Raw genomic sequence first — 72,089 nt, forward strand, 5'->3', positions numbered from 1 at the left:
ATGCAACAGTGAGACTGCTACACAGGAGGGATATGAAAAATATGATAAGTGTTGCTCTTAATAATCAAGATGTTCATGGCTGATCACCAGTATCTAATATGTCATGGGCTCTCAGAAGGACTTTGAGGTTGAAACAAATATCTGGAACACTTCATTAGAGTGAATGTTCAGTGAAACATCAATTCTACTTAAGGAATGTCTTGAATCAAACTCATCAATGGATCTTTATGGCAACCCACAAAGAAACAAAACTTTGCACTGGTTACCCTGTAATAATGTTTATTTCACATTCAAAATGTGCATTAATGCTCCAGAAAAAAACAAAACAAAACAAAACAAAACAAGAAAGCAACTTTCATGAAAACTCTTTCCTCTTTAGAAGATTCGTAATTTCTGGACCAATTGACAGCAGAAAAAGGGAGGCAGAAAGACTTGAGGTATTTATTAGCCCTTAAACATTAACTGGAGTTACAGAATCTGTGGCTTAAGATCATACAAGGTAAAATTTTCTTTGCAGGGCACTTGAAAAAGTTGGTTAACCATGTTTTCCTCTAAAAGAAAAGCCGCTTCAAAAAGCAGCTCTTCAGAATTGTGTTGTTGAGCATTTGCTGTTTATCTGGTTTTGGAAAAGCTTTCTTCTGGCATAGGAAATTTTAAGTATTCAGAGCCATAAAGCTTCTCCATGAGGAGCTGCAGAGATGTACTCTCCCTCAAAAAGAGACACTGAGTAAGAGATATCTAGTCCCAGCAAAACTCTGCCTAGTACTGACCCACAAAAATATACATCCTCTGCAAGGCTATTTGCAGTAAGGAAGCTAATTTTAGGAATTAAAAATAAAGTAAAATACATAATTTCTGCCTCAGTTCATTGAGGACTTGGGAAATGAGTTTTCACTGCAGTCCAGGAGACACCTCATCACAAAGTCAACTGGGCACTTTCTGGAGTTATTAATGTTTCTAGATAGAAGGACAGAAGACACTGTTATTTTGTTTATTTGCAGAACAAACCTTAATGCTTTCCTGTATTTTTTGCCTAGTACAGACTTCCTTTACTGGGAAGCTTCCAGTATTTTTTTTATTCTTACTGAGTTGTAAATACAACAAAAAATACACTCTACTGTAGTATCCCCTATTCAGAGGGAGGATAGGGAATTAAATGTTTCCTTTACAAGTCAGTCTTCGCTTTTTTCTTAAGGGTTTTCTGAGTCTCAGAAAACATACCTACCTACATGTATAAGGCATTGTTATATAAAAAAGATCATCTTACTCCCCATGCTCTATGGTGCTGTGTGAAAAATTATTAATTTTTTCCTGTGTTAGATGCTATCTCTAAGTAAATATTCTTTAATGGTCACACAGCACTTGTAAATAATGGATGTAAATTCTCTGTATTCAAAAAATATGTTTGTATTCCAAAGTCTATTTGCTTTTCCCCACTTAAATCAATTGGTCTCACTGCCTACTTTTCTAAGCAGATTTTGCTTGTGAAGACATGTGTAACAATTGGCAAACCTTTGCAGTTCTTCAAGGAAGATCTGGGTAGGCACTTCTAAAGACTGCTTCATTTATTTTTTCTTGGAAAACTTCAAGAAAATATTTATTCTAGTCATGGTCAGCTGGAATTGTAATAGCTTCAGTTCCATAATAGAAGCTCAATACAGCCATATATTCTGAGTGTTTTCTTTCTTTTCCTGCTGAAGTCAGAAAGAGCATTACTAGGCAAATTTGAAAATAGTTTGAGTCCCTTTCAAGGGGTTTACTGCAGGAAAATGGAGAATAGGTGTTTCTAAACTGAAGCCTTAATTTTACTTAAAACTCTAATTCCTTCAGTATATTTAGGCAGAAATGAGATTTTCAAATTTGCTGTATATATTTGCTGATTACTTAAGTTATGTGCAAATGATTCTATTCTATTGAATTAATACCTTAAATTAAGGACCCAAGTGCAAAGACTTTAATCCAAACTTTTGTCCCACTGGTTCAATTAATTTCATTCTTAACTATTTACTTTACTGATAATGGCAGATATTAAAAATATGCTAAATCTTTCTCTGCACTGAGGGAGGCATATGTCTTCTTTCTCTAGGAGACAAAAATTCAGAAATAACAATATACTGGCAGGAATCTGCATCTCATGTAAGAAAACACAACTTTTTCTCCTCTTTTCCAAAATGATTGTGTACCCCACATCCACAGTATAGCGGGGGAAAAGAATAGAAACCTTTGCCTTTGCAAAATGTCTGGTCATTACTCTTCCTGACTATTACAGCCAATACAGGAGTTATTGATTGTTACAGGTTGCATTTTTGTTTGCATGTGTTTCTTTAAAAGACAAGAAGCTGGGAAGGACCTTAGGCAGAACGCTGTAGGGAAAGCAAAGCACAGGAGCTTTGAAGTGAAAATGGCATTGGTTTTATTTGACAATAAAAATGCTGTTTCTACGTTAGAAGAAACTACTCTGACAGGGATTTTTTCTTTTTTTGGCTTGACAGTCTTGACTTATGTTGTGTTGGTTATATAAAATACTGTTAAGGAAAGAAAAAGGCATATGACATCAGTCTTGAAATTCTTGGACATTCTTACTCATCTGTGGATAAAGCATGGTAGTCAAGTGAAAGTAGGGTCTGTTAGCCAGGCACACACCCAAATAATCAGCATGTGGATTAGATTCCACAGACAAAGCTTAAATATCTTATTCTGAAGCTACCTTTAAACTCCAAGGCTTTGCTGTCACTGACAGGGAAGAGTATTTTAAACAGACTTTTTATTCAGCAAGAATCCAGTTTAAATTGTACCTTCACAACCCTTGTGTTTGATGATATTACAGGACAGAAATATAGAACCTCTCTAGGAGATCTTAGCAGATTTGAAACATAATTTCAGAGATACAGTGTTTTCAGAAAGGGTCCAGGGCTAAAACATCAGAGTCAGATAGGGACAGGCATCCTGTGTCATAAATTCCAGGCAATGATCAGGAAGTCTAAAGGCAGGATTGCACTGTCCAGTAGCAACTACAGGAGCATGCCAGTGCTGTGTTTGCTGCTGATTCTGCTTTTCTTTTGAAGCAGGCAATGGAGCACCTTTGATGGGAGAGGAGGTGATGACCTTACTCTGCTCATTCAAACCCAGCATCTGCATGAGAGAAGCTGCATACCAAGGGATGTATTTTGTCAGATCTGTGGGAACTTGGTGGCTTTTCATGGAACGGTCATCGACTCTCGTATTTTAATAGTAGTTCAAGAATTTTCATCATGAATATGTTAAGCCAAAAATCTTAAAAATTCATAAAAATTTCAGCTGAATGTGCAGAACAACATTCAGTTGCTGATACGTAGGGAAATTAGTCCCTGAGAACTGGGAGATAGCTCAGTGGGAGCAAAGCCAGTGAGAAAAGTATGCTGTGACTGCTTTATTGTAACCTGCAGAAGTCTGCATTTTGCTCAGCATGATAAAATGTTCTCCAGTTAATTCTCCCCACCACCCAATTTTTTTTTTTTTTGCCCAGTAGAAATGTATTTATGGATCACTTGGTTTATTGGTGCTATTGTCTGCTGGGTTTTTTTCATTGCTCCCAGTGAATAAAGGTTTAATATTTTTCCTAAATCGTGTATTTTTACCTGCTTTCAGTTCAGTGTCAGTCCAGCCAGTGGCTGGGGAATGACTTCAGGCAAGGCTCCTCAGATCCCCAGGGTGGCTGCAGGGCTGGCTGCAGGCTGAGGTGCGGGAGGTTGGCAGGGGTGAGGCAGCCCTTCATCCCTCCCTCCATGGGGCTTTCCCTCCTTGCCTGTATCTGTCTCTGTATATATTGGCAATCTCCTGGAATAGTGACTCACTCTCCTGACTGGTATGTAATACCTTAAAGAAAGTCATTGTTTTTGTTGTAATTCTGAATCTCAGCTGGGGGTGCTGGAAATTAAACTTGCAATTTCTGAAACTGTAGTAAGATCTAGAAGACTAGCAACTGACTTTTCAAATAGATTTACCAGGTTTGTATGGTATTTAATAGCACATGTCTTGAAAACCATTAAATTCACATTAACTTTATCACATTACAAATAGTCATGGCTCAAACTTACTGTTTTGCAAGAACTTACTAGCTTTGATTTGGATACAATTTGTCATCTGCTTTTACATTTCATTAAAAATATTTTTTGATATACTGCTGCTGTATAAAAATGTAACTCAAAATTTTCTTCAGGAAGATCTATCTAAACAGCTGAGGAGTGTTTTATTTGTAATAAGTTTGTTCAGTGTACCCCATCACATTTTCTGCAGCCCTTGGAATCTTACTGAAGCAGCAATATGAGATTAAACCCTTAAACAATGTCACCAAGAACATTGCATTTCTGGCAGTGCAATCCTATGTGCAAAAGCTTGAGTACAAAAATGATTCATGCCATCTATTAAAGGCTAATTTAAATACTGGAATACATTTTTACCATTCAGATGCTATGAATTATTGCATCTACTGTAGTTTGAGACTAAGTTGAGCCAGCTTGTCTAACACGACAGGAAACTCCAACCTCAAAGGATTTTTTAAAAAATTGTAATTGTCACAATAGATGGATCTTTTTTTTTTAATTTTACCTATATGGATAATAATCTTTCATACATCTTAATACAATCCTAATGAAATCTAAAAAATAAATTTCATAGTTCATCTGCTGGTTTACCACAGAGACTGCAGAATAGTATATTAAAAATGTATTTCTTTCTCACTGTTACTCTCTTTATATTATCCATCAAGTAAATCAAACATAGAGTTCTAACTTATTAGCATAAAATCTCACCCAGACACAATCTGTTTGATGAACAGACTTCCAACTTTTTTGTTATGGAGACATAAATTATACTAATATTACCAGGGAAAAAGGATTCTAGTACTTGACTCCATGTTTTTCACAAAACTCTGTATTAGGTTATGACTTTTAAAGAAACATAATGGGTTTTTTCCAATTCACAGATCTAAACTCACTAGTTTATTAGTTGTAATAACTGTCTTATGTTTCCTGCTTAAATATGCACTAATATAAACCAATTCTAATATTCTCCCATGCATGCAAGCACACACAGGCATGCACACAAGGGCACATGTACCTTTCATGCTACAAAATTGGCAAGTTATGCATTTTCACAGGAGACTCTCTGGACTATTTAGTTCAGCCACACAGGATATTCTGCTTGGTATGATTTAGAAAACCCTTTTTTGAATCCAATCCTGTATTTTGTGAACACCCACGGATTTCTGCAACTAACATGAATTAAAGGAGGGTCAACTTCTTGTCCAGATATGCCCCAGAATCTTTATTTATCTTATGTAGGTAGGGATCCTGTCAGATTCTGAAAAATACAGCAAGGTTTGGAGGTGAGCTTCATTTGAGCTGTGATTACAGAGGCATTAAGCACCTGCGGAGCACGGGCCTTAGCAAATCTCCATCGATTACCTGCCAGGCTCATCACTGACCATCTTTACACAGTGGGGCTGCCACATCGGTCTTTGCATGGAATTTTTAACGTCTCATTTAAATGTCTCATCAACCTGTAAAATAAGTAGATATCTCTGCCTCTCATACAGAGACTGTTCCAGTTACTGGGAATGTTCTCTTTGTTTTTGCTTGTTCCACTCAGCCCCTTCCCCCCCCCACCCCCCACTTTTCTTGAATTAATTTATAAATAATTATAGAAAAATTAATTCTACTTGCACAGATACCTTTCTCTTCTCCACTGTAAGCCATTCCTCTTTCTACTCTTGGAATTATTTAATCTTCCAGAAAAATATTTTTCAATCTATTCTTGCATGGGGTAAACATTTTAACATTTTACATTTGGAAGGATCCAGCACCCAGACCTGAGCACCCTGCAGGGTAGGGGTGGCACCCCTGATGCCTGCTGGCCAGTACGAGCCTCTCACTGCTGGTCCAGCTCACAAACCCAGCCCCCTCAAGCAGGTGCTGAGCACTGCTGCATCAGGCCTCTGACATGCCCAAACCCAGACCATCCCCTCTGTATCCCATCATTACAGATGGAGTGGCATGTGGGAATGCCACCACCAGCCTCCACAGAGATAGTGTGAGCCTTGAGCTGTTTGATCCCTTATCTTTGAGGAGCATGCCTCTGCCTTTCCTGTGAAAAGCTGCTCTGCTCTGAGGAGGATCACAGGCTCAGGCTTTGCACATTAACCTTTACCAGGTGTGTGAGAGATGCCTGTGGAACCTTCCCTTGCTGTCCATGCAGCACTCCCTGAGCAGGGGCCGTGCCCTGAAATGGGAACCAAAGCAGGAAAGGTGCTGCTGGCTGCCAAAGCTTCATGGGGAAGTTTCTGTTCCTCCCAGTGCATGGGGGACTGACTCACAGCCTATCTCAGAGGGCTGTCAGATTGTCAGTGACCATGAGAAAACTTTCACTTGTCCCAGCCGGGGAGCCTTAGAAGAGATTGCAATGGGAAGCAGCTGCTCACATGTCTGTGATGAGCAGGCTCACAGGAAGATTTTTACTCAATTTCTGCATCTTGCTTTATTTAACTTACCACCTGATGTTCCTGTCATACAGTAAATCCAGAAAATTACTAGTTGCTGAGATTTTCACTGTGTCTGTTTGTGCAGAAACATAAGTTTCTGGGGAATTTAAGATTAAATGAAGGAATTTTAGCATGACATTTGAGCTGGTTTATATTCTGTGCGTGGTGCTCTGGCAGTGCCTAGAGCTTTCCACTCAGTTACTGCAGCCTGCAAGGATCTACTCTGCATAGCCCCAGCCCCTGCACAGACACGTCCTGCAGGCTGATAATAATCAGGTACACATACAGAACAATAATCATGATAAAAATCAGTGTAACAAAAACAATTTGCCTGATGATCATAAATGTTATTTATTGATTAGCACAGCAGCTTTACAATGTGATTTAAGACAAAGACAGGTTTTTATTTTAAAATACAGCTAGGAAAGAAAAGAGAAATGCTAAACTGTGATTCCAATATAACTTTGTTCTAAATGTACTAAATAACGTATTTCTATGCATACATGTTCTGTGGAACATTGTAGCCTCTCATATAACACGAGGAAAAAATATTTTAAAGTCAAAATTTATATGTTAAACATTCCATATTTTCCAAAGAATTTTATAATCCATTAATGCAAGTATATAGTAGAGTTTAAAAAAATCTCCTTAATTTTGTTTTGATCCAGGCTCTAACATTGGCTATGTTGTGTCACTGAGTCAGAAAGTGACACTTTTATGCAGAATGAATGGTATCTTTTTCTACATTTACAGCTACTACTTTTGCTGTTATTCAGATGTGGTACCTGGAGAACATATATTTCTCCTTAGTGGGAATCGCGTCATGAGAAACATCTCACAGTCTACAAAACAGGCAGATCAACATCTTACTTCAGAGCATGTTCTGAAAATCAGTCATTTTTACCATTTCCCACCCACAAGGCTGTCTTTATCCATTAGCACATGGAATTATATGTGTTGCAGTTGGTTTTTTGGTTTTTTTTTTGTTTTGTGTTTTTAAAATAGTGTTTTGAAAAGCAAATAATTGTTCTGAATAAAGGGTGGAGGTGGTGGTGAAGAAGTTACTGCCTCTGTTTTAAACTGGCAGTATTTCTTAGGATTATATTTCAGCATAAGGTTTTTGAAGACACATTTTCAAAGGTTCTCAATTCTGATATCTTGTTTTATTTACTACCAATAAAAAAACAAAATCTGACCAGTAGATAAATGAAGCCTTTTAACAATTAGATTATATATGTATCCTGCAGGGAATTGCTATCATTGTGGAAGCCAGCTGCAGGATCTGGGTCTGGAAGGGATCAATCTTCAGAAGCTTTGCAAGTGTTATCTGTCCTCTTAAAGGGAAGGACTGGTAATTCAACTTTTCACTCTCCTGTGAGTCATGGAGCAAATAGTCCAGCAGATGGATCTGAGGTTCCTTCAGTCCTGTGAGTTCCTGACGATTCTCAATGTACTCATCAACCTTGTGCTTTTGAAGAGAAACCCAGTCTGATGCCTGAAGGCTTTCTATATTGACATTTCTGTTGCCAGTAGAGCTGAAGGAAAACACCATTTGTTTTTCATGGGAAAGTTGAGAAAGGAAAAAAAAAGTTTGTTTTAAATTTCTTTTTTATGCTGACATTTCCCATAGATGAAAACAGGAAAATAGTCAGTTTTCAAATATTGATTATATTTTTCAAACTGGGCGTTTCAGTATTAAAAACAAATATTTTCCAGGACTCAATTTTTAACAAAGAGAATCCAACTTCTTTGAAAAATTATTGTGGGAGGACAGATAATTATTTTCATTGACAATGAGAGGCATTCTGTGAGTGAATATATGAGTTCAAATAACGTTAATATAGTTATTTTAAAAAATGTTTGAACTTGCATGATTTTAAAATCTTTTCTTTTCTTTTCTTTTCTTTTCTTTTCTTTTCTTTTCTTTTCTTTTCTTTTCTTTTCTTTTCTTTTCTTTTCTTTTCTTTTCTTTTCTTTTCTTTTCCACTTGAAAGTTGATGCTGAATTTGCCCCTTCTTTGCACAAAACTGCTGCAGAGACTACCTTGCACAGTGGGTGCTCCTAGTTTCTTTCCATGGAAGTTCATGAGGGTACCTAAAGACTAAGTGCAGATGCCTGTATCAGGTATTTGGCACCACAATGCTTACTGCAAATAGATATAATAGTGAATCTAATATTACTGAGCTGTTAACCTCAGAATATGAAACACCTCTGAAACATCTCTATGTGAAGAACACATGGTCTCCCTCAAAACTGTGCAACCAGAAAAATGAGGAAGTTCTGTATATGGACCTATACATTATTTAAATATAAATGATGGTATCAAAGGAGAAAAACAGGAGGGAAAAAAAGAGGAAAAAAATGTATGAACTGTAGGAGTGCCTGCTTGGTACTTGGGTATTCAAAAGCAGTGAATCATATCCTGAAAGGGCCAGTTCTCCTGCACCAGCCGTGGCTGAAGTGTGGATACCAAATGCAGATGTTCTCCATGGCTGACATTAGACCCTACAGGATCTGCCCAGAGAGGATGCCCTTGCTCCAGGTCTGTGCCCAGGCTTGCTGAACTGGTACCCGTGGCAGCTGAGGGTTTGCTGAGGCTTGTCATGTCCCCTCATCCTTTCTCTCTGGGCTTGTTGCAACCCCTGTTTTCTGCCTGGCTTAGCATCTTTAGTCTCTTCTTCCATAAAAAGTGCCGAAACTAAGACGAGCATCTATGGCCCCTGGAGGAGCGGCAGCCATGAACTTGGGCAATTTTTAATTCAGGTTTTCAAGGCCATAGCTGTTTACATTTTCTAGCCATGTTAAAAACTAAAATGCAGTGGTTAGTAAAGACTAGTACTGCAATAATGGACAAAGTTGCCAAGTCGTGCAGAATAACACTGGGTCAAAAAGCTAAAAATAAGAGCTATTTATTCTTTCCAAGCCAACAAAAGAAAAAATGAGAAACATCTTCATATACCCTTCAAAAAACATCTTCATATACATCTTCAAAATACTGACTTGTACAATATTATTTGTTGATGGTACTGTACAAAGTTCAATGCCCAACCAGCAGAATTAAAAGTTATTTTAAAATGTCATTTTCTTTGTTTCACTTTTTGTGTAGAGGTATGTGTCACATTTTTCTTCTCACAAGTGTAACAGAACCATCTCTAGCAAACTGATTACATCTAGCAGCATTCAATGAAACTGATCTTCACTGCACATTAATCATGCAGCTTCTATATCTGCAGCCAGGAGACTCAAGGACCGGTAGTGTAAGAGAATAATGGGAAAAATGAAGGAGGAATCAGGTGAGAGCAACTCCAAGTATCTTTCTAGATTAACCTTGCCATTCTGATTTCTGAATTGCATGCAAGTTGTTCAGGCTTTAGTCTATTTTTTTACAAAAACATAAGTAAACATCAGTGAAATACAGCTCTGCTATGCAGCTGCCTTTTCTATTCATCACCTTCACCTTGTCAGCAGTCATCTCACATAGTGGTAGTAAACACAAGCAATAAAGTATAGCTGTAGCCTCTCAGTCTTTGCTAAGCTAATGGTGGTAAGCCCACATTCTAACCCTGGCAGGCATACATTTTCTTAATTTGTTCTTTCTCTTTTTTATACTGGTGTACTTCTTACTTTCCCTTTCATGCACAGAAATTTCATGTTACAGTCAGCTCTGTTCGTGTATTACCTGATAATGGGAAATGAATCAAGCTGCATACTGCTCTCTGCACCTTGCAGAGCAACATTATCACATGATAATAGCAGAAATAGATCAGTATAGCAGAACATATGTTTGATTAGTATTTCCCAACAAGGGCCCAAATTTTATTGGTATTTAATATCAGTAGGCATCAGAAGAGAAATCATCATCTTAATGAGAATCTATGCTAGGCTTAATATGATTATCTCCACTCATAGCCTTGGGTATTCAGTAATATTATGGCAGTAGTAATGTCGAGTTGTAATGCCATGCAAGTAGCTTGATATCTATATTTGCTATATTTTATTCTGCTTTATGTATTTTAAATATGTGTCATATGGAAAACAGAAGATACCTAAGTGCCCAGCAGGGTGATGAAAAAATATGCTCTAAAGATGACATTCACTGCACATTTTCAAACAGCTGCAGTTTTACATCACAATTCTTGATGGCTCTGCGAGTTTTAGTTCAACAATTTGATAATACATAGCAGAAATACTATCATTTAAGTAAGTTACAGAATTCAGCCCAGTTGAAGAGTTATTGCAGACAACTCTCACAGGAATGGCAAAAGTAATAACAAAACATAAATTTAAATGAATGTGTATTTTCATTACATTTGATAAAACAGAAATTGAACAAAAAAATTTCCTTAATTTTTTTTTTCACTACAGCATCTCACTATTTCATCAAAAAATTAATAGCACTTATCCTTTGACCACAATCTCACTCCCCATGTGTGGTATCCTTGAAGAAATTTGGCTATAATTATTATTAGTAGTACTATTATTCTTACTGTTAGTAGTACTTCCAGAGAGTCTATGTCTAACCATTCTACCCCTGGGCAAATCTCCCTTTGCACCCTGTGCTGTATAAACTCAGAACTAAAAGGTATCCCAGCCAAAAACTTAGAAATCAAAGAACAAGACTACTTTGGTAGACAAGCCAGGAAAAAGAATGAGCAACATTCTGGCTCACCATCACATTTTATGAAGAAACCACTGAGAAATTATTATATTTGGTTTAAAATGTTTAAAGTACCACACAGGCATAAAATACCATTACAAGTTAAGAGGAGGGAAATGACAACTAAATTATGTGAGAGAAGGGGGGTTATTTTCTGAGTGATGGTGGATTCGAACGTATTTTCCAGGGCTGCAGAAATAGTGCTCACGAGAGTGCAGAGCAGAGACATGATTCTGGATGCTCATGGAGAGCTTTCCCTGAGCTGGGAGCGGGGCTGCAGGAGAACCCTGTCCTGAGCACAGCGTGGAGCTGCTGGGAGCGGGGGGCTGAGGCAGCTGGGGGCATCTGTGTAGCAAAAATAGGAAATGTGCTTCTGTCAGGGGGAAACTGATGTGTGTGTCATTGCTAGTCCTCATTAAACTGTTTGTAAACAAGTACTCTGTTTAATCTGGCTTGGAGAATATGTGTTACAGGATCAAATGTTGCTGGTGAAGTAGCCACCACAATTATTAAAGGCCATGAGATGATGCTTTGCAGCATAGAGCCGATCATGGGCAATTTACTACAAGGTGAAATAATAATATTTATTTCTTGCCTAAGTCATCAGGAAGATCTGCTTCAGGGAACTGGAGCATTTTCAGCAGAGACCTTGACCAGTCAGAGTAATTAAAAGCAGTTCAAAGATATCCTGAGAGAGAAAAACACAGTCTTGGGAAATAATAATGTGGGAGGTTCGTCAGGTTTTGGGCAAACTAGCAAAGGAAAATTACTGGGTAATTTAGCTTGATAGCTTCTCAGAGCGACTTAGAGCCTAGTGAGAAATCTTTATTTGAAAAACAACATGGAGGTTTTCTGTGAGTCTAAAAAGACACAGTCAGTTTTAAGGATTTTGTTAGCTGGGAAATGTTATACTTTTGGGAACTTCTCTTCTTTCTTGGGTAAACTGCTTTCAAAGTGACCAGGAAAGTTGGATTGTCAAGAACTTTTATTTATTTTAGAAGGGGCAATAAGGTTCCTGTGAACCCCAAAGTGAGTGCCATGGGTGCTCAAAATGCACACAGGCATCTAATTTAATACTGGATTCACCCAAGAATGAACATAAAAGCAATAAGATAAAAAGGACCTTTAATCTCAGCAAAGGATAAAAGGAAAGAGTTAGTGAGAATGTCAGGTAGATTAATTAAAGGAGTCACAGTGAACAATATTAGGCAGTAAATAACATTAGGGCATAACATAATTACCATTTCTAAGGGTTATTTATCACCAAGTAACCCTTTTTGGTCTAGGCCAGTCTTAATCCCCGTGGGCTGATGTACTTTCCTGGAGCAGCCACACCTTTAATTATGTAAACCTTTAGCTTTCTTAATTTTTAGTGCTGATCTGTGCTTGGACAAGTTATTGTTACATTTTGGTTGGATCCTTCCAGCCCTCTGGCCCCAGTCCCTCAGTTCTTGCTGGATTTCTGAACTGGAGTCTGAGGCAGTGCTTGCACTGCAGCATCATCCCTTTGTAACTCACTGAGGTGTGAGATGCCACCAGCTGTGTGCTGCTGGGGGTGGCACTCCTCTACAGTTTGGTTTGAAAAGGTTTTCTCTCCTGCTTTTCTGCTCCCTTTTTTCTCCAAGTAGCAGCACATGACAGTGGCCTGTAAAGACAGAGATAAGCTTCCCTTAATACCTGCTCTTTGAAAGGAGTGGGACATCTTTCACTTCTGATGTAATAGTCCTTGCATTGTTTTGTAGTAACAGCCAAGTAAGTGCCACAGGAAAACTTGCACTTTTTCCCTCTGCTCCCAGTGTCCAATTGACTTGTGTGTCTTTCAAGTTATAATGAAAACCATTCCCTGAAGGAAAATGGCTATTTGGTTCAAGGCAAAATGCTTACAAATGTCGACTTCTTACAACATTTTGTTTAAAAAAAGAAAAATGGAATAAGCAATTGGAGGGGATAAGGAATGACCAGAAATGTTTCATGATTGAAGCATACAAAAAAAACCCCAAAACCCCAAAAAACTAAAACAAACAAAACAAACAAAACAAAACTAAAACAAAAAACCAAAAACAAACAAAAAAAAACCCCAAAAAACCAACCCCCCCCACCTTTTTATTTATCTTTAAATGTATATAAAAAGTCAGCTAAATATTTAAAAGTCAAAATCAAAAAAGAAAGATGTGATATTACTGAGACAATATTCTTGGGTTAATACCAAAATAAGTATTTTTAAAATATGAAAAATTAATTCCACAAGGCATGTCTGAACCATTATATTATTTACATGTTCAGTGAGTGAAAGGAAGATGCTAGATCTCCTCTTACTGGTAAACACTGCTTGCACTTCCCAGAGAACACCTCTATAAGCTGTTTATATCAGTGGACCTTCACCTCTGCTCCTCAGGTTCTGGGTCAATAATTCATCTGACTTAATTTTGATTTTTTAAAAGTTTAGTCAAAGTCTGTTGCTCAGACTTCCTCTGCAGACACTGAAGGAAGCTGAGGAGCTCCAAAGAGCCTGTACAATTGGGAAGAAGTATTCATGAAGGAAGTATCTTGTCTTTGAAGAAGTCCAGATTGCCAGGTGAAGTCTATGGTTAAAGGAGATGAACCTTAGTAGAAAACTGTTTTGTTACACTATTAACCATAAGTGCAAAAGAAGTAATACCAGCCTTGCCTTTTCCCACTCTGAAAAAAGCGGAGCGGTGAGAAGAGCTAGTGGAACTCAGAGCTTTCCATGGTGCTTGCCTCAGAAGAGGAAATTCCTGAACTGAAGGGTGTTATTTTTCTTCTCTCTTCACCTTTTTCTTGCAGTTAATTATGGCTATAAGCATAGTTAATTATAGCTATAAACATATATGTCTGTATACATATATTCCATCTTCACAAATGACATAACCTTCCTCAGTGAAACTGGCTAGTTTTCTAAAACTGAAAGATCAGTCCATAAGTATAGGTGCCTAATTTATTAAGAATTTCTTAAACACCTGAGTGATGAGCAAAAGTTGCCTTTAGATGCTAAACTGACACCACATACAAAAATTTTGGTATTTTGTTTGTATTCAGTGATACAGCTGTACTACTTAAGCAACCTTGTTATACTGTTCTGAGTCCTTGCCTCCAGTAAGGACTCAGTAGGAATAAAAATGACATTTTTGTCCTACATTGGCCAAGATTGTAGCCAATAACATGTACTGAAGATTGAAGGTGCAACTTAACTAAATTCTGATAAATTAAATCCCTAAACTCCTACTCAGCGTTCTTTTCAGTTTGTTCAAACATGTGAAAACTGTATCTTCACTAGGATTCTCTATGGTTTTTACCTGGTATGTGGTCAGAGCACACCTTTCCCCCTAGCTTGGGCATACTATTATATGTGATATATCTAAGTGAGGAGTGGAGTTTGCCTTTTGTGCTAACCAGACTAATAAGTAAACACTGAGAGAAACTCATCTTGGTAAATTTAAGACACATTAGGAATATTCTGATCTACCTACACTATGCTTCTTACATGTCTTAATTGGAGCCTATTAGCAGTATATTTAGAATATATTTAAATATTCAACTCCATGCAAGGGCTCCTACTACTGAAACATTACAGCTGGCATACTTATTAATATTGTATATCCTCTTTTCCATACAAAAGAGTTCTGAAATGGTTTTAAGTGACAGAGCAATGTGAAGATGGAAGTGTGAGAACTTGGAAAATTTACCTCCTTTATCAAAGTAACAGTGGAAATACAATTTTAAAGATGGAGCAATTGAAATTAATACCATAAAAGCACTGGTTAATATACTGTTGTATTTGTAATAACACCCCTCATCTTTATTACAACACAGAAATGCTGTTACATCAGCTGTTCTAATTTCAAATCTTCTGCAAAATGACCAAGCCTTTTTATTACTTAAGTGAGAAAATACATAATGCCTAGTCAATAAGTCTGTTTACCTTAGACAAAAACTGTGCAGAAAGCCTGTGCTGGTGAAGGTGCTGAGCATCAGACAGGAGGAGAAGGGTCTTCAGCCTGAGTGAATCAGGGGTCCCGAGCATCTGGCAGGATTGACCCCTGCACAGAAAGAAAGCACTCAAGCCAACATGTGGAGCTCTGTCACACTTCCTTTGGTGTTTTGAATCCACAAATATAGGGGTGGATGTGTTGCTTTCTTCTGGGAGGGTTTTTTCCTTCTGTAAATTGCCTAAAAGTCTGCAAATATGTATTTAAGATGGGTTTCATGAAACAAGAAAACCAAATATCTTTAAAGACAAATTTTTTATGATTTCAAAATAGTCACCTTTCAGACTTGTTTCAGAGTCCCCTGTGCAAAGCTCAGAACCTGGAGGATCAGACATGTCCTCCCACACATCCTCATCATGAATTCTCATCACATCGTGGCAAGGAAAGGCACAAATTCTGACTGACTTCAATAGAAAGACTTGTCTCCTGTATCAAGTTAACAGTGAACCATTGCTAGAGCAAGAGAATTTGAGGACAACATTTTGGCCCGTAGGCCAAGTTCTTCAAGACAGAAACACTGGAGGAAAGGCAAAATGCCACTCACATTTGTAGTGAGGTATAAATAAATAATATTGGCCAAAAGTGAAACTACACTGAAAGTCATCCTTGCTTTTAGTACAAACAAGGAGCTCCCTGTGCAGTGAGCAGAATAAATGAACCCTGGTTTCCTATGGATTTGTGCCTCACAGTTGGATTCTCCGGTGTCTAGTAAAGTGTAAGCCCCATTTAAAAGTTTTTCTTGCATTGCAGGTATTTAGGCCATCCATCTCCCATGGCGTGAGCTCAGCTGAAGCTTGTTCCTAAATGGAGCATGCTGAGAAGTGCTTTTTCTTCTGGGCAGCAATGTCTTTTTGGTAAACTTGTGAAATTTTATCTCTGACACCCCTTTCTCATTGACTGAGTTTGGCCAACAAGTTGAAAAATTATGGATACAGTCCGATAGACAGCAAGCCTCACAAGCACAGGCACTAAAAGGTACATATACATGTGGATAGTGTGATGCTATCTGAGATAAGTCAGGTTAATCTTGATTGTCTGCCTCTTTGGTGCCTGACCAGAACTGGCCCATGTAGAAGAAATTCCCAGAAAACCAGATGGGCTTCAGTGAGCTCCCAAAACAGGTGGGTGAGTTCTACACTTCTGGCAAAGCTGCCCTCCTGATACACATCGAAATACAAGTATGACTTTTGCACATCCATTCTGTAACATTTCCCTGTGGAGGGAGACTCTGAAAATCTCCTCTCTACCGTGCTAGGTACTGGATGGAAAGCCTGAAATATGTTAATTCCCACTAAAATCACAGAAGATTAACTTTAAAGTGAGTTATTTAACTCTCTTATGACTAAGATAATTTTTTTCAAGCCATTACTGCCTAGGAGTTTCTTTTGTGACATTTCTAGATGTATTTTTCACTTTTAAAATTGCAGCCTTACTTATGGCTTCTAATGACCTATTCTAGAAATTTTAGCCTCCTTCAAACTGTAGGGAAAAAATTGATTTCAGTGAAGAAGAAAGTTTTTGGCTGACAGAGATCGAGGCTCTAGTCTGCAAATTCCTCAGAGGCTGTGGAGGCCTGTACCACCTTCTGCCAGCAAGATTATGCTGTGTAAGTGGATTGTGACTCAAAAAACCAAAAAATAACCCCAATTGACTTTGGGAAGACATGTAGATGTTGCCAGTTTGTCAGTCCCTGAGAAACAAAGCATCATCTGGTCACTGCCGGTGATTAGGCAATTTAACACAACATCAAAAGAATCAAAGCAGTTACCTGATTTCTTCTATATCTGCTGAGTTAATCCAATATCATTTCTGGCCAGCCTTAAAACAGAATGAGAATAAATATTGTAGGAATAAATTAAAAGGGATCAGTGAGAAAAGATATTAAATTCTCCTCATTAATCTGCCATGGAAGCAAGATTAAAATAATTACAGTTTAAAAATTTACACAGGTTTCATTAAATTCTGAACAGACTTTTCAATAAAGGATTATGGCTCAATGACAATTGTTAGAGATGCCATCTAAGAGAGCAGATGTATTATCTGTATCTTATAGTCATGTAAAAAAGTAATAACTTTTTGTCACAATTAACTAATATCATTTGAAGCTGGAATATTGATTGGCAATCACACATAACAGCCTCAAGCAATTAACAGGAGATTCTTCTAATGGTTGCTGGACATGAATGCTCCAGGTACTCAGTCATCAGCCCCCCTGCTGGCTTTTGCCTAGGAAGAAAGGAGACTTTGCAGGCTGTTTTCCTCTTCTGCCCAGGCTGACAGACACAGAGAGAAACTGAGTGTTAGGTATGTGCTCAATACAAGTATAGTGATGTGGAGGAAGAGGAGTTTGTGGGGGTACATGATTTTACTGTGTTTCTTCCAGAATCAGAAGGGTTGGAACAGTACTGACAACTTTCTGTTCATGACTGTTGTGTGCAGATGGCACAGTTGGCAATGTATGCCTAAAGTATTGATCATGCTGCATTCTGCATCTGTTTAGTTCCTTTCTGATCAACAAAGGAAGCCTGAAATAAAAATTTCATAACTCTGAGAATGAAGTACCACAGATGTAATACTGGCATTTGCAGTCCTTGCATACTGTGTGTGCTCTTACTTGATGACATACAGCTCATGGTAGGAAAATGTTGTTTCTAGACCTAGAAGAGTATCCCGTGTTCTGGGATAAAAGGACCTTGAGTTCTGTGTACAGTTCTGGTCAGGGCAATATAAGAAAGACATTAAGCTATGAGAGTGTACAAAGGAGGACAGAAAAGCTGTTAAAAGGCCTTGAGGGGAAGCTGTATGAGGAGCAGCTGAGATCATCACTTGGTCTATTCGGCCTGGAAAAGAGGAGACTGACAAGAGACCTCATTCCAGTTACAACTTCCCCGTGAGGGGAAGAGGAGGGGCAGGCACTGATCTCGGCGGTCAGCAGTGACAGGACCTGAGGGCATGGCCTGAAGCTGTGTCAGGGGCAGTTTAGGCTGGACATTGGAGAAAGATTCTTCACTCAGAGGATGGCTGGGCACTGGGACAGGCTCCCCAGGGCAGTGGTCACAGCACCAAGCCTGACAGAGCTCAAGAAGCATTTGGACAATGCTCTCGGGTGCATGGTGTGACTCTTGAGGATGGAGCTGTGCAGAGTCAGGAATTGGACTTGATTATCCTTATAGGTTCCTTCCAACTCAGCTTTTTCTGTGATTCTGTGACATATTCTTCCACATCCATCATGTGAAGCCCATTTGCTTAGTCATTGACTCTAAAGATTCTGGTTAGTTTCGGTTTTCTTGTATCATGTCAGGTTAAGGAAAGTTCTAGCAAAAAAAAAAAAAAAAAAAAAGAAACAGAGAGGAAAAACACATTTGAAGAAAAGAAAAATCACATTTCTATTTTTATGAAAATTCTTGGAAATACAACCTTTTTAAAAGTTCAAAGTTAGGGGAAAGCAAAGTTGCAAGCCTTTATCCTCTTTATGAGTTGACACAAAGGCAGGATAAGAACTTAGATTTAATTTTTTTCTTCTATATTCAATGGTCAACCACAATTTTTCCTCAAAGAAAACGATTCAGGTTGACAACATTAACAAGTTGCATTTCTATTCTTCAGGTAATTTGTTTTTCATTTGAGTTTTGTCTTGTCCTGTTTCATTCATGTGGACTTTGCTCTTACAGAGAATATTTCCTTCCTATAAAATTTGGCATTTAAAAGTCATTTGAAATACAGAGTTCCTGAAAATCAGAATTAAAATATTTTATAACATTGAAACTAATAATTACAGTATTAAATAAGGAGGTTCAGCCATAAGTGAATCTAGTTCTACCATAGTGTTTTAATTTAGAACCAATAATTCTTACAAAGATAAACCTTGCTGTCTGGCTCAAAAAGTAGATGAAATGATACATGCACAGCTGTTGGCACACTGTAATCTTTTTCCATTATATCATATTGGAGATTATCTTGTGCCTTTCTCCATTTTCATTATGATACTTTTATATCTCTATTGATACATTTAATTGTTACAACAAAATAAAGTGAAAATTTAAGAAGATAAATAAGAATTAGAAAATCCATGATAAATGAGAAAACTTAGGGCTAATAAGAATATTTTCTTTTCCTCCTAGCTACCTGAGACAGCTTTTTCACCAAAGAAACAGACAAGATTTTGAAGTTTAGTCCTTCAATTCCTCAAAAACTACAAAAAAATGTCATTATTATCTCTTTTCCTTTTATTTCCTTTTTTTGTTGTTGTTGTTAGGCACAAAATCAAATTTCATACAAGACCGAGAAAACATTTTTTCCTCATTTGATCAAACTTCAGTGAAGTAATATAAAATTTTTTGTGCTGTTTTAAATGTACATGACAAAAATAGTTTTATAGGTACAATTTTTAATGAAATTGCTTAGCAATTAATTATTCTATAATTTATTTTTAGGTCCTTACAAGACTGCAGACCTGACATTGAAGAATAACTGAATTTGGCATGCTTCTGATTTTTAGTGAATAACTGTCAAGTTATAGAATCTTACTAAATTTAGTGTTGTGTATTTAAATCCACAATATTAAGTGTATTTATTTGTTTAAAAGCAAATACAAAACGTAAATGTGAGAGATGTCTTAAGGCAGTACAAAATGAGACCTTTTCATACTTGTGCCTAAATTTAGTCACAGTAGCAAAATGCCGTATAGCAGTCAATTAATTAGGGTTTCCTTTTGTGAGTGCAGAAAGTAAAATATTTGACAACATGGAGTAATGAGGTGGGAAAGGGAAGATCCCCTTCTTTCACAGAGGCTGCTGAGGCACAGCTTGGCCTGTGCTGGAGCGCTGAAATCAAGTGCAGGTTCTATCCCTTGTAAGGCCACACAGCTGAACCTAATTTTACCATATTGCAAAGACCGGAATCTTCAGTTAACATCTACCACATCCTGGTCCCTTAATCTCTGTATTATATGGTGGCACCTCCCACAGAAAGAGTTCTAATATTCTCACAGAACCTCAGACTAATTGTTATTGCATGTCAAACATATGGAACCACAACTCATATTTACTAGTATTAGTTGATTGCACTGAATATATTTAATCTTGTTTTCACCACTTGATTTTGGTTTTTAGTGAAACTTTCCCTGAAGCAAATGTTCTTTAAAACTTATTTTAGGAGTAGTGTACCTTGTATCAAGGTATGCTTTCAAAATCATATTTGTGAAAAATAAGAATCTCTTTCAAAGTATCATGCGCTGTAAGTAAGAATGATGCAGAAATAAAATAAGTTACTGACATTCTGAGTTCTTTTCCTTACTTGGAAGATGCCTTTGCTCATAGCATCACAGACCTAATGTAGTTGGCTTCTCCCTACTGCTTTCCTCAGACCTTCAGGCTGAACTGTTCATACAATCACTCCCAAACGCACATTACTCACAGTGAGTCAGACCAGTTTCAGAGTTTAAATAGGACATTTTTGCTGGCTTAATTCATTTAGATGGAAATAGGTGAGGAAAACCTTGCCCAAAGAGCTGAGCAGGCAGATTTTAGCAAGTTGGTCAGTGCACTGTGAGAATGCCAAGCAGGACAGAGTGGGCTGGAAGGTGAGGCTGAAGGCAGTGCAAGAGGATCAGCAGACACGGCTGCAGCTTGTTCACTGCTTGTTCTGTGCCCTGGGAATGACTCGTGTGTCTCAGCAAGGGTCAGACAATATTCTCCTATGAACAACCCCTTTTTTTGTGTTCAAGGTACAGAACAAATTCAAGTAGTTCCTAATTTGGTGGTTCTAGAGTGGGATGAAAACACAGAGTGAGGGTTATTCCTCACTAGCAGGAAACCATCAAGTTTTGGATTTGGATTCTAAATGGTTAGATTATTTTTGGTTATGCTTATTGATACTGCTGCTATACCCTTGGAGTCTGGGAACATTCAAGCTTGGAGTCTGGATTTGAGGACATCTTTGATTTGATTCACACTTGCTACTTGTGTACTTGCTGCCAACATTGTTTAGATAATGCAGCACATCTGACAGGCTCTGTAGGAAAAGCATGTCAAACAATGATGCTTTTTGTTGTGGCCTGGCTGGAATGTTAAACCAGACTTTAAACTATAGTGGAGTCAAGAAAAGATTAAAACATTTTTTAACAAAGGCTTCAAATACAGAAATTAAGCAACTTATTCCTTCCACATCACAACCCTTGGATCGCAGCCAGGGTAACATTTACAATGTATTAAAGGAGCTCATTCATCCTTCAGATAAAGAGGGTTTTTTTGGTTTGGTTTTGTTTTAAAAAAGGGAACATATTTCCAGCACAAAATCTTGATCTGCCCAAGTGTGCCAGAATCACACTAGATGATATTTCTCAAAATAATTTCATTGTTTATGGGAATATAAAAGGGAAGTATTACAATTATTTTATTGTATACTTCTTGTCTGTATCGTTCAATTCTTACGTCTGAACACCAGTTACATCACTGATTCTTTGACTTCTGGTGTAAACCAGACCAAAAAAAATCAGACAATATTTTTCATCATGTTTCGGGTAAAGAGCATTTTTTTAAAGGCATTTGATACTATTTTTAAATCTTCAAGTCATGTCCCACAAGGACATACAAGCACTTTTTTTTGAGGGAGAGGAACAAGAAAAAATCAAAACAAATTTTAAAAACCCAACAAACATCCAAAAACTGTCCAGGACTTGTTTCAAGGAAATATTTTAAAAACAATTCGGCAAAACAAGAATCGTTCATGCCAGACTCCAGAGGTTACTGCACACAGGAGGTGTGAATATCTGGGTCTCTTCCCTCCAGAGTGAAGCAAGTTTCAATCCTTTGCTTTCTGCTTCTGAGGAGACTGTCTTAAGCATTAAAACCCAGTATCATTGATGAAGGGAGCTTCATTCTGCTGAGGCTGATTGCTTCCACCAAGAGAAGAGTGAGCAAGATAGCAGATTATTGTAGCAGAAGTAAAGCTTTGGAGGAATGAGGCCTGGGAAGCATTTTCTCCCAAAGGAAAAAACCCTCAACTGTGAATTTATGACTGAATTATACCCCAGCATGAGAGAGAATTTGTGGCATGTGTAAATAAAGTGGTATTCAGATATTGGTACTTTGATGTATTTTTTAAACTGAGTGTTACAAATACACATCTGAACAAATATCTCACAGCTTTCCAGCTATAGGCATGTGCCAGTAGTTGATCCAACTAGAAGACAAAATTCCCCAATCCAAGGTGCAAACATACTGCCTCTTGACAGTCTCACAAGTATCCCCCTGGCTTTTCAAACGCATCCCTCTGATGGGCAGGCCCTGTACCCAGCACTGCAGCTGCTCTCTCTCTGCTCCAGTAGCCACCTACCTGCTCATCTTCAACTTACATTCAATGCGTTTTCCCACTACAAAGATGAGCTGCCAAGAATTTTATGACTTTTTCATTCATTCCCTTCTATAGATCACTGTTAGCACTATGAACTATATTCATAAAATAAACCTCACAGACCAAGAACTTCTCTTTAATCTTTTATGACCATTCAGCTGGACATTTCTGTCCACAGCTGAGTCTTTATGGCAAACAATAGAGTTATTGTGGGTCATAAAGCTGTGTGGAGAGGCCTCTGACATAGTAATGATGTAATATTTGTACTTAAAATTTGTCTCTTTTTGCAGCATCTTTCTTCATACTTTTTCCCATTTTATAAGTGTAAAAGAATATTTACACTTGCACTGAAATCAGTATCAAGTATCTTGCCATTTGATTACTATTATTTATTGCACTTTATCCCCCATATTTGAGTGTCTAATAAAAGCTATTAGGAAAGGAAGTTGTTCCCATAAAGAATAGTAGCAATTCATGTTTGATAATTTCACCTGTAAATGGAATGAACAAAGTGATTAAGAACATATAAATTAACTTTGGCAGTTATGCTGTGGTAGTTTCAAAGTGCCTTATGTACATAGGTGAGCAAATAGTGGGTTATTTCAGTCTGGTGGCTCACATATCTGCCAAAATGTAAGGGAATCGGTGATAATGAAAGCAGTTCTTTTTGGGGAAAGAATAGAGACTCCTTCCCAATTGGGATTTTAGGAATTCAAAACATGTGTTTTATTCAGCCCATAATCTTTGTTCTGTTACATATTTCAAAAATATTTATATTCTGTATTTTTCATTCAGTGATTTAAATTTTTTGTATTGCCTTTAATTAAAATGTTGTCTGACACAAAACACAAATGTTTTAATAAAAAATGTCAAAGCAAAATTCTTGGCACTTCAAAATATCCCTAGTTATATATGTTTATTTTAATTTCAGTCAATTTTTTTTACATGGTTTTGGTTTCCAAGAATTTTTTTTGGCAAATTTAGTATTCATTAAAAATTTTGCCCCACCTCAATTACAAACATAAGTACACCCATATAACACCCTTTGAGGTAGCAAAGTGTCATTGGCCTATTCCAACAAAACAAGATGCCAAATTATTTCTGAGGAAAGAAAGGAGAAGTGAGTTTTATCTATTGAAATTAGTCAACGAGCTCAGCTTCCCACCAAAAGCCCTTGGCATACTGCAGACTTCAAGTTCTTACATGTCTACAAGCTTCTTGCTCCGAGGTTTGGTGCTCCCAGCAGTTCACCAGCAGGAGTCTCGTCCCACTGCAGACCACAGCTCCCTTGAGACTCCACTCCTGAACTTCCTTCCCACGTCAGCAGCACAGGGAGCATGGGATGTACCCCAGTCTTGTCATGCTGTGGGGTTGGACAGCAGCCTGGCACAGAATCTGAAATAGTTTGCAGGTTAAACACTGGGGACGTATGATTGTGTCTGTCTGTCCAACATGAGCCTCTCCAATAACTTCCTTCAGCCCCTCCTTTGACCCTTCACCGGGGGGAAGGGATGGCTGGATGGGGTCAGGGACCACAGCCTTTACAAGCCATCTGTGCCCAAATCTTCTCTTTCATGTATGCTGTCACAGACAGTTATGGAAGGACAGAGGAAGGTCAAAATACATCTTTGCCCAGACAAGAGAGTGGATTAAGTATGAGAGATGTGTGCCTGGGGCAGAGGAATTTACTCCACCTCTGTACACAACAGTGAGCTGTGAGCACAAATAGCTGTTGGGTGGGATGGGGATTCCCTATCTCACCTCAGATAAACAGAGCACATTGTTCTTGAAGTCAAAAGTAGAGCAAGGAATTGAAACCTAATTGCTTTTCAAGCAAGGAACTCAATTCTGTAGCAAGTGTAGGTTTCTGTAGTGGCAAGTGCCACGTGTTATTTCATGGTCTTCTGAGGTACTGTACCAAAGGTAAGAGGTAGAAAAGAGCTATCTACCCAGGCAATGGATATAAAATTCATGGACTATACTAATGAACAGGAAAAAAGCAATGCTTTCTAGGAAAAATTGTCTAACTCAAGCACTGTTTGAAAAAATCAATAATAGCCAGGAATGATAGTCAACTTTTATTAGTGTTTGGCCTGATCTACCTGGCTTTAGAAAAGGATCTCGATTAACTTTAATTGAATGAGCTAGACTTGTCAATTAGACTCACAAATGATATTCCTGTAAATATTTAAACATCATGAAATGATTAGAAATTTATTAGCAATATCAGGGAAATCCAATATTTTTACCAAGTTCAAGATGATTCACCTTTCAGTGCATGAAATCCATGCAGATTTTGTGTTGTTTAGCAAATATTCTAAATGTTTCCTGCAAGTGCAAGTATGTAATTTACAAGGAAGCACGCTGCTGGATTAAATACAACACAAAACTTAAGCCAGGTGTCCCTCAGGACCACCCCAAACACTCTTGTTTACAACAAACACCTGCTAATATGCTAAAGTCAGCTTGGTGCTTATGATATATTTTCTGGGGTTTTGACAAGTAAATCTGTGGTTTTAAATTCGTCATCCTGTGTGCTTCCTCAAACATGACTCCAGAGATTGATGGTAGTATATGGAGCCTTTCAGCTGTAAGGTCTTTGGTCTGTACCTGCAGTAAGGAGAAGTGCAAAATCTTCCATAACTCTTTTTATTTTCCCACTTTATTTCCCACTCTTCTTACCAAGAAGACAGAAGGAGGTATTTGTAGTATGCAACAGAATGTTTAATAACTTGCAACCCTGTGTCCCATTTAAGGGCTTAGTTGCTCAGCTGAAGCTCACACAGGCAATGAAACCCATCAACACTGGCATTAAATGGAACTCCTGTGAACAGTTTCAGCATTTGTCTTTCTATCTACCACTACAAAGTGGAGTCTTGCTCTGCCAAAAAGATCCCTGTTCCCAAGAGCCAATGATACAGAACATTAGTGCACTGTGGAGAAATTCCTGTTTGCTTCATCATATACAGACTTCAGTCTGGGTTCCAGTGCTGTCTGTTTGGGTCTCTCAAAATCAGTTCTTGTAAATCCTGAGTGGTTTCTGTTACCAAAGAAGACCATGCATAAAACTGCTTCTTACATTAAGTCATGTGCCCTACTTTATTAAAAGAGAGTACAGAAATAGGAGAAGACTCCACCTTAAAAGCCTCTTTCAGAAATCTATGAATTCTAAGAGCTCTGAACAAACCAAAAACTATAACAGGCCTTTTACTATCAAACAAGGAAGGAAAAGCTTAGATGAGATGAATTCCTTTCCTCTCTATGATTTAACAGTTGCACTAGTGGAAAGAAAAGGACTAAACAAGTTAAATAGCTTTGAAATATTGATTTGCTTTTCATAATAACTGCATGTATCCCAGCTGGAAACAATTATTGATGCTGGTGCAGATCACAAAGTGATATGAAAGAAAGAGTGGTTAGTTTAATAGAAAATTATAATAACAATGGACAATGTAAGCATCTTTATCAATTTCTATTGATATAACAGTAAAAGAAGCTATTATTTCAGATGATATACAGATCTGGCTTCTTGCTACAGATTTTGCTAGGTGTTCTTGTAGGGTAGCAAGTAGTTAAAATTATTCTCTAGAGTTTCTGACATGGTCTAATAAAACCAGCTTTGCACTAAATTTAACAGCATTTCTTCAATGATAAAAGGCAACTAGATAATACCTCTGCTTGCTATTTCTCTAATATGCAGCTCCTTTGTTGGGACTCAGACATTATCATTTCTTCCATTAAGCTTTGATTCAGGGTCTTTGCTTAGTGAGGAAGACTTGGTTTTCTTCCTGCAGTCACTGCTCTTTCCTAACCTCAGCCTTGAATAGGAGATGAGAAATGTTACCTGTAGGAAAGGATTGATGCTGTCAACACACTGGCTTTTCAGAGATGATGCCAAGTGTAGGGGGATAGAATATAAGAAAATAAAGGCAGTATAGAAATAATCTTACCCCTAAAATGTTGCAACTGAGCTAATTCTTAAAGATTAGGAGCGGGCCTGACCTTAACAGGCCACAGCTGTAGCCAATAAGAAGAGTGTTATAAAAGAGTGGATTGGTTGGTTGAGGAGGAACTGGAGTCAGCTGGGTACTGTGGGAAGAAGGAAGAGGCAATGCTTAGAGGAACTGCCTATGAGAAACATCAAGGAGGTGTGAAACTCTTATAATAAGGAGATAACAATATGGAACCTTTGCAATATAGTGACAACGCCAAGTATTTGATTGTAAAGTCAGACAGGGATGTTCAGACCCCAACAAAAAGTCATGTAAATAGTTAAAGATGAATACCAACAGAAACAACAGATTTTCCTAATATGAAATGGTGTGCTTTAAAAAAATCCACTTTAACATCAAAGTATCAATAAATAAAAATAACACTGTAGATAGCATTTATTTACAGGGACTTAAAAGCACTTGTTGACTCAGATTGTCCAGTAAGAAATTACCACTTCACTTATACAATACTTGAACCTTGCCCTGGGTCAGAACTACCTCAGCCACCTAATCACCCCTTTGTAATAAATGGGTGCCTATATCCTAAAGAGGGTTTCGCTGTTTATGATGAGTCAGGCACACTGTCAGTGACTACAGCACCTGAGAAGAACAGTTTTTCTGTAAATATTTATTTTATCATTCTCAAAAAGTTAGTCCGTGTAAGATTTTCCACAGTTGACTGGGAAATAAAATTTTCTTGTTACTAATAATGTATCTGGTACCTTAGAACACACCATGCGTATCTGAAGCTTTTCTTGAATGTACAGTTGGTTCTAAATGTCAGGGGTCCCAGCTGGCCTCATCTCAGTAATCTTCATCCATTTCACTGAACTAAGAGTTCCAACCTAAGAGCACAGCTAAAGTATAAAAGCCCAGACTATCACACTACAGAGCTAAACCTTCAGATTTTGCCCATCAAAATCTCCCTTACATTTCTAATATCATCAATCCCTTGTAGAACTGAGTACCCGTTTTCTGACTGATTCTTTCAAAGAAAGAAAGGCCATCAGAACCAACTAAAATACAAACTGCATCTGTAGTGACAACTTGACACTTTGGTTCTTTTACATAGTTTTAAATTTAGTTTTTCTGAACAGGATTAGGTTGCATACAATCAAGCGTTGGAGATCGTCTGACAACCAGGCCAGGGAAAGGATAGGCAGTGTTCTTGTTTTCCTTTTAATTCCTGTAAAGAAGATACTAATCTTTCTTGTTTTTAATGAACAAGTGCCTTTTATGTGTGACAATAGATTTCCCTTTCAAGAAGTCTTGCCTCAGTGAACCAGATGCTTCCCTGAGCAATAACAGAGGCAGTCAAACAGTCCTGCAGACTGTTTGTGACTGGGAGTGGAATGGGCAAGGGTGGACACTGGTGTTACAGAGAGTACTGAAATGACTGATTCTTGCCCCTACAGGATGAGCAAAGAACATAATTCAAGGTAAATAAATATTCAGATTGTCTTCAGTGAATTTAAGTTTGTTGGACTTGCTGGCTGCATCAAAATTGGTACAAATGCTGTTGTCCAAGCATCATCCCTTTACAAGATACATACTGCAACAAAACACATACTTGTTATTGGCCTTGCTGCAGAATCCTCATGTGCTTTTATTCAGACTGGCCCAGATTTTATGAGGAGTTAAGTCATCACCAAACTCTCTTTAAGTTCAGTGGAAACTGACGTCCTGAAATTATTTTAAATGTTGTGCTTTATATGTAACTTTTTTTAGCCTTTCATTTCCAGGTCATCTTTGAAGCTTTGGTACTTCTATGGCTATAACAAACGGTTTGCTCCATTTTAACCTTTCACATTTTGTTAACAAAATCAAAACCAGGACAATTAGAAACCTTCTGACTTTCATTTATTTTAATATTAAGGGAATGTTTGAAATGGCACAAGTATTGGGGAAAGTACTTCAAGCCGTCGCTGTAGCAGCACTGGGGTTCTGGTCACAGACATCAAAGATAACTTGAAAAGAAAAAAATTTGAAACCAATAATGCTTTGCATTTCAGGTTATATTTAAATAATTTTGTTACATATATATGAAAAAAAAAGTTAAGAAAAGAGACTTGAGTACTGTTGAAAGCCAATATTTTGAAAGTACAACTGACCTATTCTCCAATTTTGTCTTCTTTGGGGAAAACATGAGAAATGAAACTATATAGCAACAGTGGAAGATTGAGTAAGCAGATATTTAGAGAATATCTGCTTCTCTGCCACTGGCTTCCTGTATAGCCATTAAAAAATTACTTATTGCTTTGTTCTTATTCCAAAACTTAGATTTTTCTACCTCAAATATCTATGCACTAACAATAGATAGATGTGGATATTCCATGTCTTAAATGCTTAGGCCAGAGTGCTTGCTGTCTATTACCCCAAAACTGGCATAAAAAAGTAAAACATGACAATAAATATAGAAATATATAATATCTGACATCTCTCTACTGTTCCCCTTATGTTGAACCTGAATTACGTAGCCTGATACAGGTTAATAAAAAAGTAAAGGTGTTATAGTATTGACAATTGTCACTTCACTCCTTTTGTTTGCAGTGCCTCTTCTATATTTCACTTTCAAAATAGTTGGGATTGATACTATGGCTGAATTTATGACTTTCTTAAGGAAATGTTGCATTTGCATTGGTAAGTGCTCCATACTTTTCATAGCAAGACCTAAAGAATATTAAGGAAAATTCTGTTTTTCAAAATTCCCTGACAGTGCTGGGATTTTGGAGGAGGAAGTTTTGAGGAGTTTTTGGGCATGAAAATTAATTGATAACTAAAAATAACATTTGTCCTAAAAAAATGTTAGGGCTGCATTCAACCAAAGTTTTGCTGACAGCAAATATACGAGCTATTAGTAACAAACAGAGTATTTGAGAAGGTGAAAAATGAGCAAGAAGACTGGACAGATACTAGCAGATTTAGTCAGCAAAGACTAGTCCTTCATTTATTTTATTGTCTCTTTAAAAGATTAAAACCAATAATAATTTAGACTTTTGAGAAGTGATTTTAATTATAATTTTTGTACCTGCTTACATAAATACTTTAAGATTAGCTACAAGGTCTCATATTACATAACTAAGAAAAGAATGAAAGTGTTTAAAACAAAATGTATTAAAATACTACCTTCTCTGCTTTAGGGGGGATTTAATGTAATTTTAAGAGTAATAGAAATTAATTACTATGCTTATCAAAAACTCTAGATACTTCCCAGTCAATCACAATAAAGGCATGATTGACATTTGAACAGCCTCGCTTTCTACTTCTTTATTGATCCTATTGAAGGTGTCAATGACAGACATTACACCTGATCTTTACATTTTAAATGGAGGCTTCTAAAGACTGCTGAATACCAATATGTTTAGTAGCTGTGTTATGACAATTTTCATTTAAGTCAGAATAATCTTGGTCTTTGAGGCTTGAGCTAGTGATATCTCATTGTCAATTCCATTACCAAGAATTAATAGTGAAATGATTGTAGCCATCAAATGTAGAGTTCATGGGCACAGGACAGAGCATGCACATCACAGGAACATCAACAGCAGGCCATGATCCTGAGCACTGAGTTGCTGTTTTTTCAAAGCTCTCTCTGTAACAACTTCAAAATCTGCCTGACCACTATTTAATGAATGTAAAAGTAGGATTGTTTCTCAATGTGTGTAGCATTCTGCTTTTACCTACACTGGATTTCATCTGCCACTTAGCAATTTAATCTCCCACTCTTTTTTTTTTTTTTTTGTGACCAGCCCTCATCTTTATTCCCCCAAGTAATTATCGTGCTTATTTAGGAAATTCTCATGGGAGCTTAGGTTCCCTGCTTCTGCCTGAGTGCAGTCTGTAGAACAGCAGAGGTCATTCTGCCCCAGAAATAAAACAATTCAACAGTAATAAATGAGAAAGAAATACCACTGTCTTTCTCACAGTCTTTACCTTCCCATGGCTTTCACTCCCAGGGTGGTCATTATCAAACAATTCCTTCTGCCCCCTCAGCTGTTCCACTCAAGTTCATGATTCAGCCTGAAGTGGTTTCCCACTAAGTTTGTTTTCTCTTGAGTTTCTGCTCCAGATGCTTGTCTGCATATCTCAGTGCCATGGATGCCAACCTCCATCAAACCAGGAGGAGGTCTGTGTGCTGAGAGGGGCTGCCTGGCCACAAGAAAGAAAGACAGGAGAGAAATGAGGGAGTGAGCTCACGCTGTTCAGATGGATAATCACCGGTCTTGTGACCCCTGTCACCAGCAGCCCCTGGCATCTCCTAAGGACACAGCAGCTTCCAGGTGCATGGGTCCAGCCATGCCCTCTTCCCCCAGAAGATGATCTCTTAAAATTGTTTGTGTGCTCTTTAGCAACCAGAATGGTTGATTCAGAAGCAGTGGGGGTTTTTGGGTGGAGGGTGGGGTGGATGTTCTGGATTGCAGCTCTCCCTTTGCACATGTTCTGTTAATAAACCAAGGAGAAACTGTCTCACTCTAAGCTTGTGTCTGGGGCTGTGTAGTCCAAGGATTGTGTCAGCAAAGGATGAAGCTGTGAGGGTGCAGCTTCAAGACGAGCTTGATCCTACAAATGGGCTCTACCTCTGTTTTCCCGTTTGCAACCAGGCTTGACATCCTGCACAAAACCTGTGCTTCATCTACTCATATGAAGAGATTAATAAAGGAGCTCACCAGCACTTTCCTCCTGTTCCTTGGATGCTCTTGCAAGAGATTCCACAGAAGAATCCTGGACTAGTTCAGGAAACAACTTCTAGGGAAGGTATGTGGAGTAACAGAGATGATAGGATCTGAATAGGAACTTGCAATTCAGGACAGCTGCCAAATTTGGCAGCTGGGATAGGACAAATACTGGAGCTGTTTATTCACAAGGAGGAACACCATTTCTACTTGGTCATGACCTCATTCTGGTATAGCTTTTAGGCTAGTTAAGGTCATTCTTAAGGTGCTCTGCTGCTAGTGGAAGAGGTCAGACCTTAATGTGAACAAGACAAATATTTCATATTTTCTCAAGGGTATGTTATCTGTCACCCAGTCCCTTTCAGAAGATGAGTCCTTCTGCCATGACAGTAGTTTTCCAATAGCAACAAGATTTTTGGAGATTTCACTTTGGAGGCATATTTGGAAACACTCTCCTTCCCATTACTCCAGGGCTCCCATCTTTGGACTGTTACAGTCTTCAGGAAAGAGGTCCCAATGCAGAGATGGATGATGAGGAAACTTGGCCTCAGGTATTCTAAATGAAATCCTTAGTCACTTTAGGGACATCTGAAAAGGACATTTGATGAGTTACATTTTGTTCTGACTCAGCAGACCATGATTTTAGATGTCTGGTGGGTTCTCTAAATGTCAGAACTTTCCCAACAAAAGCCCTGGCATTGACATAAGTCCAGAAAGAAAAGTGCTTTTGGGTTTTGACAGTCCTAGATATCATAAAGTTTTCTCAGAAATAGTTCTGTCAGCCAGTTCTCTCACTCTGCTGGGCTTTTCTGCTGACAGAGGCACAGGGCACTGTAAGAGTAGGGAAAGAAACTTATTAGGGTAGGAAAGAAACTGATGTTTTTGTGATTCTAACTACAACTTGTGCCTCACTTCTCCATTTCTGTCATGAATACAGAAGTGCTCTAACACTACCTGTGTTGAGAGCAACATCTGGTAACAATAGTCATTGCTGTGCTTGGTGGTAGGGGTCATATACATAGACAGGTAATTGATGTCAAATAAGAAAGAGCACATTCCTAAAAGAAAGTAATTTCTGTTTCAGCTGCTTTTAATGGAAGACAATCATAGAGGAGGATTTCCTAACCATGAGAAGTTCATTTTCATTTTCTGTGCTTATCAGACACGATATATTAGCTGTGAAGTTTTGTGTAACTGCTTCAGCGCTGCACAGCTGCACATGAAGTTATTTGCTGATTTTCCACAGTTTTCATTTGTTCAACAAACACACAGATTAGGTGATCATGAATATCTTTATATATTGAATCAACTAACCAGCCTTCAATTCTCTTTCTCTGAACTAGAAGCAAGTACTTGAATCCCACTTATTCTATAGTAAAATAAGTTTTAAAAAGTAATAAGAAGCTATTTTTTAAAGGTAAGTATGATTTTAGAAAATCTTGTTAGCATCTGAAGTTCTTTGTGTCATGCTGCACTTAAGTGTGATGCTTGATGTTCTGTGGCAAAATAGGAACTTTGGTTGAGTTCTTCTCTTTTGTGATTGCACTTGGTGTAGTTAGGGTGGAATTTTCTTCATAGCAGCCTGTATAGTGGTGTGTTTTAGATTTGTGATCAAAACTGTATTGATGATAACACAGAAATGTTTTATCTACTGCTGAACAGTGCTTGCACAGAATCAAGGTTTTCATGAGCCAAAGGGCTGGGGGTGAACAAGAGATTGGGATGGGGCACAGCTGCAACTGCTGATCCAGGTAGACCTTAGAGACCTTCCCTATTATACAAGGTCATGTTCAGCAATAAAACTGAGGGAGTTTTTCCAAAGAAGCTGTTGCTCTGAGACTCTCATGGGCCTTGTTCGAATGATGGGAGGTAGATAGTAATTGTCTTTGCATCACTTTTTGGGTTTTTTCATTTTTTCTTCACTTCTTAAAGTGTCTTTATCTCAAACTGCAAGTTTTTCTCACTTCTGCCCTAATTCTCTCCCCCATCCTGCCAGGGAAGAAATCAATTGGCTGGGGGCTTAGCTGCTGGGGGCTTGGCTGCAGTAAACTCACTACCATGATCCAAAATAAATGTCAAAAATATTCAGTACCATATCTCTTACATTACACCTGTGATGTGAATATTGTTTTGATAGTCCCAACAACGCAAAAATATGTCATCTGAATTACCAAGTGTTTGGTGTAATGTTTCCTGTCTGGTCTACAAGTCTTTACTGTTTTTCATGGCAGGAGCCCCACAGGGCAAATGCATGGAACCCCCTGACACAGTGACCTCCTCTTTGATTCTGTTTTCCATGACTGTTATGGCATTGGTGATATCCTCTTGCAGAGGGGTTTCAAGGTGATTATTCAGTTTTGTCCTGCTGAAGGAATATTTGCCAATTTCCATATCAATAGATAGCCACTTAAAGGAGTAAAAGAGCACAGAAAAACCCCATCTTTTCCATCTTTCCCTCTGTTCTTTCACTATGTTTGGGGACTTTTGCCTACATGATCAAAGCTGCATTGCCAGTGAAAAGAGTCTGTGCATGTGTAAATCTGTGTGGGAAGGGAACTGAGCAGGAGTAAATGGCCCCAGTTATTACAGTCCTAATTTATTTCATTCTATATAGAACACATGGAATCCAGTGATCAAGTCTCTGTGGATGCAATATCTACTGTCGATAACTTCTATATACTTAACCTTCTTGAACACAAATAAACATGAAACACCATTGATTTTACTTCACACAGTGAAGAAAAACAGTCACTTAGATTAATTTCATAACTAGATGTATTTCTATGGCCATTCTTCTGCAAGAAGTAACAACCCAGCAATCTCTTCCAGTCCTAATCTCCAGGAACACAATTTGATGCAAGTACTCTTCTTTGTATCCATGCCAATGACAATTTTTCTTTCTTACACTTTGCTCTTCTTTTAGCCAGAATTCCACTCTTGCTGACTAGTTGAGAATTATTTGGCTTTCTCAAATAGTTTTTCCCCAAAGGACTCCATCCCTTCTACCAATGGTTCATTGTTCTACCTCCTGAATGATAGAGGCAACATGTGGATTAAAGAAATAATATATCAAATTATGTGGCAGAGAAAGGGATATCCTGGCTTAAAACTGAATTTTGTCTCCCTTGCTTTGGTCTGTGTTCCACCTCCAACCATAACTCATTGCCTCTAGCCTCTGCTGCACGCAGGGTGTTCCAGACAGCAATGGGGTAATGAGATACTCACAGTTCTCAAAGTGCAACTCTAGGAAGCAAAATGGTCCCAGTGCTCTAATGAAGGTAGGGCACGAAGCCAGTCTGGTAGAGAATTCATTTTGTTTTCCAAATTATGCCTCACCGCTAGTACTTCTGAAAATATCAGAAAGTGGACTGAAATCTCCAAAAAGATTAATTGTTTCACTAAAACTTCATATGAAGCCAACAATCCATTGGCACTTGTAAAAAAACAACAGTCAGAAAAGCACTGAATTCACCAGACATACACTTTCTACTGAGGTGTGAATGAATGACTATGACAGGGTTTCCTGAAGTTTCTAACTGAAAAGTAAGCTGCTTTCCGTTTAATTCCCAAATCATGTATGAGTGCTTAGACAAAGTTGGTTGGTGCATCACTGACCATGTCTGCCAACATACTTTAGTTGTGACCTGTAAAATACAGTGCATTTAATATTTATTTAGTCACTGGCTTTGGTCTCCTCTGAATTATAAAACTACGTCTTGGATAAAATGCTGTGAGATTGTGCTGTGAATTTAGTCCATAAATTCACACCAATATTTGTTTTTTATCAGTATTAGATCAGTCCTGGCAGTTTTCCATACAAATGTAATTCCTGTGACAGAGTAGCTGTTTTTATTTCCACTGAAAACAACACAGAAAATTTTCAGTAATAGATGGGCAAGGACCAAAATCCAGGTTCCAACCAGTTCTGTACACCTTTTTGCTGTATGGCAAATATGAAAGAGTATTTTCTTTATTTTAGTTTAACAGTCAAATTTAAAGTTACCCACAAAAGTGATAAATTGTTTCTGCAGTGCTCCTTTTGAGGTTTATTTAAGAAGATTTAAAAATTATTTCTTCTAGAGTATTTTTAGCAGATCTTGTTCACTCTACTTTTTCTAAAACTTTATGGATAAGTGAAAGTATTATTCCATGCTGTGAATCTACATGTGAGGAAAAAGTATATATTTAATTGTGGCTTAAATAACAGACTTTTCCATTTGTTTCACATAGAAAAAAAAGCTTACTTTGGGAATGATTTGACATTGTGTTTCTTCAATTAAAAGGAGAAATAGTCTATAATTACACCTTAGATCCTTAATATTCTTCTAGAAAATCATTACAAAGCAAACAAACAAACTTTTGAGATCTGCATGCTCACACTTCCACTGCCTATGGAGGCTTTTGAGTCAGGCAAAAAAAAAAAAATTACACGTTTCTCACATAGAATCATAAAATGGCTTGGGTTGGAAGGGACCTCAAAGATCATGAGTATGGACTCCTTTCACTAGACCAGGTTGCTCAGAGCTCCATCCAGCCTGGCCTTGAACACTTCCTGGGATGGGGCATCCACAGCTTCTCTGGGCAACCTGTTCCTCACCATCCTCACAGTAAAGAATCTTTGCCTAATATCTAATCTGAGCCTCCTCTCCTTCAGTTTAAAATTACTCCCTTTTGTCCTGTCAGTATTAAAAGCAAAAAGTTTCACAGGTCCAAGCAAAGTGTTCAGCCCTTTGGGTCTGTGTAGGGACCAGATAATTTGTTGTGCAGATTAGGAACAGGAGATGTTGGTCCTCAGAGCCCAGGGAGGCCCTGCTCAATAGGTGTCATAGCTCTAAGACCTAAATCTCATAGATCACAGATCTATGTGCCAGACATAACAGTGGCATTTAGGAGTGCTGAGTGGGCAGTTTTCATTGCTGTCCAAGTACAAGGGTAAACCCTACATTTCCCAAGGGTAAAGCTACATTTCTTTAGCAATCTGAGACTTCTCTTTGCCTGTGCCATGGCAAGTTCTTGTCTTCAGAAGAGAAGCTGTACCATCAGCTTGGCCACAGAGCTAGCATATCCTCCAAGTGATGAAGGTTTTGTCCCCAGTTTTGCAACAGAAGCGTCTCATTAGTTAGCTTTTTCTTGGTGGCAGCAGAGGTGCATAGCAAACTGCTCGTGCAGCCTACTGGCCTTCTTCTACTGTGCCAGGGGATGGCTTCAGTGGCACCTTCTTCTGCCACTGGCAGCTGCTCACACATTCCCTGTGGTCATTGCTATGAGTAGCAGGGAAGGCCTGCTAGATGCAGACATGGTGCTAGACAGTTGCATTACAACCCAAAATTCTCTAGAGAATTGAATGTTAAGCCTAGATTGGCCTAGACATATCCAGTGAGAATCAAAATGCGAGATGATACTCTAGTCACAAAGTGGATAGGAATATTATATGTATAAAAGAGTGGAAGCTTATACATTTCCCTTCTTCCCAGAACATAAATGCCAAAATGGAATCAAAGGTTTTCACCACTAATTGAGTTTCTGTTCTTTGTCTGTTGAGGTCAGAATTGTAAAACATCTTAAAAATGCTGTCTGGAGTTTTGGTTTTTCTTTCTCAGAGGAAAGTATGTTTTGTTTTATAAAAGTCTTTTAATTAGAGATCAGATCTTCTCAGGGTGAATTCTGTGACCTTATGAAAGACTATTTTAACAATGGAAAATGTGTTAAGATTCAGATTAAATTCTCATATAATAGATATGTCTTTGATTTTGTCTGATGCTGAAAATAAAAGATTTGTGTTATTTCCATGGCTGAGTGTGTTGTAATAGCTGTTTTGCACAAAATATCAGCAGCAATTAATAGATCAATGATGAATAACACTGAGCTGGACCTCAAAGGGCTCCTTCACATTTTCCTGAAGACTACAGGTAAACCATTTTAATATCCTTTTGTCTCAATTTTCCTGTTTGTCGTATTCCATTCCTTGGTAAAGCCATTTGATATCTACCAGTCAAAAAAGTATGTATTACTAAGAGAATGGAAAACATTAATTTTTCAAGGTAATTTTTTTGGCATTTGTTTTGGTATTATTTTAGTTCTATAAGACATGTATGGAAAAAAACCCCAAAGCACTGAACAATTAAAATTTTCCTTTTTCAAAGGCCCATCTTACCCTCAAATAGAATATTATCAATTAATTAAGAGGAATCTGAAATTCATGCTTTATGGTCCTTTTTATGAATATAAAAAATACACAATGAAAACTATGTCCAGAGAGTCTCATAGTTTTATAATTTTCAGAGTAAATAACTATTTATTAGCTGTTTTGAATAATTAATTTATTATCATTATTTCCACAGTAGAGAAAATGTGGAAAAATCATTTTGCAGTGCCTTGTCTAGATTGGCTAGTGTTCAAATGAAAGCAATTTGCTGTCTGAATGTTTCTGACACTAGACCTAAATAAATTTGTAGCTTTTCTGTAAGAAATGAGAGGTCAGGCACCCACTTTGATTGTAACATTTAGTGGAATGACATTTTCATGGTAAATTTGGGTACTCAGGAAAAAAAAATTCTCATAAAAAAGATTACTCACTTGCTATTTAAGCTGTTAAGAAGGTTTCTTTTCACTTATGAGTATGAGCTGCCCACAAATTTTTTTCTCTGAGCTTAGCAAAAGCAGGTTCATTTATCACTTTGACTCTTTTGGCTTTTGAGTCAGCAGAGTTTGAACACCTCTTATATCTTTTTCTCCTTCCTAATTTTGAAAGACAGCCACAAATGCTATACTGAACACAAATAAAGACAGTCTTTCTCCTGAAGAGCATCACAAGTAAACACTTGGAAGACTAGACATTCTAGGAAATCCAGATGTTTGGAAGGACTTGAGTGTAGAAAGGGTGCTGTGTTGGCTGAAGCTAAGCATGAATGTTTTTACCAAAATATGCTACTAAATTTAGCCTGGGAGGCTCAAGAATTTTCCCTTTTTTACTCACACATTTCTACTGTTACGTTTTAGGGACCCATTTGGACCATAACCCAGGGCACATGAACAGCTCTGGGTAATTACAACTTCACTTCTCCTCTGAATGTGCTTCAAAGACCTGGAATATCTGTGTTTCTTACTTCTAATTAGGTCTGGAACACTCCTTGTGATGTCAGAATATGGTTTACATCCATTTATTTTTTAGTGGCTTCCCAAACAAAATCAGGTTAGTGGCAATTGAGCTGAGAATCTCTTTGGGTTAGTCTGCAGTCAAGTCACCTTTAGACAATCCTGAAAGCAGTTGGATGTGTGTAGCCACTACAATCCAGGAAATTCCTGTATTCCTAAGTCCATTAGTTTGTGCCACTACTTGGTTGCTCTTAAAATGAAATAGCTCTCAATGGTTCCTATGTTTTCAGGGTCCCCTTCACTTCTTTTACTGATCAAGAGCAGATTTACAATGCAGGATTTGGGCTCTGCTCTGGGTTTAGACCAACCTCATGTCTTGATGCAAATCTCCTGAAGTTCATTTGCAATTCTGCTGCATTTGTGCCATGGCAGGGAGGTGCTGGAGTGCAATTCACTCCTCCTCACTTGAACCTCATATTGGTGCACTCCCAGTTTAACTCTGCTCAGATGTGGTCTGGGAAGTGAGGTGCCCCCTACAATGTATATTCTTGGGAGAGGTATCGTCACGATAAGGGAGTAATATTCATTTACACTCCAGCAAATGCAGCAAAAAAAGGAATATGCCCCTCTGACTTTTTGGAGTATCTCTGCATTACTATTGACAGGTGAGATTAAAACTTGAATCCCTGATTTTCTAAAATTTAATTTTAAAAAATTAAGATCAATTAACACAGACTAAGAGAAGAAGTACTTTTTAATTATGAAAAATATGCCCAAAATAAAGGATGAACTAATGGTTTATAACTTCTAAAGCACATTTTAAGGTTGGGTTATGAAATGAAAACCTTTACATACAGAGGTCTCAGAGGAGCTGCCATTTATTAATGTTTTAAACAGATGCTTCACTAAGCAACATATTTAATTAAATCCACAACTGTTGTGCTTGAACAAGACAGATTTTTACTAGAGCAAGCATAAAGATTAATTCACAGCAACAATTAACTAGACTTGTTTGTACAGTGTGTTTTATCAAACAGGTAGAGTAGCTTTACAAAGACATTATTTGAAGTGTTGATCATCATTAAAATATCTGAAAACTGAAGATCAGAGTGTACATGCAGTCACTGAAAAGAAAATGTAGGTAGCTATTCTTTCCACAAGGTCTGACGCTATTTCCAGTGGACTTAATAGGAGCTAGACTGAGCTTTTGTATGTGTTGGTGATATATGTATATGCATTTTTTATATGTATACACATACATATATATATACACACATATATATAAAATACTGTGCATGAATAAATAATTTGAATATGTATGTATAAACAATGTTTAGTGAAGACCATAAATAAATGTATGGTACACCTGCTTGTATTATAAGCAAATAAACAGGAACCACTTGTTCATGGCTTCAATATTCAACCAAAAGCCACAAACTCTGATTTCACCAAATATCATTCAGGTGTAGGAAGGACTAGAGGACACAATGACACCTTCACTTTCCTCAGTTCTCTGCCAAGGAACTTCACCAGGTTCAGAGAATTGCTCTATTATTAATACAGGAATTTTATTGCTGTTGTATCTGGGCTAGGCTTATGACCTCAGTGGAGTGCCTCTAGTGTAAAGAGTAGCTGAATAATGTTAAGATCTCTGTGTGTAAAGATTCCTCTGACAATATCATGTAAGACTGCACACTTTCTTATATTCCTTTCTCTTTTCAGTAGAGTGCCTTTGAAGAACTAACTTCTTTCTTCTGAAAAGCAGCGCAGTCTTTAACTTGTGCCATAATGATGGAAATTTAAGGACTCTCTCTGAGTGGATTCTATGCTGAGCTTCATCTGCTGCAATGCTGAGACGTGCAGAACTCCACAAAACACGTGAGCTGTCAGAGGCATCTCAGAGTTTCTTTATTGCGGGAAAGGTTAGAAACAGCTGAAGAAATTATTCTTCTATGTACCCTCATTCCTTAGTGTTTATGCATTTGTGGAGTAAAGCATGCTGTAATGCACATTTGTGTTTTTGAGGAAAGATAACTGTCAATTATTTATTGTCAACATTTATATAAACTAGAACTGTCTAGTCTATAAGGGCACTTAAATAAAGGCTGTGGAGATTCCTTCCCTGCTCTGGCATAGACTCTTTATTTCAGTAGAGAAAAAAAATATCTTAAGCTTTCCTGATTTTCCCATGGCCTCCTAACTCCTCTTTGCCTCTAAATAATTCAACCTGTAAAAATTTGGTAAAAGAATTTTTTTATATGCCATGCAAATAAGTTTGGTTTTTTCCTAAATGACAAGTAAATAGCACTGTGAAGTGATCAATTTATATCTAAAATTACCACGGTGCTATTTTATTAGTAACACCATTTGCATTACTTAATTTATTCAATATTCAGAGACCAGCCAAAGAGACTGGCCACATTTTTCCTGCCATAGTAGGACTTAATGATGATCTACTACTGTATTTCTGATAAAAGCAATTTGTTTCAAAGCACTTTTTGCTACACAGCCTCATAACTCTGCACATAGAACAAAAAAACCCTATTGTTAGTTAATTTACATATTTATTTTTTTAAGCACCAAGAAAACCAGCTTTTCTCCATTCCAGAGCAATGCCCTATCAGATTTTGCCACAGAATTATTGCATTGTCTGGTAAAATGACTGAGTTGTTGCCCATGACAAAAATCTTTGTTCTTTTGGGAACTTGTGGAGAAATTTTGCCCTGGGTGAAATTCTCAGTTTTGCTTAATCATTTGTTGCTGTTGATATTATCTGGTTTTATAAGAAAAATTCAGAATGTGACTGGTAGCAGTTTCACACTCTCCGCAGCTCAATAAACTTTTGAAACATGGAATATTTTGATGGCTTGTGATCCAAACAATAAAAAAACTAAGATGCATAATTTGGTATTTTCTCAAACTGTTTACAAAGGTCTAGAGAAAGAACAGGACATTCTTCTATTTTGTGGTTTTGACACTTTCCCTTTCGATTGTTAGGCTAAAAGAATGAAATATCATGTGTTCCAGAAGAGAGTTAACATGAGGTACCTTTGAACACACAGAAACAGGGGATCCAGTTCTACTTTCATCCTTCTCTCCTCTGTTTGTCTTTTCTGTGAAATAATATTACAGTTAAAAAGGAAAATTATGAAAAGGTGCGAAGACTGCCAAAAGAGCTGCAATGGTTTTAAAAGCAGTTGTAGTCACCAAAGCCAGAAACCAAATCTACACAGGAACAACATTATGAAGTCTAAGGAATCATCAATAACAATATATGGGATGTATATCAGTACTCTGACTCATTGAAAATACAGGGTGCAGTCATAGTCTCCTTTGATCTGATGGCAAATATCCCATTTACTTTCATAGCAGAGGATTGGAACTTCTATTTGAAACATGATTGTCATAATTATTTTAGTTGGCTGAAGTTCTTTTTTTTTCTTATTTCCCATAATTTGGATGTAAAATGACTTTTCAACAATAGATATAGTATTCCATATCAGCAGTGTTCTTGTTAATGGTGGCAGATGTCAAAGAATTCACAGTCTACAGTAATTACTGTTTTCTACCTGCAAATATTACATGTAATTTTGTGAAACAACAGTCTTTTCAAGCTATGAGGTATTTCACAGAAGCTCACTGGATGTCTATGCAGAGAACTGAAAGGTCATAGGCATTTTAGTGCAGTCTCTATGTTATTTGTAACTTCAAGAGACCTGCTACTCCTATATTAAAGACATTCCAAATGTTATCCAATAAATTGTATTTCACTGTGCTAGCTTAGAGACAAAGTGTTCAGGACAGCAAGAAAAAGAAAAGGTGTATGAAAGAGCAGCTCAGAAACAGAAAAATATCACAGGCAGAAAAGGTCAAAATTGCAACAGGGCTTTCAAATGGGGTTTACTAAAATTGGATAAAGGATTAACAATATAGAATTCTGAAAATATTATTCATAAAATGTAATAATTTACTGAGACACTCAAGAAGCTGTTGCTTTTTTGAACCTGTTGACTCTAGAACTAGTTGCCATAGAGGTTATTATTATTCCTATTAAAATTTTTGTCAGTGCTATTGATTACACTGCTCTTCTACATTGTCTGTAAACAAAATCTGTATTTCCAATTTTTTTTTATCAATTATCATGCTGTCTACTTCCGGGAATTGGTTTCTTTTAAAGAAATTTACATTTCATAGAACAATATCAATACTGGCTACAAGTATGATCAGTCACAGGCTGCTTCCTACATTAAATCCAAATGGAAAGATTTGATAGGCATAGCTATTTGGGATAAAACTGTGTTCCAATGCCAAGTACTTGCGGACCTGATAATTAAAGGGTCAATTGAACTTATTGTATTTAATTTTTTACCAAGAAAGCAACTTTGATAATTTTTAGGTTTAGTTTTAAAAATTGTGAATAACTGCTCCATTTATATTTATACATTGAAGGATCATATTTTTAGAAGTACAGAGATAATTCAAAACACGTGGGCTCTGAAGAGTGTCTTTGTACACAACCAGGTTCCATCAGTGCCACGGCGCTCCTGCTGCCCTTTGCTGCCCAGCAGATAGGGCTGAGGTGAGTAGCTGAGGTGCTGGCACGGCGGGGCTGCGCGGGCGGTGCCAGCTGGGCTGACCAGGGATCCTCACGGACAGAAAGGATCTGCTAACTCGGGCCAAGCAAGCTGGGATTTCAAGTGCCTGCAAGACCTGCAGGACCTGGATGCCCTGAGTCACTGGGGTGACTCAAAGGCTGACTTACCTTGGGTAATCCACACTCCTCTGGCTGTTAGAGCAGAAACAGAGAGAACATGAACACAGAAGTTCCTCTTTTCCACCCCTGGATATCAGCTGCAGAGGTTACTGATGTTCTGATACTTGCCAAACTTTAGAGGTCTAAAACTCTGTTCTTGAGCTGCCTAAGGCTGTTTGGGATGCTCTCCCAGCAAACATCTCCCTAAAGATTATTGAAATTTTAAAAAGAGATAGGCTGTGAACTTCTCTGACAAAGGGCCACTGCTCTGACGCCCACCCCAGGGAGACACCACCACTGACCTAGAGCCTTTCTAGGGAGAGAGGGAGTCTGTAACCCAGGGACAGCAGGGGCTGCTGACAGTAGGCACGGTGCAAATGAGACCTTAGAGACAGCATAAATCCAAACTGCTGACATGGCTATTGCAGAAGCATTTTTGGTGGTAGTAGTGCAGAAAGAGAGAGATGTGATGATTGGACACAACTAAAAATGCAACGCACTGTTTTGCTGTTTATTTCTAGCTGTTTTGATTCTGTGTTTTCTATGACCAAAATGTAACACGGCCTAGGAAAGTGGTCCAAATGGTCTTCTGAATGAAACATAATTACTTCTATTTCCTCAAGCCAAAAGTATATTTAGCCCTGGAACAATAAATCTATCATTGTACTGATTGAAGCACTAAATAGATATTGTAATCAAAGTGCACATTTATGAAGTGATAAAGTAACTGTCTCCAGAGGATGGTGCCTCCAGCTTAGTACAACCCTACTTTGGAGTTATGGTGGCTCTGGAGAATGGACAGCTCCTTGGTTAGTTTCCCTTTCTTTTTGTCAGCCAGTACAACAGAATGGGCTGTGGGCATGAAAAGTAATGTAGTGGTGAAAAACAGAGCAGTCTGCCCTCTAGTTTACCCTTTTATATTGCACCAAGCATTGCACTTCATGCCTAGCACTCTGGGAATTTAACACTCCCTGGAAATATGTTTTTATAATTATTTGTTGCATCACTACTTCTTTTAATCTTCATTGCATTAAGATGATAAAAATAGTATTGTGCTGTATATATAACCACCTATTTAATATAAAAACAGCTGTTATCCATTAATATATTAAATATTTTAAATTAATTTTTTTCTCAGTGTGATGCAGGCATTTTAGAAAAAGCTCATTGAATCTTACAAGTATTAAATCATGAAGAGAAAGTTTCGTCTATTACACTGTGGGATGTGTAGTAACACAGCAGTCAATTTTAAGTGCTGCTGATCATCTCTGGGGAAATGTTAAATAGCCACCACTTTCACTGAAACCATTGATTTGTTTTGGGTTGCTTAAGGCTTCTTACATCTGTTCAGGTTGTACATAGTAGTTAAGGGAAGTGAGAATAATAGTGCAAGATGCAAAGATTAGCTTTCCACCTGACACTGTGAAGAATGGAGAGCTCTGTTCATGGATGCAAAACCCTTAATGAAATAAAATAGTTCTTTATCTTATTACCCAGCTACAACTGAAACCCAGTTTGTGCTTCTCCTCCTTTGAGTTTGATAAGAGCCTTGTATGAAAATAAAACAAATGTTCTCTCAGAATAGCCTGTTGGTATAATTGTAAGATGGACTCTTATAACCATGAATGCACCGAACTTTTAATGAAATATCTTCTTTCACAGCTTATATTAGCTCTGTACTGAAAATTGTAATGAAATTAAAGATATGCATGTAGGGCTGAACAGCCTGGAGTGAATTTGGTTGTGCAAGAAAGGTTTATGATGAGGGAGGATGAGAATGAATTAACACTGAAATTGTATTATATCATTCTCTGTAGGAGTATACTTTAATTGACCTGTGTATGAAAAAAAAGAAATGTTAATAGCCTTATTTACTGAAAGATATAAGCTGTATAATAACTTTGTCTGCCTCCAACATGAACATATACATTATATTCAAACACTTATGGTTGCAATCTCTTTTATTCCTTCCCTCTTAACATAACAGAATCAACCAGGTCTTAAACCACACTGGGTGATACTGTGATAAGCATCAGGGTGTACCCACACTCTTCATCAAATATTAAAGAGGTTGAAGGCAGGAGTCTGGGATGACTTTTACACCCTGTGCAATCTACTGATTCCTCCAGGGTGTGAGCGTGTCAGGAATATGGGAACTGAGATTGAAGTATTTTCAAAAGCAGATGCAGAGGGGGGTGTGTGTGTGTCTGAGTGCTATAATGACAACAGGACTTTCAGCAATACAGAGTTGAGGCAGGATATTGATAGTATGCAGTATTTTACTTATATCCTTGTCAGTGTATTCTGCTCCATTTCTGGTTTCCTTGCAATGCTGGCATCACCCATCTCAGAGTAACTTTTCCAGACATTGGTATATGGCTCGTAACATGTACAATTGTTTGAACTCTAGCCTCTCTTGCTTTTCCATTTCCCATTCATACAGCTTTGTCACTCTACTGGGATGTCCCTGCCTTCTTCAGTTTCACCTGGGGCTCTGAGCTCATGCTCTTCTCCCTCCTCTGCCTCCTCTTGTGCCACCCCTGGGCATTGCAGATCTCTGTGGTCAGTGGCTCCGGAGAAGCGCCAGCTCCCCCATTGTGGTGGCTACAACAACATAAGGAGACACTGGAGATAGCTTTTACCAGGGATTTAAACTGAATTACAAACAAATATTTTGACCATTATCTATAATGCTGGCAGGAGCTTCAGTGGCCAAGACAAAGCCACAGTGAAATACAATGTGAAGGCAGATATTTTTTTTTAAAAACAATAAAATCTTTATTTTGTTTCTTAATGGTGATGGTGTGGGTAAGTAAGTTTGGATAGAACCTGCCTGAAGTTTTGGTCGTTTTTTTTGTTTTTTTGGGGTTTTTTTGTCAGATCAGGTCCTCTGATAAAAAACCCCAGCACAGTCCATAATGTAGCTCTAAGAGAAATGCATTTGCTGCACAAATTCTTAGAGCAAGGACTTGTATTATTGAGAATGCAGCATGAATTTTCACAGTGGTCAGTTTAACTTCAGCTGTGAATCTTTCTATGGGAAGAACCTATTGATGAGAGTTTAAAAACTCTATTTTTGTTGCAGCCCATTCTTTTGCCCCACATTTTTCTGCAGGCTATGGACAGTGTTACTAGGAAAAAACCCAAAACTCATGTGTGAGAAATATTTTTCAGCAGACATAGCTATTCCTAACAATGCAGCACGAACAGAAAAAGCAAAGAAATCATAATTTCTGCTGATTTTTCATAACCTTGTCTATACAGTCACAATCATGACATTACAGATAACCCAGAGATGACGTATATACACTTCAGGATATAATACTCCATGGCCTACATTTGCACACCAAAGGAAAAGAAAATCCATTCAAAACACCCTACCCAATAGTTTTTACAAGGATGAACTTAATTTTCCATAGAAAAAAAAAAAAACAAACAGGAAAACAAAACCAATGACACAAAAACAAAAGTCCCACAAAATTTTTGGGCTATTTATTCAATTAAAAGCTTTAATGCATCTCAAAATGTTAGATTTCCACCCTAACAGACCTGCATATATCCAGTATCTTGTAATTAATTAAAGTATATGTTCCATAAAGGCATCAACTAACATGGATCAAAGGCTCTGACTGCAAGAATTCAGGCATGCAGATGTCTTCCCTCATTAGCTCATTTCAGTGACTAATCAATTAAAAATATGTGTTTCATTTGTAGTAAAAGTATCTTCTACCTGCTGGCTCTACAGTTCAGCCATAGTTTCTCAATAAGTTTATTCCTGTTCTGATATCTACAAATATATTAATCTCTAATCTAAAACCTTATCTATATCATGACAGTGTGCACCATGATGTGGTTTATGGCCAGCTCAGAAAGCATCTGAAATGTGCATTTTACTTTTGAATCTTGTGATAGCTGACCATAGAAAATTTTTATTCTTCTATAAAACGGTCCAAGAAATAATAAGATTTGGGTTCCACTCACATTTCTAACTTCTGGGATCAGAACTTCATGCAGAAAATGTATTTAATTCTCTTGGAGATTGACTTGGGCAGTAAGAGTTATGGATCTTTTCAAGGATGTCAACTTTTGGTATTTCCATTTCCTTGTTCCCCTGTACCAAGTGGAGATGAAACGACAGTTTTCTTCTTAGGCAATTGCAAGACTGAGTGAGACTTAACATTCCTAATGATCCCGGAGAAGAATGGAAGAAAACAGCTTGGTGGCTGCCAGCTCTGCAGCAGCTGAGGGAGCAGTGTCCCCAGAAAGGGCTTGCAGTGTCACATTTCTCATCTGTGACTGCCACTGCAATACAGATCTTCTCTGGAGCGATAGTGCTTTAGTTACACCATACAGCTTTTAATCTATTATCGGGACTAAATAGCCATCTAATGAATTTTTTTTGCAATAATTTACCATAAAATAGATTGCTCCACTTAAAAGGAATATGGTATCATGTTCATTATATTCTCTGGAATATTGTAAGTTTAATAAATCTTAAATAAATGTAAGGATATATGTAGATGTTTTTCTGAACTCTTGAGATGTTTTTTAGAAATGTTTATTATACAGTTTGTCAAGATTCTTATTTATTTACTGATATTTTGCTCCTTCCTCATCCCATGCTTTATTTGTGCTGTAATATTTGTATTAATAAATTCCATCATGGAGTAATTCACTGAATACACAAGACAAAAATTAGTAATGTAAAGCAAATGCATGAATATTGCATAAATTCCATATATTTATTTCATGCCCTGAGGACACCTTTATTTGTACTAGATAGTGTTTCATGAACAGTTTGAGTTCCTAAAGTATGTTTGTTGTTTGGTTGAGCAGCTGTATCCCAGGATATTCACAGATGAAACCAAGTAAAATACATAAAAACAGCTCCTCAGGGCACCATAAACTTTTAAGGCCCAAATCCTGGTGTCAGCTATTCATGTACAACTCCCTATGATGTCAATGGAAGTTTCATGAACATATCTGAAAACAGATGATGTCCTTTATCACAGCAAGGGAAAACATGAACCAACAAAGTCCCGATGAAACCAGAAACTGGAGCTCATAGGAGTGACCTGAGTACTGTCAGTCTCACTTCAGCCACCCCTAAGTTGCCAGCATTATCCTTTTACTTACAAGTCAGAACAGATTTATAAAAAAATCCCTGTTTTTCTATACTTTCAGCACACAGCTTGGAGGGGATAAGAATCACATGTAAAATATTCTGGTTATACTAACTTCCAGATGAGCCACTTTTGCTCTTTGGTAAAATAGAGACACAGATGGGGCTTTTGGCAGCCCATAAACTTTCATGAACTGATGCCCACCAGTTCTACCTGTGGCACCAGAGGAAACGGCCTCTGTTGTTGTTTCAGGGGAGGTTTTGATTGGGTATTAGGGAAGGTTTCTTTACTGAAGGTGGAGGGTGTCAGGCCTTGGAACAGGCTGTACAGGCAAGTGGTAGAATCACCATCCCTGGAAGTGTTCAAAAAGCATGAGGATATGGCTCTTGGGACTGTGGCTTAGTGATAAACCCACTGGTGCTGGGTTAAGGGCTGGACTCAATGATCTTAGGGCTCTTTTCCAGGCTCAGAGATTCTATGATTCATGAGCCATACCTCTTTTCCTTCCTGTATTTCAGTGGATTACCTGTGGGTACAGACAGCACCCGCTGCACAATCAGGTTGTCTGAATCCACCCTACAAACTTTTGGCATCCAGCTGGGATTTGGTGATCAATGTTCACAGGCAGTTACTTCTAGAGGAAATTTACCTTATACTTGAGCTGAATTTCCCTCTCAAGGCACCTGGCCACCTTCATCTGCTCTGGGGAGAGAGAAAGGAACTAAATTATTAACAAAGTCATCACACTTTGGACCCTAAAACTTGGCAGTGTGAATCTAGAACACAACGTTTACCACATTAGTTTTCTACCCCAGTATGAGGTACAAAGGAGTGATAAAACTGCAGATATACTGCATGTATGAGTATCCAAGCTGAAAATAAATGAACTATACATTAACTACCTAAACCAGCTGTAAAGCTTATCTGAGCACTTGAAAGAGTGACAATCTTTCTGTTAGTCTGGGCTTTAACTTGTCTTGATGATGCCCTCCTGAATGCACCATTTGGTTCCCTCTTTGACAGAATGGAAATTCTAGTCCTACATGTTAACAGAGCAATTGGAGAAACTGCACTAGGATCTGTGCTGAGGAAACTCAGCTTTAGTTGACAACAATTGCCTACTCAGCAGTGCATCCAGTCAATGCATTTTAAATAATTGTCTATTTATTACTGCACTCTTTGGCTGGTGAGATTTTGTCATGAGACAGGCCAGATGGCACAGACATCAACTCCTGTGATTAAAAGAGAAATAAATGCTGCAGCATCATGGCTTACCCTGCACTGGGCTTTTTAAAAATACCCTGTTGTCTGTGCTTATGGGCTCAGTATTTTGAATGCTGAATTTCTTAAAAGAACCCGTAACTTTTATAACATGACTCCTAGGAATCAATTTTAATTTCCTAATTTAGCTGATGACAGACTTTGGGAAGGCCTCTTCTAGGACTCCCTTCTTATTGCACATAAAGGAGAGAATGGATTAAATATAGCCAGCCACAGAGCAAGGTTTAAACATCAGACTTTAAAGGCAGTCAGTGATGGAATTTTGTCAACAAAGCCTCAGCTGATATGCAACACCATAGAATCAATTACCAGATTCAATTTTCTACCAAATTTCTTCTTCCTTTTTAGGCAAATTGCAAATATCTCTTAAGTTTTTTTTTTTTTTTTTTTTGATTTTGTTTAATTTTCCTAGAAAGCAGGCAGTGACATTGCCTCTGTCATAAGCCTTAAATAGTCATGCTTCAGATCATGAATGGGGAGGCAGGGGGGAGGGCAGAAATTTGGAGGGGAAACCCACACTACCACTATTTACCTCTTTATGTAAAACAAGGTTACCAATAAAAGCAAAACTTTATGGAATTGACTGATGGCACTGAGAAAAGAATTTGCAAGATCAAGGGAGTAAACAGTTGCAGTCCCTGAGTATATTTATTTCTAATTGAAAAACCTGAATATGCATGTTCCTTTTGAGTTCTAAAATCTGTATCTAAGAACCTGCTATAGCACCAGCACATTAAAACACCAAAGTCATTTACCTTAGTATGCAAACTGTTTATTCAACTGAATGTACTACATATAGGATGTTTATATACCTTTCTCTGTTTATATAGGTTGTGGTTTGGTTTAAGCAGAGAAGAACCAGCTAAAACTTACATGAGACAGTGTGTTGATAGTCTGGATTTTCTTTTCCCTTTAAATCTTCCTTAAATAGGTGTTCTTCTAGCCTCTGTAGATGACTTATTGCAGCAAATGCACAAATGAAATAATGTTTTGTTTTTCCTGTCAGCCTATACCTACAGGACCTCTGTGTCCTAGAAGTAGGATGTTTTACTTACTTACTTTCTGTAAGTAGCTCTGGTAATGCTGTGTCAGTCCAACATATGCCTTTGGCTGCTGACAACTTTCATTTCTCTATCACTTAGAGTGCTCATCCATGGCATAAAAATTCCCATCATACTGAACTCCATTATCTAAATGAGATGGAGCACAGAGAGAAACTTTAGTTTCTCCTTTTGTGTGTGCAGCTTTTAGACAGTAATGTGGGCACAATGAACTTATTGGAGCTGGGAGTAATGGTGTGAGATTGCTCACACCATTACTTTAGATGGAAATTGAGTCTGTGCTGTCTGCACTGAAGTCTTCTTGAGGCTCTACTTTCTGCTTTATTTTAATTCTCTTTGCCTCAAGGATAATGAATATGGAATTTTTCAAAGGCCTTTCCAGCCAGCAGTCATTCCTTAGTCTCAGTTATGTAACACTAGGATTTTTGCCTTTGAAAAAGTTGTTTATTTATTTGCATTATTTTTCTAATATACTAATTATAAGCTACCCTGCGTGCCCTAACCCTCTGGAGCAATTATTTTAAAGCTGAAACCTAGTAGCAAGATCTTTCATTTAATCAAATTTTCATTGTTCATACATTCCAAATTAAGAGCTTGATTCTCTCCTATTCATTTATACATTGTAACTCCAGGCTTTTCTTAGTAAGTGAGCTTTGGAGTTAATTTCAGCTCCGATCACTGGCAGTTGGAATTTTTCAGTGCTGCCATTTTATCAACACTCCTTCTTTTGTATTATGATCCCCCTGAAAAAAGTCAGATCCCATGACAATATGTGCTGAGCTGACCTAGATCATGGAGATAGTCCCAGGCCCCACCACCTTGAAATGGTGTAGCATGTCTCTTAAAAATTATAAAACAACGATAAAACAATGTGCCTACCATATAATAATATTTCATTAATTGTTTTTACTGTCTATGAGAACCCAGTCGAACATGAAGATCCCATTGCTGGAAGAAAGAAGTCAAGAACACTACAGAACCACATTTAAAATAGCAAACTTAAGGTTGTTATCAGTTTGTGGCTAAAATTCAGACAATATGCATAGATATAAGAGCTAAGTAATGAGGAATAGATAAATATGTGTAAAAGTAATTATTTATCTAATACCCACAAACTGGTGCAAATGCAAGTGACCAGCCTGCTTAGGAAAACAGGTCTTGCTCCTTGGCAAGCATATTAGCCAGCTCAGCTTCCTGACTCTTACAGCATGGTGTGTCTCAAACTAGGAAATGAATTGCATCAGGAGACACAAATGACCACAATCCCATCACTTTCGAAATCATATCTGTGATTCACCTTGACTTAGCATTGGTTGAGCACCTCCTTTTGTAAGTCACACCACACCCACTTATGAAAAAAGCAGCACAATAAGCAATCTATAAATTATTCAGTTTAACTCTGTTACAAGGAGAATATGAGTTATTATTCCTACTCTTATATTCTTGAATGATATCCAGGGTAGGAAACAGGTGTGTGTTTGTGTTTATGGTGGAGGAGATGGCAGAGAGGGGAATGAATACAAGGTCCATTCTAAATCCACAAAATAAAGGTATCTCTGACAATTTGCATTTTGCCTTGGATGGCATTTGAATATTTTTAAAGAAATTTAATTTGTTATACTTGATAGTGAGCTGTGCATTCAAACAGATGCCCACTGTTAAGTTTTATAGAGTTGGATTAAATGTGTTATGTCATGCAAGAAAGTGAAATTTTGAACTGTCAACACATTTTGTCCTTGCATCATCTCCTTGATATCCATTCTGAAGATGAATATGGTTTAACAGATTGGAAATTCAGTTCAGTCGAAGAAGATGGTGTGTGAACCCAATCTTTACCACACTTTGTGAAAGACATATAAATTTAGATACACTGAACCTATGATTTTGTTTCAAGATAGATAACTTTCAAATTCTTTTACTGTTTTGCCTGCATTTGACATGACTCATGAATGTAGAGTTTGACTCAGATGGACAGCTTCCCACAACTAGGATTAAGGTCCCTTGGCTGCAGAAGAATAAGATAGGACAGCTGAACAGATACTATATAGAGTGTGAAATCCGTAACGTCAATGATTTAAACACTACTGGTCCTGAAAGAATCAATTTCTCATCTGCTGATTGCAAACAGAAGCCCTTCTGGATTTGTATCCAGACGTAGATTATTGTCTGGCCTTTAGAAGAAGGAAACAAATGCACAAAGAACAGGCAACTTAAAGTAAACAACAAGGGAGAGAAAAGCTGGGTACACACTAGCTAACCAGGTATCATGGAAAGTAGGTTCTGCTCTTGATGGTACCAGGACTTGCAAGTTTATGATAGAAGAGCGCAATGCATTCAGTATAATATTCAGGATTTTAAATTCAGGTCTATGTATGCATGGGACTGGAAGCAAGTAATCATAGAGGCACAGACAAATGGCATAGTACAGCAGTAACGTTAAGTGCTGCAGTGTTTAGTTCCCAAACAAAGTGATCTAGAAGAGAATTCATCTTGGCTGGGCTCCTCATTACAGGCAGACTGAAAGCAAAGGAGTATGGCACCTCGACAGCTCAAATCCCTTCATTGTCAACAGATGTGAGCACAGCTGCTCACACAATACCAGTGTTGAAATGAGCACTCAAGCATGGGCTGACATGTGTTTAGGGCAGAGCAGGACACAGTGAGCACAGAAATCAAACTGGGGGTTGGGAGAACAACACTTTCTGTTCACAGAAGGACCGATCATATGTTTAACAGGTTCAATCTGTTCTCATCCTCATATAGTAGCAGAAACACATGGCTTTGTTATCCTGGTGCAGCCTAGTCAAATGAAAGGGATTTTTCAAATTAGAACCATATTCCAATAGTTGCCTGTAATCCATAACTTCACTTTCCTCTGTACCAAGATGCTTAAGGGCTGAATCCTCTCTGTGATACACAACATAGTTTTGAGTTAGAGGCAGGAGAACACCAGGTTGCCCTGGCTATTGGGAGATACTTCCACAGATTCCCTTTTCCTCTATCACACGGAATTTGGATTTTTCCATTTAGTCCAGAAATTTGTCTCTTCCAAGATCTGGTTTAATAGAGTGGTTGTGCCCATTACCTTGTCGTAACAGAAAAGAGAAAAAAGAGAACTTGGGCTCATAAGGGTGTAAAATCATGTGCGTAAATGCTTTTATAGGCATTAAATATATGTAGGTTTTTTACCGAGCCTTTCTGCTGTCCCAGTACTACTCCTGATATTTACCTTCCTCCAGTCCCTACTCACAATGGCTCCAGCCATATACTCTCTTGCTTCTGAGCCATCTTCCAACCAAAGTCTCATGCAGGATCTTCTCTTCTGATAACTTCATGTTTCTAGTTTATTGGGAACTGCTTCATCCTGCTGTGGTAAGAAATACTTCACAAAGAGTGCACAATTGCACTCTTAATATGTAGTAATCATAAAGTGAATTTTTCCTATATGTTGTAGCTGTTCTCTGAAGATTTGAAAATACATCATGCATACCTTTCATTGCCCCCTGTTTCACCACAACCCATTCCCATTTGGTAAGAACTTAAATTATTCCTTCTGCAGATGGCATAAAAAATTTCAGTGACAGCTTTTAAAATTTGATAAGCCTGACATTGTCAACCAAAATTCCTATTAAGAAATAAAAATAAATAGCCTGTCTCACTGCGTGATTTAGCTCCCTCATTCATAAATATCTGCATACTTATGTTCTTGAATATGAAGCTGGATGTATAACTTGAAGCACTTAAAATTTGACTTTGTTACAGGGACTTTGCTCAAGGTGATATAACAATTAAATGGCAGAATTGGAAACAGACCCAGGTCTTCTAGTTCCCACAACACAGAAAAATCACTGGCTCATACTACTTCCTCCCAGGGTCAATCTATATTTAATGTGAGCATTGTATCATTCAAAGAAAAAATAAATGGTTCCAAAACTTAACATGCATAATTTAGTTTACACAAAATTGACAATTTTCCCCAACAGAGTATAAAATCTGCACAAGTATTCACAGCACTTGTGAATATGGTTGAATTTCAAAGGGAAATAATTTTGGAGCACATTTCATGCACATATATTAGTGCAAAATTCAGAGCTGATTCTTCAACTTAGATAATCACAAGGAGAGTTTTATCTGATATAATTTGGCACAATATTCACCCTATTATTTTTCTATCCAAGTAATTCTTCTGAAAAATCAAAGTATTGATAAAAGTAAATTTTTTTTTAAATAACAGTTTTAAAATAAAAGTAGTCTATCATAATATATTGGATAATAAATTATTTGTATCATTTTTCTAATTCACTTCTTCTGAAATGTTACAAAATTACATCATATTATTACACGTTTAATTCAGCCCATTGAAACTTACTTTACTAAATCAAAGTTATAACAAAGAATTTTAATAAAATAATAGTAAGAAAATGGCATAACCCTGGCTATAGATGGTATTAAATTTTACCTATGCAAGAGTTTTCTTCTGAATCTGATGTTTTTTTCTGAAAGAGGTCTTGCTGTGAATCCCTAACATATAATAAATAGAAATAATAAGTAAAGAGAAAGTGACTGCTAATTATTCTGAGATATAGCTGAGAATATTTCCTCAGACTTCTTGAAAAGCAATGTTACTGCCACACTCTTACAATGCACCATTTGATTGCTTAGGTTAGTGTATTTCAGAACTTCTTACAATTTTCTAGGTTTGGCACGTTTGTTTAAAAAAAATGGGAAAAACCAATAACATGATTGTCAGTATTCATAATAACATGAAAATCACTTTCAGCTTGTTGAAATATCTGCTGAGTTTTTCTCCACTTTAGTCATTCTACTAAACTCTGTGTTATCTCACCAGCTGAGCCTGAGAGAACAAAACAGGCTAGTAACAAAATGATGCCCTAACATTTACACTTCAAAGGAGCTTTACAAAGAGCAAACTTCTCATACTTAATGCCACTGATTTATTACTCCTTAAGAAGTCATCTTATGCCCCAATCCTTATTATTCATGGACTTGTGAGGAAACCCAATATATTCAAAGTGGCTCCAAGTACATGAAGCAAATTGCAGCATCAAAGCTCTGAACTCAATGAAATCGCTCTATGCACAAAGTCATTATCATGTGTTTGCAGGGCAATGATCTTTATGAGCATGTAGGACACTGTGATCTTGCCTTTGATTTATCCAAAGGCCTTGTAAATTTCCAACAATACGCCATAGGTCTAAAAGGATCAATTGCTTGTGTTAGGAGTTTGTAGGATGTGCAACAAAATGTGCCACCAAAGGGAATTAGGAGATTAAAGAAATCAGATAATAGCAAATTCAAAAATTCATCAGGGAATTTTAAAATATTATGGAAATAAAATTTTATTCAGTCAAAAAAGTGTGAGAGAAGACCAAACAATGGAATATGAAATAATGTCTTCAGGTTTCAGTCTGCCCAGGCTGCTACCAATGGGCAACTTTTTTCTTGACTTAAATGGTAGCAGAAGCAAGTTCTTTTAACTTTGGAAATTATCTGATCTAAATTGTGTTTGACAGTAGAATAAAGATCTTGTAGATATCTGACCCAATTATTTAATGCCTGTGGTGTTCCATTTACATGTCAAAGCACATGGGATACCACAATTGAGTGTTCTGTGGGGAGGACCTTTCTACTCTGAGGATAAACTCATGCTTTGCTCAAATTACCTTTCCCAGAAAGTGATATGTGAGAGTCAGTTTAATATGACCTTCACTTTTTAATCAGCAAATCAGGGAAGAACTGAAGGAGCTCAATGTTGAGCTTGGTTAAAAAAGCATATTGATGGAATGCCAAACTACTATGATAAAATAGAAGACCGTCCAAGAAGAACATGCATATATTTTGTGTATGTAGTCTGTAGCAGAAAGAAACATTTGGATACTAAATGGAAAGGCAATTACTATTTAAACATGTGAGAAAAAAAAATTTGGGAGTTTCCATCTACCTTTCCAGTAGACACCTCTCAAAAGTTCACTGCTTTTCAAGTGCATCATTGAAATGATGAAACAAAATTATTTAAAATAGAAAGAGAGGTTTCTATTTTAATAATTGTGTCTCATTATTTTCTGAATATGAAGCCTTCAAGAATGTATTTAGCCTTAAACAGAACATTTAAGTACATGCTGAGGTAAAACCCTTTGCCTTTTGAAAGATCCTTCATGTAGTTTCTGTTGCTTAGTTATGAAGTCGGTTTTCCCTTGCCTACATGAGAAATTTCAAAACTTAGTGTTGCATCATGCTGGAGAAAGCTGACTATCCGACATAAGAGTTCTGGTTGTTTGTTGCTTCACATCTTCCTCACAACCATTCATTAGCGTTTGTAGAAGTCAAATATATGATGATGTAAAATACAGTCCTTTGTTTACACTAGCATGAATAACTTCTGTGCCATTTTTACATATACTTAGCTAAAATTTAAACATGGGGTCCAAAATGCTAGACACTGGAGGATCAGGATTTGGAATTGTAAAGTTTACTGGGACAAAGAGTTTTGGATGGAAATGAGTAAGATTATTTCATAAAAACTTTTCATATAAGGTGCATCATAAGTCTCTAGCAACACCTCAACTCCTTAGCATACTAGCTAATGAAAAAACACACTTCCAATGCTCTTCAAAGAGCAACAGAACTGTTAATGAACATTTCTCCAAAAAAAATCAAAACACGAAAAGTTTAGAAAACTTTTATTCTAAACTCTTTCTGAACTTGAAAATGTTCCAGGCAGTTCTTATACAGACTGTTAAATAAAAGTTCCTGCAGCAAAGTAAAGCAGAACATCTTTTCAGCTACAAGAAATAAATGTCAATAATTTCTCAGTTCTTGCTCTAAAATGCTTATCTAACTTCACTTCAACTCTTAGCTTGTACAGAATTTCTTCTGACAATTACTAGTTATCTTTTGAAAGTCAAAGATATGTATTTATTTCACTGTTTGCCCCTTATGCAGGTCCAGTGAGCTCTAAAGATTCTGAGAGATTGAGCGATAAAGATATAGAGGGATAGAGTCCCAGCTATTTTTGGTGCAACTACATTGATTTACATCTGCTGAGGACTTTTACTCCCCTCAGGTTTTATTTCTGAGTGCTTTGTAAAACCCTACATATCATAAAACACTTGCAAAACACCATACATGAAAACATAATCTTTCTTATCAGAGGCAATAAAGATATCTATAGAATATAATTGTTCTGCTTACGATAAAACAAAGAATAATTTGGAATTGTATGGTTAGCAGTGTTGTTGCTAGTCTCACACACAAGGTCAAACTGTCCAGGGATGAGGCAGAATTTGACTGAAAATTTTGCAGCCCCTTCAAAGGAGGCTGAGCGTGAGAAATTGAAAACAACTCCCCTTCTGCAGACCCAAGCAACAATCCTAATGGATCTCACTCCAAGCATGCATCGCCTGAGCTCTTAGGAAATCCCAGCAGAGCCTTCTACCAAACACCTGCTCGGCTCTGGGGGAACTGCCCTTACATCAGCGAGGTTCTGTGCCTGCCAGCTGGCAGCCACACAAGGCCTGGGTCTGTCTCATTAATGGTGCTGGGGACCCTCCCACAGCTGAGGGTCCAGCCCAGCCTCTGCTGGCTCTCTCCAACAGCTCAGACAGGGTCTGCTGAAAGGAGCTTCTCCCATGGCCCAGCCAGCAGAAATGGAGCTGCTCCTGTCTGGTTGGGAAGTTGGGATCCCTGCTCTGAAGCTGTCGAGCACCTCCTGGACAGGCAGAGGCCCAACTGAAGCAGTGCTCTCAACAAGCAGAATGCCTTAGCGACAGCAGCAATCCACAAAAATAGCAATTCCACTTGAAGATGCTCCTTGCAAGTGTTTAAATACCAAATAGAAGATGAAAATTATGTATTAAAAAAAACCAAAACCTGCAATTGTTCTCCATTTTGTTGTAACAGGACAAATTTCTCACCATTTCCCAAAAATAGAAAGATAAGTGTACACAATTATTCCTTCCTGTTAAGAAAATGACAGATTTGTAGGTAATACAGCTGTCTGCTTTAGCAGTGCCTTTCACAGTTACAGCATGATTAGAGCAAGAGGCAGCAGGCCTGCCCTTGCCACAAAGATGGCTATGAGTTGGACTGTTACAAATAGCCAAGTGCCTTATGATGTTTTAATATGCTAGCACAAGAAGAAAACAGAGAATAGACAAAAGAGCTGAGTCTGTTCCACTTCATGAGAAACATGGGAAACCACCAAGCAGAAAACAAAGGACACCTCAAGCTCCCTCCCTTTAAAATATTTCCCAATTAAAATGTTAAGCAAATACCATTGGGTTCAGACTGTTTACACAAGGCTGGTCTTGTCAAAGAATAAATGCTGGCAGGGCAGGCAAGAAAATACCAAACTCTCTCATCTTCTTTATACCTGTAAAAAACTGCATAATTAATAGAACAGCAACTTTAGACAGGCCCCAAAGGCTGGAACCGCCAAATCATTTTGACCCCTCTCTGTCATGCCTACCTCCAAAAGTCAGAACTTCTAATTTCTTTGCCAGTTTTTCCTTAATCCTACAGTGCCTAAATCAGTTTCCATCAGTTCCCCTCCCCTAGCTCTTATATGAATGGTGCTGTGCCATGCCTAGAAATCCCTCGCTGTCCAAGCCCAAGCACCAGGCTGGCAGCGCTCCTGAGTCACCCCACACCTGAAGCCTGGACAGCTGGCACTGCAGAGCTCAGAGCCTGCTCTGCCAGCCCTGCTCTGCCAGCCCTGCACTCCCAGCCCTGCTCACCCAGCCCTGCACTCCCAGCCCTGCTCTCCCAGCCCTGCTCTCCCAGCCCGTGCTCCATGCCTGCTGGGGATGCTGCACACTTGCCATCCTCACAGGTTTCAGCCAGCTTGTCTGGTCTCAGGAGTCCAGCTCAAGACCCAGTTGGCTTGTTTTCTCTGGACATGCTGGGGCTCCTGGACACCATTGGGAAATTAATTTCAACCTGCAGTCTTAAGGCTGAAAGAATAATTTTAAGAATATAGACCAAAAAAGAGACTTAGAGGGACCACAGTGTCAAAAATGAGCTCCATCAAGAGCTCATGGGTGAAAGATGCAACTGTATTTATTTGCCCTTGAGAGAACCACACACTATAACAGCTGGGTTCTCTTCCTATAGCACTGCTGCTGCCATCCCAGTGCAGGTTTCAGCCTGCTCTCCATATTTCAGGGCAAACTGGTGTATTACAAATGAATTTTGTGCTGGGTTGTACACTGATCATTAATAAACATACAAAGCAGTGTATACATCTCTATAGAAATGAATTGCCTGTGCAACTACCCTTCTATAAATACTTTAGAGTTAAAAAAATAAAAATCAGTATAGACTAATAACAGTTGAAGGATTTTCTTTAGATTAAGTGTAGGGCTCTCTTTACCAACCCAGCGAATGAGGAATGCTGACAAACCCTAAAACTCCAGGGCTGGTAAGCAGTTACAAAAGATAATCAGAATTTAAACACCTTAGCTTCTGAATATTCATACAGCTCAGTAAATATTACGCATTTATTAAAAATCTATTGCCATCCTTCCCAGAGGCAGAGGACATGCCTGGCTGGTTTAATCAGCTTCCCTACAAATGAATGGTTTCTTAAAAATGCAGAGTCAGTATTTCCTCTCAAGACATCACCAGGCAAGCTGACCTCTTTAAACACTGTTTATTATAGTAAGTCTGTACTGGCCCAGTAGCCCAACTCTCTCCTTAGACAATTAAACCATGCACATAATAGGTTTCCCTTGAAGGCTCTGTGAAAGGTTGAGAATTATAAGTGGAGATCTTAACAGCATCTTTCAGCTGTGTGCTGTCTCATTCCCAAATCAAATTTTTTCCTCAAGATATGTTCCCATGTTCTCTCGCTGTCTCAGGTAGAAACAGAATCTAATGACTGGGTACTATGCCAGTCTCAGCTGTTTAGCTAATTTCATTAGATCCAGCATTCAGTGATATTTGCTGTTGAAATATTTAAGGGAAAAAGCCAAGGGTTTTGGAATGTTTTACCAAATTTTTCATGCTTGTGTCAAAAAATAACATTGTTTAACTCGATCGTCTGGTTTCTGTGTTTTATCTCAGCAGTAAAAAAAAAGGGATTGCCTGAAAGTCTCTTTGGAAAATATATGAAAAAAGCTAAACAAAAAAAAAAATAGATCTTGGTATTTTCTTTTAGTATCATAAACTAGTTCAGTATAACAGCAGAATATTTACATCAAAGGAGCCCAGCTTGTGTCCACAGGTTTAGATTTTCATATTTGATGGCCTCCATGTCTTACTTAGGCTTTTAAAAAAGCCTTAATTTTGATTTTCTGAGTAAATTTAACATAAATTTGGTGAGATATTTTAGTAGTACATTCTGCTAATAATAACTTATTTAAAAACACTTGTCTGCAAGTCTAAAGGCTAGCTTTTAGCTCAAAAGCTTTAATGTTCATTAGACAGGAAAATACTACTTTTTAAGAGACATTATTTAATTTGAAAAGAAGAATTCTTTCTTAGCAAATGTGGTTGTAATTCTTACCAATCACCAAGGTATTTGGATGGTCCAGTTGTAAATGTAACGCTGTAACTTTCCTTATTAATTTGTTTTTGTTTAATTTTATTTTACACCATTACCTTTACATCCTCTTGTCTTAAACCTGTCTTTTTCATGTTTAAATAACTCAGTTTCCTTAGAAATAATATCTACTAGATATAAAATCTGACAACAAATATTTATTTGGGTTTTCTTTCAGATTTGTCCTGGCTTGTTAGAAAGCATCCCAGAATGAGTCAGAGTGAAGATCAGGGTAATTTGAAGTAATTTTCTTTTATTATGTCTGGTTCTTTTATGGGAAATCCTTTCTTTGGCGGGATCTGCAGCACAGCCTTGCATTTCTGATTAAAACTTTAGCCTAGACTGGTCAGTTCAGACCCCAGTCCAAGATTTTAGATTAACCCTTTTTGCTTTATGCTGTTCAGTGAAAATAATAAAGTTACTTACAGCATTTTTCAGCTGCATATCTAGGAAAAAGCTTAATAAAAAAGAAACAGACAGTGCATGATTATTTTTAGTGATATCAGATTATTGCTACATTTTTCTTCCTCCAGTATTTAAGTTCTCTTCAAATTTAATTTAATATTATTTTATTTTATTTTGGTTTGGTTTATTTTGTTTGGTTTATTTTGGAAAGACTCAGTCACAGGATTGGTGTTCTGACCCTTTTTATGATTATGACTATGGTGATACAAACTATTTCCCTATTTTTCCAAAGATGAAGTTGTTTTTTCCATTAATTCTTTCTCAAAGAGCAGCTTAAGAAGCTCATCAAGAAAGATTGCTTCACAAGTAACACATGAAATGAGATAAAATTCTTATTGTATCCATTTGCAACAGCAGAGAAGGAAAAAAGGAATTAAAGCTATATATCTTGTTATGTAAACAGTTCTGGAACAAATGGAAGCTCAAGCTAAAAACAGGTGCTATTTATCGTAGCTATTATTTTTTCTGCAGCTAAAGTCTGAAACATGTTTTATTTGGAAAAAAAGCACATTTTTGTAAAGCATTTTCCCCAAACTGCAACAATCAGCCAATGTATCCTACATATATTTTATCCTTCATCAATTTGCAAAAATACTGGTACAATACGTACCAAGAATCGTTTCCATGGTTCTGAATATAAAGGTAGCATATATTCTTGAATTAGCTCTTGAATTTCAGCTTCTGTTTCAAAAGCCCTCTGTGCATAACATTCAGGAAACAGATATACAGCCCCCAACATTAATAGACTGCTATTCAATTTGATTAGAATTAGAACTATTGTTTGAACTTGAAAGCACTGACTTCCATGGAGCCTGGATTTTTCTCATATTTTTAGTACAACAATTTTTTTAGAGCTTCAAAAATCCTGCTACAGATTAAAATTTAAATGAAGAACTTAAGTGCTTAAATTTATATGAAGAACAACCATTAATTTTTCACAGTTTTCCTCATATGAGTATCCCAGCTATTTGGCTGTGCACACAATATGTCAGAATTGGGGTATTTGAAATATTGTACAGTTTGCATTCTACCTCCAGGAGCTTTCAGAGCCAACTACCTTACCATGTTTTCTTTCTTTTTTTTTTTTTTTTCTCTTTTGCTAGTATATCAGTCTGCCAAATCTCTCTAAAGCTCCTTTTCAAAACTTTTTGTTGAATTGATTTATTATTTATTTTGTGATCTTTTTCATCTTCTTTTGCAGATGGCCTATGCTTTCACATAGTGCTATAAAGGACTTGGGAGTTGCATCTTACTCATTTGTTTTGTCCTCTAACAGCATGTGGCTTTCAAAATGCATGTAAAAAGGACACACTTGACCTACTTAATAGCTCTGAATGGGCAGATGATTATAAACAGAACTATTTCAAATCAACTCATGTTTTAATTTTTAACTTGCATTTGTTATTTTAAAAGAACCAAAATAACAGACTTTCCAAAAACACGGGACATTGTAGGGCAGGGCTCTGATTTTTGTACTGATTTTGCCTGCAGCATCATTGACAACAAATTATTGTTAGGTTTCAAATTACCAGTTTGCATGAAATATCTGCATATAATGCAATACTACTGTTGCTTGTCCTGTATTAATCTAGAAGCATCCTGTAAAAACCAGTCGTTCATATTTGCACTGAAGATGTTGCAGTTGGTACACAGGACTTGAATATGGCTGCACTGTAAGATAGAAAGAGGGAGGACAATTCACAGGTTTGTGCTGCACATAATTAGGTGGGCGCTGTTTTATCTGCCCTGGTGACAAAAGACTTACTTATGATTTTTAATTGTGAAAATATTACTATTTCCATGTGATTATGCAGAAGTTGGAATTCTGTAGCAATTTAAACAAGAAAAAGGGAGAAGGCTGGCAAAGTTATGTTGTGAGAGTTCTTTCAGCCTAGGTGTTGAGTGGAAGAAATGATGGAAGTACTTATGAGAATGGAAGGGAATTTGGAGATAAAAGCTGGAGCCATCAGCAGAGCAGGCAGGCTTGTAATGAGTAAGTGTGAAAAGGAATTAATACAGAGCATAAGCAGAGACTGTGTGGCTTATAACCCTAAAAACAATCACAAGAAAAAATGAATGTGAGATGAAACTAATAAGAGATTGAGTTAAGTGACTCAGAGACTATAAAAAGGGAGATGACATAGTCAGAGGACCAGGTAGGAGAGATCATCTTGATGACAGCAGTCTGAACTAATTGAAAAAGCATAAATTAATACTTAAAAAAATTGGTTATGTCTCTCACAATGGGAGAATTTGTTCAATTTAATTATAAAATTTCTTACAGAGGGAACCTAAAAGCAATATATAAAATAATGTGATACTTTTTTTTATCTTCCCTGCTACTTTTTAAAATCCATATAATATTTCAGAAAAAACTATGTACAGGGGGAAGCACAGGACTGAAACTTGATATTGGTGATCTCTAATGAATTATGTAACATAGCAGAGTTCTAAAAATCTGCTTGTGAGCTTAGGTTTTTTTTTTATTTTTTGATCAACTCAATCAAATATTTTCTGTTCCCTATGTTATCAGGTTGTTTTAGTCGTCAAAGAATTACACAACAGTGTTAAAAATGAATTGAGGTAAGTATTTCTTTTCCCTATATGAAAAAACTAAGCAATAGAAACATGCATTCCCAAGGACTAATTGTCCTAGTTCAAAATATCCTTCAAAATTCCTGAAAACGACAGAATACTACATTATTACCCTGAATGGTCGCATCTCTCACGGTTACAGCCTCCACCCCAAGACAATCTCTCCACTTTAGCTTCCTCTCCCACTCAGAGAGATTCTCAGGCTCCTTTTGACAGCTCCCACCCCAGGTCTGGACTTTTGTCTTCCTTCTGCTCCTGAGTCCTTGAAGTTCCTGCCAAGTCTGCAGCCCAGCCTAAGCCAGCAGGCTGGTTGGCACCTGCCGGGCCACGCCGTCTGCTTCTTTGCCTTTCAGTCATGGCTGTGTCCATTCTTCCTGACCACAAAGATTTGATTCCAATTCCAGGCTTTAATCTTGTCCTGAAGTAGAAGGAACCCCATTCTTTTTGGCTGGATAAGTCATTTCTCTTTTCTGCTTGGACCCAAATTATCTTTGCCATCAGTATAATGGTTACTGATTCCCACGGTATTAGTGATGGGTGAAGTGAAGTCATCACTATCATATCCTCATGAAAGGTAGGCTGTAAACCAATACAGAATAATAACACTGGGTACAATGTGTAGTTTACACTTATTGGAACCACTGTTTGCCTTTTGTATTTTTAGCTTAGGGATAAAACCACACCCTGTCCTCCCTCACCCTCCCCTTGATGGGCAAACCCAACAGAAACTCTGCAAGTTGAAACTCATGGAGCTTCCTAGCCCTTCCATAATTATTTTTATCCCCAGTGTAAAGGATGATTCAGTCATCAGTTCTCTGAAGAGAGACAGAGATAAAGAGAGAGAGAAAGAGAAGAGTATGCTAATTGCTGTTGGAAATAATCCTTTCCACGTGAAGCAGGAGTGAGAATTAGAAGAACAAATGTCCAGTGGAAGCTGGAAGGGGGATGCTTCATGGAAAGCCCTGAGGGAGGTAGGGCATTCTGCATCTGTGGCAGAGCAAAGTGTTGTCACATAGCCACTTAACCAATGCTAGGAGAAGGATGTGCATGAGAAATATTTGAAAAAAAAAATCTGTGCTGCATTATTTATATTTTTGGTTTTCCTCTTTACAAAGGCAGTAGCTAGTGCTAGCAGTGCATAGGGCTGACACTGAACACAGAGATACTCTTTGCCTCAACTGTTTCTGAGTAGAGGAGAGTGGAAGAGGGTGAATCAGTAAGTAAGGTGTCATGCAGCACAGGTCTGGGGAAGGCTGATGTGTGCTGGAACTGATGTTTAGAAGAAAAAAGAAAAATCCCCTTATTTGGGAGACTTTCATTGAATAGTGCAGCAAATGGCAAACACCTCCCCTTGAGACATCTGTGGCAGAATAGAAATTTAAAGGGCAAAGCAAATGAAAACTGACAGTTGACAAAGTAATATAGAATTAGAGATCTTGAGTTTCTTATGAAGAAAACTTAGAACAATATAATGTCTGGAGTATGAACGGTACCTACTGTACTCTAAAATGGCCAATCTCCCTGAAAGGGATTGTCAAAAGTGACTAAGAAACATTAGTCCTACTGACAGTTTTTTGTGTCTTTCTGTTTTGGAAATGTAATACTAAGACTAAAAGAGAAGCATGGTGAAATTTTAATTCTTTTCTAAGGTTTGAAACCCACTGCAACATTTCTACATTTGTCTCTAGTCCTGCAGGCTCAGCTGCTCCAGAGAATGTGTGCCACAGAGGGCTGTCAAACTGCTGCCTCTGGCGGAGCCCTCAACTCCCAGTAACAGGTCCACAGAACCAACAAATCCATATTTTGCACAAAAGAAGGAAGACAATCTGCTTACTCTAAATTTTTTTTTCTTGGTCGAGACAATTCCCAGTAGCAAATTTTTACTGACCCAGGAAGTGCAATGGACAGTAGAAGCTTAATTCAGAAATTCAGAAGAACACAGCACATAGAGGAATTAAAAAAAAAAAAAAAAAAAAGGTGGTTTGTTAAACTTGGAGATGTGTGTAAAAAGTTAATGTATTAATCAGCTTATTACAGTTCATACAATTTTCATATGTGGTGTTAAAAAGCTGTTCAGAGAGTCAAGAGTGACCTTTATGGAAGTAACTTTTATGTTTGGGGTGGACTAACACAATTTGTCCCTGAAGGAGGGACAGTTTGCATGTAAATTTTCATTTGGATTATATCTTCTTGTTCTTTTAATCTTGGAATGAGGCAGACAATCCCTTGAGTTCTATTAGATGTGGAGTGGCTTTCTAGCTTTATTTTATGCCAACTGGCCCTCTTCTTTGAGGAAAATAAATTTTGTTTGTACTGTTTATCTCAGTAATGATTGGCTTTGACTAAGAGCAAATTAATTTCTGTTTCAACAATGAGGGTCTGGTCCACCTACTCAGTGTTGTCTGAAAAAGGCCATAATAATTTCTCAGCAGATTGCAAATGTCCCCTCCTCAGTTCTATCTCTGGTGTGGGAAACCATATACTGATCTTGGGATATGCCTCTTTTTAAAAGACAGGTGATTCCAAAACAACACATCTGTGAGATACTACAGGGATCTGGACCAAAATATTGGTGAATTAAAATTTGTATTTCACCAGTGGGCTTGGCCCAGCTGGGCAAACCATTGTTTCTGAATGGTGTCAGCATGTCCAAGGCACCACAAACACATCAGATAGTCCAGTCAGCAGAGGGCCTTGCGTGGGCTCTGGGACAGGCATAGCCTCAGCTGACCTGTTGTGGCTCCACTTTAGCAGGGTAATTATCAGAACAACAATGGCAATTAGCATTCAGTTTGAGCTCAGCTTCAAAATAAGGGTATGGCCACACATGGCTCTACACTCAACAACAATGAACCTCTGTACCATGATGATGGAATAAACTTTTATGAAATGCTGACCATTGTTTGAAACATGGCTCAGAGAGTAAGGTGGGAGAACCCAGAAACAAGAACACTCCTTTCCTGAGCTAGTGCTGGTTGTCACACAGAGCATGAAGGTGGTAATGCATGTCCTGAAACCCACAGCCCACAGCCAGCCATCCTTTGGTTGGAGAAAAAAGGGCTTTGTGATTGCACAAGAGGGATGGAAGAGTAGTGTCAGAAAAAGGAAAAAAAGGGACCTGAGGATGACAGTGGCAGCCTTTGGCAGCTTGGCCATGTTTCCCCATATGGGAAAATGCCTGAGCTGTACCAGGTATTGATAACCTGCATGGGATTCTGAGAGTCCCTGTGATTTAGAGAAGAGGTGAACTTGAGTCTGTTGAGGTGCAGTCTGACATGACTCTAGGCCATGGCTGTCACCTCAGCTTGTCACTCACTTTGTGTGACACCTTCTGAGCTTCCTGCAACTCTCTCAGCCAGTTCCATGAGTACAGACTTGTCTAATTAAGCTGATGCAGTAGGACCAGTGTGGATGCTGAAGGGCAGTGAAAGGTAGGTCACCAAGGTGGAGTCACAGGATGATTACAGTGCACAGAGGTCAGGCTTTGAATGCAGCTGACAGGGAGGGGTTGAGGGACCTCAGGTGCTCTTTGTAGAGGCAGAGCTGCTTCAGTGATGTAGCAGTGGGGACTGCTCAGAGGACCCTGGTGAGGACGTGGATGGGGAGCTGCAGTGAGATTGCTCTCATTGTGGGAACCTGCAGACACAACTTTGCTGGGCAGAGTCTGAGCACAGCCTTCCCCAGCCCCAGAGCCACACTGAAGAGCAGAAAACTCTGATGATGCAAGGCTTAAGAACTGCTTTCACAAGAGATGCTGAATGACAGTTTTCACCTAATGTCTGTAGTAGCAACATTGGTTAGTGTGACCCCAGATGGCTCCTGTGTTCTGGGCATCTTTGCCAATCTTGCTACTTACTACACTTAGCAGTAAACTGTATTTTAATACTCCACCACAGCAAAGCGTTTTTATATTTTCTACATGTGTGTTCATACTCTGGAGAAACTAGCTCTGACAGATAGAAATGCTTTAGGTAAAAAAAAATGCAGAAATATCTAATTTATTCTCCAGTTATCCTATTTTGTTCATCAAAATTATCCCTCTGTTCCAATATACTTTAATTTACAAGAACTATGTGTTTCTTCAGGAAATTAGCATATTATGGTTTCTCTTCTATAGCTGTCACAATTAAGAAAGAAAAATCAAGCAAAAGATTGAAGTTAAAGCAAACTCCAACTAAAATGAGAACCAGATTATTGATAGGCCTATAGGCTAAGGCAGAATACAGCAGATGAGAGACCACATCAACAAAATCTAGCTGTTTCCTCATCTATATTTTTAAATGTTAGTACTGCTAGACCTCAATCTTGATAGCTGCAATACTCAGATTCACTTTTAAATACTCAGCCACCCATGGACATAGCTCCTAGTGAGGTATAGAAATTCCCTATAGGTTTTTTTAAAATGGACTTAAACCCAACATCAAGATGACATACACACCACCCAGCAGAGAGGATGCTCCTTTAGCTAGTTTTCCTCCATAGAACAAGAAGACTAAGAATCATCTTCATTTTTTTTGTGATCATAGCTATTCTACTACTGGGTTTTTTCTCCTATTTTCACGAGTCTCTTTTTCTTTCCATTCTCCCTGTTCCCTTGTCCTAATTTTATTTCCTCTATTACAGGGTTGCGTTTTGTTTTACCCAGTGTGTCAAAAATTTGCTGATAAGTACTACTGGTACCATGAAATTTAAATGTCAGCAAATTATTTAATTACTGATAACAATGTCATGACATTTTCGGGATTCTAAGTCAAACTGGACAACCACATCTTAGTATTGGTTTCAGAATTAGAGGGGTTTTAATTCAAAACATAAGTTTAAGAAGGTAAAGGAGCTACAGTTAAAGAAAATATCACTGCAGCTCTGGAGAGCATTTGACAGCACTGTTTCCTTTCCCAATGTGCACACATATGTCTTCTTAAAGCTGTGACCTTCCCAAACTCTCTGTCTACACTCAGCAGAATTGTGCTCTACTGCTTTTGGCTACTACAAGGAAATATTTTTGCCTTCTGGATGGAGCTGGAATAAAAACAATGTTATAGTAATGACCAGATGCTGGAAGGGATCCAAAGTGATAGTAGCTCTTTGGCCTGGAAAACAAAATTAATTAACACATAGGTGAAGAATGCATGCAGGACCAGTCTATTAAGTGTCCCCTTAGGTTTCATTGTGTCCAGGTACAGCTGAACAGAGTGCTTTTTCTGTGTGTATCACTAAAAGGTATCTGTTTCTAATGTGGAGGTTGAATTGTAATAAAAAACGCAGAACTTTCAAAACATATAATCTCAGAACCACAATTTTCATGTTTTCTTTTTTTTTTAATGGCTTTTGTTGCATTTTAGAGTAAAATGAATGAACCACACCACACATAGTCATAATTTCATTTTTTTTCCTCATTAAAAGTAAATCTTGCAGTTGGCATCATTAAGCTATTGACACTCTGCTCCAGTGTAATTACCTTTATGACTCTGTTGGTTGTGCACCTTTTACTTAGAATGGGAAATACCACAAATAGTCTGGTAAATTTTACTACTGCAGGTGGGGAATGTCCAGTTTAATGGCCTCACTGTATTACACTTTGTTATTCACATGTGCCAAAAAATACACAGGATATAGATGGGGCTGAGTTAATATAGCTGGAATTTCCTAACTTTTTCAATACTAGATCTTGTATCCTTAATATTGTCAGTGAACTGGCAGGAGTGGGAGGACTGGGACAGCATACCTCCATTTTTGCAGTAAACAGAAGGTAAGTAAATAGTTGGAGAATTAAAAATATTTGCATCTGACATGTAATAGGACAGACATCCCTAACAGTCACAAAAGAATATATAGATGTGTACATATACTCAGCCTCATTCATTTCATAGTCAACAAAACTTAATTCACAAATGTGCTTTAAATGGCAAAAAAAGGCATTTGTGAATCTGATGAAGGTCTGTGTTTGTCAATAATTCATGTTTCACACAAAGGCAAATCAATATAACACATTTTATGAGGCTCATATATGGATTGTAACTGTGTTCAGCAGATAAGACAGATATGTGAATTGGTTCCCACAGAAGAGAATAATCCTCCAAATCAACAATTGATACCTTGGCTTTATCTAATGAGATGGATATTTCTGAGGTTTTGACTGGTTCAGAAGGCTAAAGAAGGCTCCAAAATGTAATTAGGAGATATTAGTTGCATCAGTTTCCCTTTTAACAGGGTACACCTCTTCATGCAGATGTTAGAAAAAGCCTCACCCTGATATGATTTTTTGACTCCAAGTGCCCAGAGGTGTGTGGCCAGCCAGGGAGGCATGCCAGGGCAAGCTCACTGACTCAAGGAGAGGACTTGCAAAACACCCTAGGAATACAAGAATGGAAAATATCTGGGCAGGAAGGTCTAGTAATAGTTTGGTCAGAAAGAGAGCTGTTTTCAAGACCTGTTCATGCAAACCATTGTATATGTTTTTTTTAAATTTTATTTGAACGTCTTCTCGAATTTGGAATTTGAAAAGCTTAAGCCATTTCTCCAGCATTGTGCTATTTTCCACCATGTTCCAATAAGTCATGTATTTGAGGAGGTTACTGATATATTGCCCATTTGTTAACAATATCCCCAAAGGATTTGTCAATGTCACAAGGTGCTGAGAGTTAACAGTTCCCTTAATCTCCATATCTCAGTTGTTTCTTATTCACTGGTGCACACACAGGGACCCCATTACATCTGGTTGGCTGTATACTGGTGCAGTTTTCTCCTATTTTCCCTAGATGGCTAGAGGATGTTGGATCTCTGGTCCAAGCTAATGAGGCCCAGCAAAACCACTGATGGCACCTCTGCTGTGATGTTCTATCTCTACATATTTGTCAAGAGTTCAATGTAGAGGAAGATTTAAATGTACTTTTTTGTCAGTGCAGGATTGTATTCTGCTTCAGCACACAAGGCATTTATTGGAGCAGTGGCTCCAACAAACCTGCCAAGGTCAGCGCCTTGGGTGCGTGTCTGTGGGCGAGCGCTGGTGATAACAGTGGGACCTGTGTGCGTGCTGCTGCCTCCTCTCACCCTTGCCTCACTGGCAGGGGAATGAATCAGCACTTGGGTGCATGAATGCACTGTTCAGCAAGTTAAATTCTCAGCTCAGTCTCTGTACATCTGTTGACTGGATACAAGTATATGTTCTAGTGCCCTTTCATATGTTCTTGGCATAGAAGCATTTTGTTGGCATGAGCATTAGGCTGAGTTTGCTGGCATTTTAGGAAGTAAATCTGATTTAAAATGCAAACAGAACAACAAATAAAATAAAGCAAACAAACAAACACACCAGGAGAATGTTCCCACAGCAGAAGCTGTGCATGGCTCACAGTTTACAAACACAGGCTTAGTCGTCCTGCCCTCTGTCTCCCAGGTTTACTCATCCCATCAGGGAGTGAATATGGAGTTTCAAGTGAGCAGCATTTCATTGCTTAGATGGCAGATGCTTTCTGTCCAGAGGGCTTCTGCCTGATGAGAAGCTGGAGGATGTCTCTTCTACACTTCCCCCAGCATGCCCAAAGACTAAAAGAATCCAGAAAAAGTCATCAAAAAGACTTTTCCAAAGTTCAAGGCAAATGTATTTTCTCTTATTTTCTCTTTAATTTTCTTATACACCTTTATTTTAAAGAATCATTGAATATATAGAATTACAAAATTATGGATGTGCTTAAAAGCAAACAACCACCCACTTCAAAATATTTCAGAATAAGTTTCTTATCTACTAGCGAATTTTCCTATGTGGGAAAACTTTGACATGCTTTTTGAGATGTTTGCCTTGATGATGTGCACTTAGCAGTGCTTGAGTCCCATAGCTTATCATCAGAATGATAGCATGCCAAAATGACTAATGCAGCTAACACAGAATTTCATGAAATTACAAGTCAGACAGGTACTATTAAACACATGGGAGATGCTCTAGGGAACTGCTGTATTGCAACC

The sequence above is a fragment of the Ammospiza nelsoni genome, chromosome 1 (genome assembly GCF_027579445.1).
Source record: "Ammospiza nelsoni isolate bAmmNel1 chromosome 1, bAmmNel1.pri, whole genome shotgun sequence".
Lineage (NCBI taxonomy): Eukaryota > Metazoa > Chordata > Aves > Passeriformes > Passerellidae > Ammospiza > Ammospiza nelsoni.